The sequence below is a fragment of the Lycium barbarum genome, chromosome 8 (genome assembly GCF_019175385.1).
Source record: "Lycium barbarum isolate Lr01 chromosome 8, ASM1917538v2, whole genome shotgun sequence".
Taxonomy (NCBI): Eukaryota; Viridiplantae; Streptophyta; class Magnoliopsida; order Solanales; family Solanaceae; genus Lycium; species Lycium barbarum.
In genome coordinates, this window is record NC_083344.1 from 89,964,377 (window position 1) to 90,036,465 (window position 72,089).

General features: G+C 35.3%; 4 protein-coding genes and 1 pseudogene across 4 annotated transcripts; 4 read left to right on the forward strand and 1 right to left on the reverse strand.

Annotated features, from left to right (window-relative positions):
* Nucleotides 1-30,437: 30,437 nt before the first annotated feature.
* LOC132605131 (uncharacterized) lies at nt 30,438-31,559 on the reverse strand. The gene is made up of 2 exons (XM_060318382.1): nt 31,462-31,559; nt 30,438-30,938 (listed from the first exon to the last, which is right to left on the reverse strand). Exons 1-2 carry the CDS (start codon nt 31,534-31,536, stop codon nt 30,465-30,467), a joined length of 549 nt encoding a protein of 182 aa, XP_060174365.1. The 5' UTR covers nt 31,537-31,559; the 3' UTR covers nt 30,438-30,464.
* Nucleotides 31,560-35,770: 4,211 nt separating this feature from the next.
* On the forward strand, nt 35,771-36,842 carry LOC132607939 (receptor kinase-like protein Xa21; annotated as a pseudogene).
* A 213-nt stretch (nt 36,843-37,055) lies between these two features.
* Nucleotides 37,056-38,276, forward strand: LOC132607940 (probable leucine-rich repeat receptor-like protein kinase At1g35710). The gene is made up of 3 exons (XM_060322023.1): nt 37,056-37,060; nt 37,725-38,217; nt 38,265-38,276. Exons 1-3 carry the CDS (start codon nt 37,056-37,058, stop codon nt 38,274-38,276), a joined length of 510 nt encoding a protein of 169 aa, XP_060178006.1.
* A 70-nt stretch (nt 38,277-38,346) lies between these two features.
* Nucleotides 38,347-39,698, forward strand: LOC132607941 (receptor kinase-like protein Xa21). The gene is made up of 2 exons (XM_060322024.1): nt 38,347-39,286; nt 39,646-39,698. Exons 1-2 carry the CDS (start codon nt 38,347-38,349, stop codon nt 39,696-39,698), a joined length of 993 nt encoding a protein of 330 aa, XP_060178007.1.
* A 6,258-nt stretch (nt 39,699-45,956) lies between these two features.
* LOC132606284 (glycine cleavage system H protein 2, mitochondrial-like) lies at nt 45,957-54,616 on the forward strand. Its single transcript, XM_060319720.1, has 4 exons — nt 45,957-46,244; nt 46,981-47,016; nt 51,569-51,828; nt 54,350-54,616. The coding sequence occupies exons 1-4, from the start codon at nt 46,205-46,207 to the stop codon at nt 54,476-54,478; spliced, it is 465 nt and encodes a 154-aa protein (XP_060175703.1). The 5' UTR covers nt 45,957-46,204; the 3' UTR covers nt 54,479-54,616.
* The last annotated feature ends 17,473 nt before the right edge of the window (nt 54,617-72,089 follow it).

Sequence of the window (72,089 nt, forward strand, 5' to 3'; positions counted from 1 at the left end):
AGTCTTGTAAGTTTAGGTGTAGGTTCTCCTTTGAGGAAAAATGTGAAAACTCTTGGCTTGTTTGGTACTAATAGAGTTAGTCTCTTGCATGTGAAATTGAAATGTGAATACCTCTCCAAATTGTTGTGAAAGTTAAAAAGCAAGGTGCATAGGAAAGAATGATCTTTGTGACAACTTTTTGGCTCATTTTGTGACTCTCTACCTACTAGTGTATTGACTTTGGATTATGAGATATTGAACTAGTTGTTCTTGCTTGGGAAGTGAAATTGATCCATCTTGACTAGTTCATATGCCATGTGTGTGAGTGTTTGTTGAATAAATCTTGTGTTTACTTTTATCATCTAGAACTTGCCCGGTTAGTCGTTCAATGCTAATTTTGATTATGTTGGTTGGAGAGATGACCTTGGGCTATCTTTGTGAAAAAAACCTCTTTAGCCTTTCTAGCCTACCATTGCATAAATAATATCACTAGTAACCCCATTTGAGCTTATGACCTTTTCTTTGATTGCCACATTACAAGCCTTTACCATGTTTGATGAAAAGTCTCTCTTTTGAATGTTTCCCTCCTTGAACATGAAATTGTGAATTTGAGGCCAAAAGCCTAAGTTGAGGGTGTTAGTGTTGCTTGAGAGTGGTGAAGGTTGGTGCTGTGAAAAAGTCAAAAGAAAGGAAGAAAATTTAAAAAATACAAAAAGGTTGCAAACTTTTTGTGCAAAAAAATGTATCTTTGTAAAAAAAAAAAAAAAAAAAAAAATTGGCAGGTGACATCACCTGCGATTCGCATGTGGGGTCGCAGGTCGTGCCAGTAAAAAAAAAAAAAAATTGTTTCTCCTTTTGTTTTGATTATGTGCAGCGAGGACACTGCAACATTTATAGTTGGGGGTGGCATGTGCTAGCACATTATATTTTGGAACTTTATAAAGGAAGTTGGAATAATTGGGGAAACTAGTATGCAAAGGAAGGAGTGTTGTTTTGAAATGAAGAGGAAAGTGGACGAAAGGTTTTGTGTGGTGTTCAAGGAGGGCGTAGTCACTTGTATCCCAAATACTTATCCTACCCTTCCCTAAGCCTACATTACAAGCTTAAAAAGTCCCTATGTGATCTCCAACTGAAGGTTCTTGAGTTAGCGATGATTGAAAATAAGGGCAAGCTTATGGTGTGATATTTGTTAGCACGAGAATTTCTTTGTTGAGTGTGAGTGACTTTGTGTATTTGTCCCTTGTGTCGTTGTTGTGAATATAGTGATTTTGGGACTTTCTTTCTTGTGAGGGCATATGAATTATGATAGAGTGGTGATGTTCAAAAATTCCAAGTTGAGTCAATTGAGCATATCTAGTAAACTAGTGGTTTTGAGTCACTTATTGAGACTTGAGTGTTGTTACTTGATAGTTTTATATCTCTATTGCATTCTTGAAATTGTATTTTGAATGAGGGAGTGTTTTGGTTGAAGCTTCACATGCTTGTAACCTAATTGTTGGTACCAACCAAAGTCATGTTTTTGTGCTTAAAGTGGTTCCTCATTGAGATTTTTGTTTTGATTTGCTTGAGGACAAGCAAAGACTTTAAGTTGGGGGGTAGTTGATGAGTCGTGAAATTACGCGATATTCGATGCTAATTCCTTAAGTTTTTGTGACTCTTTAAGCACTTTTGTTGTTACTTTTTATGTTTTTATGTTGTTTTGTAGGAAAAGATACCCGGAGAGCATAAAAGAGCAAAATGGATCAAAATGGACCAAAATGGAACAAAATAGAGCAAAACAAGCCAAGTAGCTGAAATGAGTGATCGGAAGAAACCAAGTGAAAAGAAAGTCAAAAAAGAGGCCAAACTGGACATTTTTGCAAAACTGTCAAAACTGGACAGTTTTGCAAAAACGGGACAGATTTGCAAAACTGTCAAAAGTGGACAGTTTTGCAAAAACGGGCAGAATTGTAAAAACAGAAATATGGGGGCAGATTTTGACATTCTTTTAAACTTGGAAGAATTAGAGGAGCTACAAAAGAGAGGCTTAGGGAAAAACATAGACATCTTTGGTCATTTTGCAAGTTTTGGAGGCTAGGGTTTTTCTACAATATTGGAGGAGAAGATTGGAAGCACATCAATGAGATATTTCTTAATCCTTTCTTCAATTCCTTGTTTTGTATTGCATATCTAAGTGTGTAGTATTTATTCCATTACTTGAATCTTGATTGTGAAACTATTCTTGATTAAAGTTTGGATTGAAACTCTTGTTTTGCTTATGTATTGAATGATTTTTATTGCTATTGAAGTGGGTCTTTGTTGATTTAATTAATCTCATTCTTGAATGTTTCCAAAGGGAGTAGCTAACCCTAGGACTCACCCATTTACTTAGATTGAGCTTGGAAGAGGAAATCTAGGTTGGGAAAGATTAATTAACAAGAATTTGGGTCATTAAACTCATCTAATAACTTGAGCTCGGAAGAGGATAGTTACTTGAGGTTAAATTGATTGTACCTAATATCACACTCTAAGGCTTGGAAAAGCTTAGAGTGAAATTCATTGATTTGGTTGGAAGACTTTCAATGAGATTTTAGATATCATTATCTATCAACACAAATCCGCTCTTAGTTGTAAAATCGTAAAATACGTTGGATCGTTACTTGAGTGTAATCTCCTATTATCCATGCTTGTGGCCATTGATCATTTTACTCGCTTTCTAGGTTAGTTTACATTTCCGCATTAGTTATAATTTTCTCAAACAAAAACCAAAATATTATCTATCGTTTGGCTTTAGCTTAGTTGGTGAAAGTTCCTTACTTTCTTAATCGCCTAGCATATTGTTCCCTGTGGGATCGACCCCGACTCATAGTTGGGTAAATATATTGCATACGACCGTGTACACTTTCTCTTTGAGGAGTGTATTTGGACGTTATCAGGAAGTATACGCTTAGTTGATCATATGTCCTGACTCAGAATACCATCAAATTGGTTAGGAACATTTAGTAAACAATAAATATCATTGGTTTTCGTTGTTTACACCTAAATATGGGTAAATCAAGTAGTTCTCATCAAATTACACCAACGATCGCTCGATTTGGGAAGTATACGCTTAGTTGATCATATGTCCTGACTCAGGATACCATCAAATTGGTTAGGAACATTTAGTAAACAATAAATATCATTGGTTTTCGTTGTTTACACCTAAATATGGGTGAATCAAGTAATTCTCATCAAATTACACCAACGATCGCTCGATTTGGGAAGTATACGCTTAGTTGATCATATGTCGTGACTCAGAATACCATCAAATTGGTTAGGAACATTTAATAAACAATAAATATCATTGGTTTTCATTGTTTACACCTAAATATGGGTGAATCAAGTAGTTCTCATCAAATTACACCAACGATCGCTCGATTTGGGAAGTATACGCTTAGAATTTCCCATCAAATCAATGAAATTACTGTCTAATCCATTAAGGATGTTAGTAGATAAATATATTGATCACTAAATATCATTGAATCCATTTGTTTAACACTAAATATCATTGGTTCCCTCTGTTAATAACTAAACATATGTGACTTATATCCTAGTTGTTGCAGCAATTTCATGATCTGTTGCAGCAATTACATAATCTGCTGCAACAATTGCATAATCTGTTGCAGCAGTTGCATAACCTATTGCAACAAGTACATAATCTGTTGCAGCAATTGTTTAAACTGTTGCAACAAGTACATAATCTATTGCAGCAGGTAACATAGCTGTTGAACAAGTCATATCACTTGTTGGATGAAACGACTCATTCTATTTGTTGGATGAAACAAGTTAAGGACTTTCTGCAACAACTCATTCCATTTGTTCTAAAAACTCAAAACACTATAGGAACTTACTGTAACAAGTCATGTCACTTGTTGGAAAACCAAGTTAAGTTAGTTGCTGCAACAAGTACATAATCTGGTTGGCAAAATCCCAACAAGTTACACAGTTGTTGCAACAGAATTTTTACTTGGTGAAAACTGTTCAGAAATTGCAAAACCACAGAACACACATTGGTGATTTGAGCAAGACCAACATATCATTTAAACCAATTTTACTAACAGAAACAACATAAAAATGTCATAAAGTCCAATTTCACAAACACAAAAAATAGTAATTATTATTACAAGACATTGCAAATTTAACAACTAGGGAACAATTCGGTTTGGGCATGTAGTTTTTTTATGGCCAGCTGTTTTGTATATGGAGCATTTGTTTTTCCTCATTGCAAGTGATTCCCCGATTCCACGCCTCCTCTTTGTCCGTCTTCTTCCCGGTTTGCTCGGATCAACATGTGGAGGAGGCATTTCTCTCTCTAAAATCTCCATAGGAACTTCCCAAGATTCTTCAGAAGGCACAGGATTCATTTCCTCACAGTATGCAATTATGTAATTCTCCACCCTGTAATATGGAGATGAGTAGTCATAAATCCGTCTTCCAAAGTCTTCACCATATTGGACTCGAAGCGCTGTCATAGCATGTGGGCAAGGTATTTTGTCCAGGTCAAAAACTCTACAATTACAAGATCTTTTTTGCAGATCGACTGTTGCAACTGAACCGTGGCCGATGACCTGGACAAAAACTCTACACAGTACGCGAATTAATCACCTTCTTGATTCTAAAATCTTTCTTCAAGCAAGCAAGTTTCAACCAAGTGGCTAGTTCTTCTTTGTTCTTGAATGACATTCCTTTATAAAAACCTGTTTCATCATCTTGAACATGGCTAGATTGTATTGATTGTGTAGTGCCCAATGTATTGCTCGCAACTTCGAGTATAGGAATCGGGTCAGCCCCACTTCCATTATCTGGGATATGCATATCCACCCCATCTAAATTCATCATTTAACACATCTTGTTGGTCTTGAGATAAATTGTGGTTCTCTACCGGGCTTCCAACAACGTATACCCTTAAAATGGGTCTAGCTACATCATTCAAATAAGCACGCAAACGAACCTGATCAGTTATCTTAAATGGCAAGACCCTCTGATTTTCAAAAACGTTGTGTCTGTAAGTGATGGCAAGATCTTTTGGTTCACAAGTTAATTCGCAATAGGTGATGATTAGGTTCACAAAATCATCGAACATAACATCTCTTTGGACAGTCATCGCTATCGTCTCTAATGTGTCACTACCCTTTCATCGCCAAATATATCGATTGTTCTTCTCGATCCATTCACCATGGCAATCAACCCCTATTGTTATTGAGTCCCCCATTAGTGGTGTTCGAGGTACCTGAAGATATTTTTTTTAACAAAAAATTGGTCATGAGAGTACATACCAATCTATAACAAAATGAAACAGCTGCAGCAATTGTTCCAACAGATTATTGACTTGTTGGAACAAGTGGACCACTTGTTGCAACAAGTAATAAAATTGTTGCAACAAGTCACTAATCTGTTGGAGTCAGCTTTAGTTTTTTGGGTTCTGTTTCAGACAAAAATTGAAGCTGACTCCAACAGATAGTTGAGTTGTTGCAACAAGTGGAACACCTGTTGTAACAACTATACAAATTGTTGCAGCCAGTCAATAATCTGTTCGAAGCAGCTTCAGTTTTTTGGGTTCTGTTTCAGACAAAAACTGAAGCTGACTCCAACAGATAGTTGAGTTGTTGCAACAAGTGGAACACCTATTGCAACAACTATACAACTTGTTGCAACAAGTCAATAATCTGTTGGAAGTAGCTTCAGTTTTTTAGGTTACGTTTCATATAAAAATTGAAGCTGACTCCAACAGATAGTTGAGTTGTTGCAACAAGTGGAACACCTGTTGCAACAACTATACAACTTGTTGCAGCAAGTCAATAATCTGTTGGAAGCGGCTTCAGTTTTTTGGGTTCTGTTTCAGACAAAAACTGAAGCTGACTCCAATAGATCGTTGAGTTGTTGCAACAAGTGTAATACCTGTTGCAACAACTCACTCAGTTGTTGCAGGTTATTTATTTAACAATTACAACAACTTCATAATCTGTTGTAGAAGTTGCAACAACCACATTATATGTTGCAACAACTACAACAGCTACTGTAAGTTGTTGGAAAATCAGTAGATTTATACCCAGGTGAAAAATTGAAATAAAACAACGTTGTTGTACTTACCAAATGAGCGGAAAACACTTATGAAGTAATTGTCAGTGCTACACCAACAAAATTCAGTCAAAAAATTGCAAAATCGGGTGGTCACAGTTTTTTCTTTCTTGAGCAACAATGGCGGACGAAGAAGAAGAAGAAGAAGAAAGCAAAACAATGGAATGAGTTATGAAGTAAATCCCGGTGCTACACGAATGAAATCCAGTCAAAAAATTGCAAAATCAGGTGGTCTTATTTTTTTCTTTCTTGAGCAAAATCCAGTCAAGAAGAAGAAGAAGAAGAAGAAGAAGAAGAAGCAGCAGGAAGAAGAAGAAACGAAGCAAAAAAGAAGAGCCAAAAATGGTGGAAACGGCGCAGACAAACAGAAAATTTGGCGCGTTATTTTGGCTCTGTAGGGTTTATATGGGTTGGGTCAAAGTGTTAAAAATAAAACTTGGGGGCAAAGTGTAAAAAATAAAGCTTGGGGTTAAAGTGTTAAAAATATAACTTTGGGGTGAGTCAAAATTCTCTAATCACTAATCCAAAGTTTATCACCTTTACTCAATTAAAAAAATTAGAGTTACCCCAACTCAATTTTAAAACTCATTTGTCACCTATAATTAAAAGGCCCTAGTTACTTATCCATTCGAAAAAATGAGTTCAATCTCATCATTCAGGACACAAAAAAATCACAAAAGGTTAGAAAATCAGTTTCCTTATAATTTCTAACATTAGTTTGTATCAAAAGTTTCAAAAATGCAGATCCGAAAATCAGATGCCATTCATCAACAGATTTGCAAACACCGAAAATAACACGGCAGAGATTTGTATTCACTCTGCTATCAAATGTTAGACATTGTACCAACTTAAAGCATGTATAAACACAAATATATACATACTAAAATCGCAGTGAAAATAAGATCGATGTGCCTCCAGCCATTATTTTATTATGCTTCTAGCGTTACTTTTCTATTCCAAAGATCTTCTAGATAGGCAAACCTCACTCTTAGATGGTATGAAATATAGAAGATGAAGTATTGTGCATAGGGACCGTTTGAATCAAATATGTCGTATTTATGACTTTCAGCCATCAAGAACAATTTCTTGAGCCGTTACCAAAGTGGGCAACGTGACCTAGGATTTTATTGTTATGAGATGGGCAGTTACAAATTATGGAGAAGCTGGAAGTTCAACTCCAGCCTTTGTATATGGACCGTCTCAGAAAAGTTCAAAGACTAAACTTTAACTAACACCAAAATTTATACCGTGCATATAATTGAAATTTAAGTCCAATATTCTTCTTTTTTTGATAGAATTATCATGCATGTGCAAATCACAAACATATTGGTAAACCATTTTTTATGAAGTAAATTCTTTTATTTCAAACTAACTATCGCAATATGACTTTTTTTTTTTAAGAGATAGATTGGTATCGTTTAGTATTTTTAACAAAACATGTGCCAAATTGAATTTATTATTGAAAATTGTAATACAAGCAAGTTGCATTGAAAAAGTATAAGTAGGTCCCGTATTATGTCATATTTAATAGAGCTGTTCAACTATTCAACTTATAATATCTAGTATTTTAAAGACAGATAATAATGTTGTATACTAGTATTTTATTTAAATGCTAATGGGAATCCAAGTATTTTTCTTTTTTCCCCGAAGGTTGACTTCGCAATATGACTTCATATGGTTTGTTAAGAAAATAATTGGTATCGTTTACTTTTTTAGTGAACATGTGCTATGTTGAATTTCTTCTTGATTATTTTAACATTAGTAACTTATATTGAAATATCCAATAGAGTTGTTCAAATTTTTAAATCTAGTATTTAAAAAGCAGATACTAATGTAGATATTAGTTTTCTTTTAATACTAATGTAGACACAAGTATTTTTTCATTTTCCCCAACTAATATTAGTACCCGCGCGATGCGCGGAACATATCAAAAAGATCAATCATATAATTGTTAATTATTTGTTTGTTTGATCATGTTAAATTATATTAATTAACAAAAATCTAACTACCATATTGTTTCTCCATACAATATTTCCTTGACAAATACTTTATAAAATCAAAGAAAAACAAATCATCAAATAACATTTCAATGAAACTCGATATCATCATTACTTAATTTGATTCTTGGTAATTAATGAAAGTTGGTAGTTACCCCCCTAGAAAAAAGATAAAGAGTCCTTCAAAAACATTCTCCTTCAATTCAAATTCACTTTTTTAAATATCTTACATTTAAATTCAAAAACTAATTAATTACACTCTTCAAAGTTTTGTCTATCAACTTGAATTCAAACTTAATATTGTTATTACTTATCTATTTATATTGTACTAAAATAGTTAAGTGGTTTTTTCTTAAAGCGCCACCGGATTTATTTTCGTAGTTAACTATCCTTCTATAAAAGTCAAGTCTTATTTCTTTAAATTTGCACTAGTTTTTTCATCCACCCCCCTCTCGTACTGCCCCCCCCCCCCCCCCCCCAATATGCTTATCGTTGCATTTTTCATTACTTAGTATCTTACCTATCATCTGATTTTTTATCGACTTGTCTTTTCCTTAAATTGTGTCCTTCTTATTACTGCCCTTGCTCCTCCGACCCTCTCTCCCTCCTATTATATCAAAATATATCGATTTTATTTTATTTTGGTTTAAGTTTTATCTTTTACTACTTCAATTATGTGGTTTTATCAATATATAAAGTTTTTGTCATCATAATTTCTTCATAAAAAATTTCATCTCAAACTCCAATAGTCTATCTTTCTTTCTTTTTTTTCTTTTTTTCTTTTTTTTGTAAATTTTAATTTTTTACTTTCTCCTCTAATTGTTTTTGTTCTTACTACCATATATTAATAGAGACATTTTCATGTGGCTTTTTATGAACTTTCCACTTGATTTAGTGCAGATTATTCAATAAAAAAAACTCTATAAAAAATTTTCAAAAATGAATTTTACTCATCAAATAAATATAATATTTGTTGTTTCCTTAATGCAATGAACTCAATAAGAGAAAACACTATGAAATCCAGGAAAACAAATTACTGTAGTACTATTTAGTTCCTCTTTTAATTTTGAAAACAACCTCGCAATATCTCTATTCTTTTCTTTATATATTATTTTTCCTACTACGATGTTAATTAATTTTTCCTAGTTTTAATTATTGAAAATTTGTCTATATGAGAAATTAATTGCATTTTTTGTTTTATTTTATTTCTTGGAATTCTTTGCTTGATTGATACTATAAAAAAATTTAACAAAAATTTAGAAAGCCTTCTCACCTAAAATTTAAAATAAATCCTATCCTTATATTCTTTTATAAACATTCTTTTTAGTTTGTTTCTTTGCTCTTTTTGTTTCTTTTCTATCATTATTATATTACCTATTACTTAATATTAGTACTTACCAATCGACTTAACTGCATTAAAAATTACTCTCCTACTTATACATTCTTTTATTTTATTGCTTGAAATTATTTCATTGTTTAAATTTATCATTAATTATTTACTTACTTGAATTATTTAAATTGTAAACACCTTACTGTCCTAGTTACATATTCTTTTCCCTACTATGGTTTTAGTTAGTTTTCCCATTTATTGTTTATCGATAATCCAAAATGTTATTTATTTTGTTATTAGAAAGCAGATTCTACTATAAACTTTACTTCCTTACGATGGCAAATTACCACAAAAAATGATTGCAACTGAAAGGAAAACACAACAGCAAATTTTTGAGACTACAATGTACACAATATTAGGTATAATGTTTAAACATTTTAAGGAATGATTGCTAGATAACCACGCATAAAATATATTGACAATTTAAATTTCAATTAGGTGGTTGTTAAAATGGATTGACACCTGAACATAATTTCAAAAGTATGTATAAATAAAAATTCCAAACTTCATCATTATATTCATCGTCGCACGATGAGATATCCAACCAATTCTTTTAAAATCATAAATTATGAAAAGTAGTTATCATAAGTTTTTTCTTTATAAGAGAGTAGACTAACCACACTTATTTTGTTATAGCATAACATCTTTATTCCTCTCAGTAGAAGCAAGGCTGTCAAGGCACAACACATAGCAATACATAACATATATTAAAGTTCATATATTAAAGTTTAATTTTATATCTGGGCTCTCAATTATAGACAACAATTAAAAATTAACTTCTCCAAAATTTTGTATCATGAACAATTTGAAAACGCAAAATTAAGAAAAAAGGGTCAGGCAACATGTTAATAAGAGAGATCTTAAACATCATATATTTAACAATTAGTAGAATAAGACCTCTATTAACTGATGCTAGCTAGTGAGACAATCTTCTAGTCACCGAATTTAATATATTACTAAAGTTTAATGTTGTCATCAAATTTGGTAGCCTTCAATCTCTTTAAATTACAAACATACCTTTAACAATAATAGAGTTCATATATAAACCAAATAATTTACACTTTATTATAATCTACTATATAATATGCAAAAAGTGAATATAATAAACGTACAACACATGAAATTCTTAATATATTAAAATTATGGGTATCTTGAGAACAAAAAAAAAAGGTTTAAAAAGTTCAAAGAGAAACAAAATTACCAATAAACTCAACGTATTGGGTATCCAATATCCTGCAACCGAAAAAGTGATGAAAAACAACTATTATTAACAGTCTATTAGATTTAGAAATCAAACAAAAGAATATTAAATTTAGAAGAGCATCAAAAAGTTAAATATAATAAACTTAGGTCGTAAGTCCCATTCGTTGCTTTATTATATCCTTGTAAATCTGCTATAGATAAAGATATAGTAGTCAGTATTGATAGTCTCTTAGATTATAAGCAGAAAAATTAATAACTGAAAGACGATGAAATTTGATCAATGGGTAAAAAAATCAAAATCATAGCATATGGACGTGTTTAAGACTCATTCTAGAATTGCAAATCAAACAAATAACTAACTGCTACAATTTATCGAGCAAGTAAAATGCACAAATTACTGATAAACCTATAAAAATCTAACAATAAATGTTTTACATTTTAATAACTCAAAAGAACATTGAAATAGGGATGACTTTTGCATCCGTAACCCAAAATTCATATGGGAGAAACTAATTTCTCATTGTTAGAACTTTCTTCACAAAATTTTTAATTGAGAATTTTAAATCCTAACTTTGGTGGATATAATTTTTAAGGAAAGAAAGAACTAATTTCTTCATCAATAGCGCTTTTGTCATTCCATTGCCCCTCTTTATATAGCACTTGTTTGATTTTTTTTTCTTTTCTAATTCCAAAGTTTTAACCACACGGTTAAAGCTTGAATTTCTTTTCATATTCAAAAATCTGGATAAGGTTTGATTTGCTTTATTTTGTGAACTAGTATTCGTACCCGCGCGATGCGCGGACAAAATTAAAGAATATTAATCATATTAAAATGTGATTTATGAGATACTTTTCACTTTTCGAGAGTCAATTTGATTAAACTTTGAAGCTAAATTGGAATAGATTAACTCAATATTTGAAAATTAATATTTTATTTGAAAACTACATGAAAAATAAGTTATAACTTTTACCATATCAATTTGGTAAAAAAATATATCTCAAGATGATGATCAAAATTCATGCAGTTTGAATGTTGGGAAGCGAAAAGTATACATAAATTGGGATAGAGGAAGTATAAATTTTTGTATCCAAATCAAGCATTTACCAAACTTACCAACTATCAACACTATGAATAATTCAAATCATTCGCGACAAATAATTTTCTTGTTCCAAACATACGTTGTGAATTCAGCGTTCAACCTCCATTAGCTCTATTTTGAATTAGTGATGTCCTTGAGAAAACTTCTCATCAACATTCTTGATCTCCTACTCTACCAAAACCTAGTGTTGAAAGGATAAAAAATAAAAAGATCAAGAAAGTCAATCACCTTTATATCATAATTATGCAAAAAAACATAAAATCAAGAAACTACACATGTAATACCGATTATAAACACTGAAAATTTTAAGCAATGAAAAGCAAAAGCAAGGAGGATGTTTGGAGAGTTGGTTGATGGCATAAATAGAACGACTCCAGAAATTTATCACCCTTTTTTTGCTTAATAATTTGCACAAAAATAAATATACCATAATTATGTATCATTTTTGATTGATATTCTATTATTTCATACCTTATTTATGTGCCCGCTTCATCATTTTTGTAACTTCCACTCAAATCCTTCTTAATGAAGTTCTCCTTAAATCTCTCTTAATTTTATGTAACTGATTACTTAATTATCTCCACAAATTTCGGGAAGGTTTTCTGGACTCATAGAAGGCATCGGTTGTTTTTTCTAATTAGTGATTGTTTTTTTAAATTATTTATTTAAATAAGATATAGCAGATTAATAAGAGAGAATGCAAAATAAAAAAATATATAAATAGAGAGAAGCAGAAAAAGGAGATAATTTTTTAACAATTTTTCCACAGAAATATATGGCTAACTACTTCAAATTCAGAATTTGAATTAAACATTTTAGAATTTATAATCAATTACCTAAATTTTAGGGGGTATAATCAATTTTAAATTTTTATTGCATTACAAATTCATTACAAATATAACCCAATCTACGGGGGGGGGGGGGGGGGGGGGGGGAATTCTAATATTCCTTATCTGATGATATTTGAATTGCACATGTTTTAACTTTTAATTCAAATTCAAATTTTTTATTTCAGTTCAAATATTTGTATTAGAATATTTTCTCTACATAGAAAGAGAAATATAGAAAAGGAAATCGATATTTATTTATAAAATTTAGTTCATCAGAGCCATAAAACTTGTCGATTTGATTCTGTTACTACCCTAGCTTGAAAGAAAATATTCTTCTTAAAAGGATGTACCAAAAAACTTTGATGTGTTCCATTTTTTACTTTTTGGAATGATAGTCATTTGATTAGTTTAAAAAAGGTAATTGTCTTTCAATTTAATTCAAATCCTATTTTTTATTTATTTATTTTAAGTTTAAATTGTTTTACATCTATATATAGTATGAACTTGGTTTAAAATTCAAAGTAGCATTATATTTTTTTTCCTGCTAATTATGCTAATATTGATTCGTTCTATTATTAATAAGAACGGTGATAAAATATAATTGTTGATATCTCAATTTTGTTTAGACTTATCATTTTCTATATTCCTAATAGATTACTTACACGGTAACATTTTAAAGTGAAAATATTAAATAAAAGAATTTTAATCATGATTTTTTGATACGTTTTAATTTTGATATTGCATTCAATTTAATCGTACGGGTGCTCTTCATATGGGCTTGAATTTATCTTAATTGCAGAAAGTAATAAAGGACAATATTATATCTTACCATTTAAAGGAGCATTGTTGACTATAAATTAGAATCCAAGAATATCAATTAATAATTTTCTCCAATCAATACACCAAATTAGGTGAGTTCATTTAATAATGTCAATTAATTTCTTTTTAGAATTGATACAAATAGAATTTGTTGCCAAGTGGCTTGTTCATATTACGCCACTTGGCTTAATATTAAGCTAGACTGCCCTCCTTTTATTATAATATAGATATAGATATTATTATTATAATATTAACAACTCTACTACTATGTGTTGATAATATCATATGAGTATATTAGGTGAGTTAATTATTATTTTCATTATTATTATTAACAACTACTACTACTATGTGTTGATAATATCGTATGAGTATATTACGTGAGTTCATTATTATTATTATTATTATTATTATTATTATTATTAGTAGTAGTAGTAGTAGTAGTAGATGATTATTAAATTAGGTAATATTTTGAACTACAATTAATAACTTCTTTAATAATTAATGCAAATAGAATTTGTTGTCAAGTGGCTTGTTCATATTACGCCGCTTGGCTTAATATTAAGCTAGACTACTCTCCTTTTATATATATATATATATATAGATTATTATTATTAGTAGTAGTAGTAGTAGTAGTAGATTATTAAATTAGGTAATATTTTGAACTACAATTAATAACTTCTTTAATAATTAATGCAAATAGAATTTGTTGCCAAGTGGCTTGTTCATATTACGCCACTTGACTTAATATTAAGCTAGACTACTCTCCTTTTATATATATATAGATTATTATTATTATTATTATTATTAGTAGTAGTAGTAGTAGTAGTAGTAGATGATTATTAAATTAGGTAATATTTTGAACTACAATTAATAACTTCTTTAATAATTAATGCAAATAGAATTTATTGCCAAGTGGTTTGTTCATATTACGCCACTTGGCTTAATATTAAGCTAGACTACTCTCCTTATATATATATTAAGCTAGACTACTTTCCTTTTTTATATATATAGATTATTATTATTAGTAGATTCTTAAATAGGAAAGGAATAGGTGACAAAGCCTGAGCATATATTTGTTCAGGCTTTGGTTTCTTCTGTTTTCATGCTTTCTATTTTTTCTTCTGATCAAACATGATATTTTAAACTTGCAAATCACCTTCTTTACCATCACTCATGCTCAACTAATAGGTATTGCCTCGTGGGAACCTGCAAATATCAATGATTAATATTCGTTTTTTACATACGGATTATAATTCATTCAACACAAACAAAAGTCCATACAAAAAAAAAAAAAAAAAAAAAAGGAGAAAAAAAAACTCTTGAAATAAGCCATGGAAGCAACGTAACATTGAAAATAAAACTTAGTATATTAATTTGTGTGTTAGTAGAGTGATATATATAAGGGGTTAAAGAAGTTGAAACTTCATTCCAACTGAAACTCGAAAATCATATCAGTTGATAAGATTACGTTGAGGTTTCTATATATTGCTGGGTATAACGTACAAAAATATGGATATCTACTAAGAAAAATTCAAGTTTATCTTTGCAAAGATAATTTATCTTCAATTCAAATTCAAAAGAATACTTCTATCACTTCATTTAGTGTACCACCAAAAACTATGCAGATTATATTGGGGCATTTTGTTTAGTCACACTTTTTTTTAAAAACAATTACAACAGATTATGTTGGAAATATTATTTAGATCAATTTAAATTTAAAGTATTTTAATCACTTTATTCACTCTAACCGCACCATTCTTTTAACAAAATATTACGCGGATTATGTTGGAGATATTATTTGGATCAAATCAAGCTTAAAATACGTTCAATACAAAGTGCTACATTTATTTAAAAGGACTCCATCAAACTCGTAGGATATGTATTTTTATTGTTTAAACATTATTCGTCAATAATATTTTTAAGTATTATTTATATATTTGGCTCTATCTATATTTCAAAGAAAAGATATTTAATTTGATTGGCTTTATTAAGCTAAACTACTCTCCTTTTATATATATATATATATAGATTATTATTATTATTATTAGTAGTAGTAGTAGTAGATGATTATTAAATTAGGTAATAATTTGAACTACAATTAATAACTTCTTTAATAATTAATGCAAATAAAATTTGTTGCCAAGTGACTTGTACATATTACGCCACTTGGCTTAATATTAAGCTAGACTACTTTCCTTTTATATATATATATATATAGAGAGAGAGATATAGATATAGATTATTATTATTAGTAGATTCTTAAATAGGAAAGGAATAGGTGACAAAGCCTGAGCATATATTTGTTCAGGCTTTGGTTTCTTTTGTTTTCATGCTTTCGATTTTTTCTTCTGATCAAACATGATATTTTAAACTTGCAAATCACCTTCTTTACCATCACTCATGCTCAACTAATAGGTATTGCCTCGTGGGAACCTGCAAATATCAATGATTAAGATTCGTTTTTTACATACGGATTATAATTCATTCAACACAAACAAAAGTCCATACAAAAAAAAAAGAGAAGGAGAAAAAAAAAATTCTTGAAATAAGCCATGGAAGCAACGTAACATTGAAAAGAAAACTTAGTATATTAATTTGTGTGTTAGTAGAGTGATATATATAAGGGGTTAAAGAAGTTGGAACTTCATTCCCACTGAAACTCGAAAATCATATCAGTTGATAAGATTACGTTGAGGTTTCTATATATTGCTGGGTATAACGTACAAAAATATGAATATCTACTACGAAAAATTCAAGTTTATCTTTGCAAAGATAATTTATCTTCAATTCAAATTCAAAAGAATACTTCTATCACTTCATTTTGTGTACCACCAAAAACTATGTAGATTATATTGGGGCATTTTATCATTTTGTTTAGTCACACTTTTTTTTTTAAAACAATTACAACTGATTATGTTGGAAATATTATTTAGATCAATTCAAATTTAAAGTATTTTAATCACTTTATTCACTCTAACCGCACCATTCTTTTAACAAAATATTACGCGGATTATGTTGGAGATATTATTTGGATCAAATCAAGCTTAAAATACGTTCAATACAAAGTGCTACATTTATTTAAAAGGACTCCATCAAACTCGTAGGATATGTATTTTTATTGTTTAAACATTATTCGTCAATAATATTTTTAAGTATTATTTATATATTTGACTCTATCTATATTTCTAAGAAAAGACATTTAATTTGATTGGCTTTATTTATATCGGCTATTAGACTCTGTATGGCTTATCCACTTCATTTTTCTCGTTTTTGGTCCATTACATGTATAAAGAAATTTAAATAAACATAATTATATGACAAACAAATGCAATAAGAAAATTATAAATATTTTTTATTTAATGAAATTGACAAACAAAAAAATAAACAAAAAAAGTATTAGATAAAATTCAATAAATATTAACTGAAAACTACATCTGCTCACACTCTATAGATATCAGCTCTTAACTACTTCTGATAAATCCTAATATATTCAAATTTAAAGATTAGATTATTGTGTTTGCATCAATTAAACATTACTGAAATAATGTCTTGGAAGATACAGTAATTGAAATTCCATCCTTTCTTGAATGTTGTAAGCAAATATTTTTTCATGTTACAACCTTCTCCAATTTATTCAAAATCCCCATTAAAAAGGAAGCAGTCCTTCTGTAGCCATTTTCACCACATTTAAGGATATCGCATCTCTAAATAGATAACATTTTGTTCGTTTATCTGTGTTCAAATTGTATTTCAATTATAATATTTATGTCACATTTAGAAAGTCCAAAATCTCCCAACACCAAAGTAGTGTCCTCGAAAATTATTGCTAAATTGTAGTATCTTCTATCATTAGTGCTTCCTCACACCCACCCTCCCTCCCCCTGCAATAGTCCGATATTAAGATTGAAGTTCTTATCTTCTTGAAATATATCGTTGATCATTCTAATGTCTTAGCCAAAACATCCGCACAGAATTGGAGCAAAAACAAATAAAAATGTATTTCTTACTTGAATTGTATAAAGATCTGTTGAAGCACAAAACTTATGATTGTTAATACGCATTGCAGTATAACTTGCATTGAAATAAAAATTAACAAAGAAGAGAACTTACAATATTAATTTTGCAGAGATATTGATTAGAAGTTCAGAATAGGAAAGTAATCTCTGCAACAAAATGGTGGAGAAACAATGAAAGTTAGACCATAAAATATTGCATCATATGATATAGCCACATAAAATCTAACCATTCATTCAAAGTGTGAATTAAATGAAATTCCCATTCATCTCACACAAAAGAGTCATGTCTTTATCCCATGACATTTATCACACTATGAAACACAACGAAATGCAAAAATAACTTAAAAAGCAAATGGAGACTCTTTTTAGCAATCGACAAATATAATGACAAATTCTTCTATTAAAAAGAAAATAGGGGGAAAACAACTGATGTGGTAGGAGGAGTAACTTTAAGAAGAAAACCTAATTTATATTATGTGTTACTTGAAGGGTATATATAAGAGGTTAAGAAATTAAAATGCATTTCAATTCAAATTGATTAAATTGATAAATAATACCAATTGATAAGCTATTAGGAACATGTTACTTTTTTGAAAAATAATGATTTACCGACTATTTATTTGAAAAGATCTTAGATAGAATTTCAAGATATCATCCTTACCCTACATTAAGGATCAAAATATAGATTCCGTAAATTAAGTTTATGAAATTAGTTTTTAATATTCAACTTTGCTTTCATAAACTAAACATCTTTTTTCAGAAGCCAAAAGTTGTTTAGTTTCTTTTCTTTAATTCTTTTTTTTTTTTTTTTTTGTTCCTTTTCCTCATTTGCTTGAAATATGCTAGTGCTTAACTCACTACCACACGATCTTAATTGTGCAGGAGTTTTAAAAATTTGTTCATTGACATAAATTAAATCATATTATTTTAACTCATTATCCATGATAAAAATTAATTATATTGGAAAAATATTGGTGAAGCTAGGACGGATGGCTAGTAAATAAAAAATATGTTATCTTTTAATTCAAATTAAAGAAAAATAAAGAATGGAATGCCGTAAGTTTTTTCTTCAAAAAATGGATTCACATATATTTTATAATATCTATTAGGAAAAGTTTTGGCTATAGTAAGAGTTCAATTAGAACTGAACTCTTAAGCCGTGGGTGTCTAGTTTAAACCTAAGGAGATCTTATTTTACTCCAAACGTCTGATATTTCAAATTCAAATTCTACATATACTGTATTTCAATTCAAATTTAAGAATTCAAAAAGTTTATTACAAAGCATATTAAACTTTGTCTTAAAATTGCCAAGTGGCTTGTTATTAGCTTGCCACTTGGCTTAATCACATTGCTTGTACCTCTTCTTTTTTATATATATAGACTAGTATAAGTGTATACACTGTATAAAAGTGTTTTTGGGCTACATTTTTACAATGTAAGTTTTGAGCTATATTTTTGCAATGTAAGTCGGTGAATTGTACATTTCTGAAATTTCCCCTTAAATATATTCTTGTACATATAAATGAAAAATAAAATTTAAATAAATAAGTAGATTTTAAAAATACCGTTTAACATAAACGTTCAGAAATAGAAGCCACCTTGCAACTAATTTAGAAAGTAAATAGGTCAAATATTAAGTGGCATATTGAAACAAATTATTCCTGTAGAATTTTCAAAAGTCACGTCACCTCCCCCCCCCCCCCCCCCCTCCTCTTCTGAAATTCATGTAATTTTTGTTCTCTTTTGTAGTACAGTTAATATATTTTTCATTCAAGTGCTTAAATAATCAAAGAATATTAAATATGATACTTCATGCACGTTATGCTTGTAATTCAAATAATGTCACATTTTCATCTAAATTGTAATTTTATATTGTCTAAAATAGTTTCTTTGATTATATGTTATAAACACTACCAATATTTTTAATAACTGTAATGTTTGGATTACATGATCACATTTCTTTCTCTTTTATTTTCAATTGAAAATTTTTGAGTTTTAATTGCAACTATGAAAGTTACCTACATGATTCTTTTTAATATGTTTAGTTCTCTAATCTGCTATTTGACGATATAAAAGTTCATTTGAACTATAATGGATTGGATCAAAAATTGCTTCAGTCAGTTATTTTTCCTTATCCTTTATGCTAATTATAACTCATTAATATTTTATTTTTGGAAGGATATGTTTATTTTTCAATTCAAATTCAAAATTTAATCACACTCAACTTAAAATTTTTATTTTTCAGTTTAAGTTCAAACCGAACCATACTTTAAAAGTTAACTCCATTCAGAGTTATTACAAAAGATTGTAACATGTTTATTTTTTAATTCAAATTCAGAAATGTTCCAGATGGTGATATGATCCTCACCAATTTTCGCGTTGAATCTCTTTACTTCTCCATTGGAAGAATTTTGGACATGAATATCTACTTGTTGAACATCTTCAATTCGTGACATAATTGTGAATGGCCTGGTTTCGAATATTTTCAAATAGCTTGACTATATCATGTTAGGTAAAACAAAAGATATAAATTTTTCAAGTCCAAGAACTGAATTTTATAAGAAGCCATTAGGTTATCATTAAGGCAAATACAAAACAGAGTTGAGGACCTAGAAAAAGCATATGTATATTCTGGTAAAAGCATTTCATAAGTAAATTGTGTAACAGTGTAAGTAGTCTAGACTCTTGTGAATATGAGAAAATACTACATACAACGACCTTCGGTATTTTTGTAGGATTTTAATTTCATTTTCCAACTATCATGTGTTTATTTTAATTAATTTTCTCTGAGTTGGTTATTATAGATCTTTTTAATGCCTTTATGTGCTTTTCTCTGAACAGGAAGTATTTTTGGCATATTACTCTTCTTGGTGCCAATGTACTTCCTCTTCAAGTTTAATTAGGTGCACCACATCTAATTAATATTACAACGGTATTAGCTTTTTCTCCAAAAATTATTCGGCAATATAAAACTTCATTTAACTACAGTTGATTTGGATAAAAAATTACTTTCGCTAATCACTTTTTCTTTTTCTTTCCGTTAATTAAAAAGGGAGGAAAGGTTTTACATGTGAGTTATTTTTCCTTCTTCTCTCATTAGTTATTTTCAATTCTTACACACACACACACACAAATTCAATTTCAAGTTTTTCACCATCATTCGTAGTCTTAAAGTGAGCAGTAGAATTGATCTTACCAATTACGATCTTGAATAACCTCGCTTTAAATCAATCAATTGCATAGTAATCTGCATTAACGGTAATGAATTGACTGTTTAAAAATTCTTTTCAAATAAAGGTAATGACGTAGGCATGTATTACTACTATATATCAAAATAATTAAAACTTTGAGGATAACATACATTATACATGTACTCCAAATATGAAGAGCTGTCAAGAAATTGATACTGCTTACAACTTTGATTTGAAAGAGATCTCCAAAATGATATTAATAAGTAAAACTGAACCACAAAAGACAAGAAATAGTTTAGAATTCTTGAGACATCCTAAAACAAATAAATCAAGCGAAAGAGAGCAATATGAAAAATGATATGGAAAAGTTGAATTGCATCAGTAAAAAACATGACAATAATGAATTAACAGAAAGTAATGTAATTAATAACATGAATAATGAGGAAAGAGATAGTAACACATTAAATTAAAAACAAAAGTAAGAATATGAAGCATTGAAAGAACACCACAAAGGAAAGAAGGAGGAAAATGTTGGCTCCAGCTTTGGATTTGAAGGGATTAAATAGGGGAACAAAAGAGAGATGTAGATAATAAATATAGAAGATATAGTTTCAAATTCAAAAAAAATATAATTCAATTCAAATTCAAACATTTATTTGACAATTTAAATTAACCATATGTTTATCACTTCACCCACTCAAAGCTTTATCCATCAATTGATTTTTTAAAAATTGATTCTGAAGCGATCTTTGTTCAAATGATTTTGAATTTTAAATTAGCTTCCAAGATTGTAACAAAATTTTCTCATAAACATTGATCTCTATCCCTACCAAGCACCATACTGTGACCGAGGAAAACAAAATTAAATAATGAAAATCAAACTCTTAGTTTAAGCACGGACTTATCTATTGAGAAGAAAATAAAATTAATTCAAAAATTAAACTTTATCTTTAAAGTCGATATTTTATTTTTCAATTAAAAAACTTTATCCTTTTCAAAAAAAGTTACATGGTAAATCAAATTAAAAACCTTATATTTCAATTTAGATTAAATATTGTTACATATATATTAAACCTTGTCCGAAAATTGCTAAATGACCTTGCATTAGCTTGTCACTTGGCTTAATCACATTGCAAATTACTCTTTTTGTGTGTGTGTATGTGTGCGTATATATAATGATTTGACAAAAGATAATGTCAAAAATTAAACTTTATCTTTAAAGTCATTATTTTATCTTTCAATTAAAAAACTTTATCCTTTTCAAAAAAAGTTACATGGTAAATCAAATTTAAAACCTTATATTTCAATTTATATTAAATATTGTTACATAAAATATGAAACCTTGTCCGAAAATTGTTAAATGACCTTGCATTAGCTTATCACTTGGCTTATCATTAATAGTTCATTATTTTTTCCCAACAATATCATAACAATTATCCAAAAAAATAAAAATGCAATATATATATTATTTACATTTCGGATTATGATTATTATTCTTGAATGTCACGTGAGTTTTATGTAGATAATTACTATAATCCCTTTTATGATTATTATCTGGTGGATCTTATATATAATATTTGTTTTTAAATAATTAGCTTTAAGTTTAAATTTGAATTTTTTCAATTATAATGGAAAGATAAAACATGTCCTATTATTCTTGAATGTCACGTGAGTTTTATGTATATAATTACTATAATCACTTTTATGATTATTATCTAGTGGATCTTATATATAATATTTGTTTTTAAATAATTAACTTTAAGTTAAAAATTGAAAATTTTCAATTATCATTGAAAGATAAAACATGTACCCAGTGGCGGAGCCAAGAATTTAGTGAAGGGTGTGCAAATTTTCTTTTTACTTGTGTTAAGGGTGTGCAAAATTAAATATATACGCATTGTAGCTAACATTTAACCTATGTACACCGCGTAATTTTCCGACGAAGGGTGTGCACCTGACCACCCTTCGCCAAAGGTGGCTCCGCCCATGCATGTACCCAAAAGGTGTTTTTATTATATTTATAAAAAGAGAAAATTTAATTAATTCTGTTATACAGCTATTTTTTCTCAATTTAAATTTTGTTTATCCAAAAAGTACATGTTTTATCTTTTCATGATAAGCTTAATCTTATATAAAAAAATAATTAATGAAGCTAAGGTTGATAACTTACCGCAACTAAGAGATATCAATTTCAAATCTAATGGATATGGATTCTTTTATCGTTAACTTTAAATTTAATTTAAAAGATTTTATATTCCAATTTCAAATCTTCTACCTTTTAGTTTATATTATATGTTATTATAAGAAAGAAAAGCATTGTTTTAAAATTGTCAAGTAGCTTGTTATTAGCTTGCCACTTGACTTAACCATATTGCTTATACCTCTCCTATTATATATATATATATATATATATATAGATATATAGATAGATAGATGGTTGACTGTTTAATTTAATGAATAAAATCATAAAAAGGTACATGTAAAAAAGTAGCAAACCTTTGAAAGAAGACCAGCAAAAGTCCCTGCCATTAAAAAAAAAAAAAAAAAAGAAAGAAAGAAAGAAAGAAAGAAAGAGTTTGAACTTGGCATGAACCAGGAAGCTTTGACTTGCAAGTTGCAATATACTAAAACAGGAAAAAGACCAAAAAATAATGGAGTGATCTTAGGATCTCATTGCTTAAGGTCTCTATTCTGTTCATACATCTGGCAGTATTTATTCAAAACAAACGGCAAATGTGAAACCGTGTATTTATTCAAAACAAACGGCAAATGTGAAACCGTGTAAGTGAAGCCTGTACGTCTTGGGATGCGAGATAGATACGGATTCAGAATCTAAATTTTATAGGCCTGACATTCTAAAACAATGACCTCAACGGTTGATAAGTAAATTCGAAATTTAACACATATATATTCATATTTTGAGAATTTCCTAACACATACTCCCTTCATCTCAAATTATGTGGCACTTTCGTACTTTGAGAGTCATATGAGTTTTTTTAACTGTGATTTTTCATATGCGTTAAAGCATTTTAAATTATAAATTATTGTGACTTATTGTAGTATCTTTTATGTATTTTCAACTAAGTAAATTTTATTTCAAAAAACTTAAATATTCCATGTACGTAATTTTATTTCAAAAAACTTAAATATTCCATGACCGAATTCACATCAAAATTTAAAAGTTTTATTCTTAAAATTCGAACCGTGTCACATGAATTTGACTATCAAAAATTTGGTCAAAAGACTCAAAACTATTGGTTCAACCAAATTAATACTCCCTCCGTCCCAATTTATGTGACACCATTTGACTTGGCACCGAGTTTAAGAAAGAAAGGAAAACTTTTAAAATGTGTGGTTCAAAATAAGTCTTATATAAATGTGTGGTTGTAAATCATTCCATAAAGTTAAATTATTTTTAAATATAGAAAGGTGACATTCTTTTTTGAATAAATAAATAAAAAAAAATTGATGTCACATAAATTGGGACAGACGAAGTATATTACACTCTACATCCAACCCCGCTAATCCCCTCTTGTTTGGCTCACCGAAAGGACAATCAATCAAATCAATTATGGAAAAAACCAACAGTATTCTTATGTTAGCTTTTGCTGCTTTTTTTCTCCATCACGTTACTTGGGCCTTTTAATTATAGGTGACAAATGAGTTTTAAAATTGAGCTGGGGTAACTCTAGTTTTTTTAATTGAGTAAATGTGATAAACTTTGGATTAGTGATTAGAGAATTTTGACTCACCCCAAAGTTATATTTTTAACACTTTAACCCCAAGCTTTATTTTTTACACTTTGCCCCCAAGTTTTATTTTTAACACTTTGACCCAACCCATATAAACCCTACAGAGCCAAAATAACGCGCCAAATATTCTGTTTGTCTGTGCCGTTTCCACCATTTTTGGCTCAACTTTTTTTCTTCGTTTCTTCTTCTTCTTGCTGTTTCTTCTTGCTTCTTCTTCTTCTTCTTCTTCTTGACTGGATTTTGCTCAAGAAAGAAAAAAACAAGACCACCTGATTTTGCAATTTTTTTTACTGGATTTCATTCGTGTAGCACCGGGAATTACTTCATAACTCATTCCATTGTTTTGCTTTCTTCTTCTTCTTCTTCTTCTTCTTCTTCTTCTTCTTCTTCTTCTTCTTCTTCTTCTTCTTCGTCTGCCATTGTTGCTCAAGAAAGAAAAAACTGTGACCACCCGATTTTGTAATTTTTTGACTGGATTTTGTTGGTGTAGCACTGGCAATTACTTCATAAGTGTTTTCCGCTCATTTGGTAAGTACAACAACGTTGTTTTATTTCAATTTTTTATCTGGGTATAAATCTACTGATTTTCCAACAACTTACAGTAGCTGTTGTAGTTGTTGCAACATATAATGTGGTTGTTGCAACTTCTACAACAGATTATGAAGTTGTTGTAATTGTTAAATAAATAACTTGCAACAACTGAGTGAGTTGTTGCAACAGGTATTCCACTTGTTGCAACAACTCAACGATCTGTTGGAGTCAGCTTCAGTTTTTGTCTGAAACAGAACCCAAAAAACTGAAGCCGCTTTCAACAGATTATTGACTTGCTGCAACAAGTTGTATAGTTGTTGCAACAGGTGTTCCACTTGTTGCAACAACTCAACTATCTGTTGGAGTCAGCTTCAATTTTTGTCTGAAACGTAACCTAAAAAACTAAAGCTACTTCCAACAGATTATTGACTTGCTGCAACAAGTTGTATAGTTGTTGCAACAGGTGTTCCACTTGTTGCAACAACTCAACTATCTGTTGGAGTCAGCTTCAATTTTTGTCTGAAACAGAACCCAAAAAACTGAAGCTGCTTCCAACAGATTATTGACTTGCTGCAACAATTTGTATAGTTGTTGCAACAGGTGTTCCACTTGTTGCAACAACTCAACTATCTGTTGGAGTCAGCTTCAGTTTTTATCTGAAACAGAACCCAAAAAACTAAAGCTGCTTCCAACAGATTATTGACTTGCTGCAATAAGTTATATAGTTGTTGCAACAGGTGTTCCACTTGTTGCAACAACTCAACTATCTGTTGGAGTCAGCTTCAATTTTTGTCTGAAACAGAACCCAAAAAACTGAAGCTGACTCCAACAGATTAGTGACTTGTTGCAACAAGTAGTCCACTTGTTCCAACAAGTTAATAATCTGTTGGAACAACTGCTGCAACTGTTTCATTTTGTTATAGCTTGATATGTACTCTCATGATCAATATTTTGTTAAAACAAATATCTTCAGGTACCTCGAACACCACTAATGGGGGACTCAATAACAATAGGGGTTGATTGCCATGGTGAATGGATCGAGAAGAATAATCGATATATTTGGCGATGGAAGGGTAGTGACACATTAGAGACGATAGCGATGACTGTCCAAAGAAATGTTATGTTCGATGATTTTGTGAACCTAATCATCACCTATTGCGAATTAACTTGTGAACCAAAAGATCTTTCCATCACTTACATGCACAACATTTTTGAAAATCAGAGGGTCTTGCCATTTAAGATAACTGATCAGGTTCGTTTGCGTGCTTATTTGAATGATGTAGCTAGGCCCATTTTAAGGGTATACGTTGTTGGAAGCCCGGTAGAGAACCACAATTTATCTCAAGACCAACAAGATGTGTTAAATGATGAATTAGATGGGGTGGATGTGCATATCCCAGATAATGGAAGTGGGGCTGACCCGATTCCTATACCCGAAGTTGCGAGCAATACATTGGGTACTACACAATCAATACAATCTAGCCATGTTCAAGATGATGAAACAGGTTTTTATAAAGGAATGTCATTCAAGAACAAGGAAGAACTATCCACTTGGTTGAAACTTGCTTGCTTGAAGAAAGATTTTTCCAGTGGCATTTTGTGTGGTGGACAAGGAGTGTGATGCTTCGTACAAATATTTTTTTGAACAAATGAGAAGCTATATAGAGGATACCCCTGAGTTGTGCATAATTTCTGATAGACATCCAAGTATCAAAAAGGCGGTTTCAATTGTCTTCCCTACATGTCATTATGGTTTTTGCATGAGGCACCTAGGGGAAAATCTGAGAACCACCTTTCACAATGGGGCGGTCGTATCTCAATTTTATAAAGCAGCAAAAGCGTACAATATTGATGTCTTCAATGACCATTTCAATCAAATCAGAGATTTGGTTCCTGGGGCCGCCGAACATCTTGAACGTGCTGGATTCTACAGATGGAGCAGGGCATTCTGCCCCGGAAATAGGTATTTTCACATTTCTGTTTCCAACAAGTAACGTATCTGCTGCAACTAATAGGTAACTTGTTGCGGCAGATATTGTACTTGTTGTGATTTTTGACACAGCTGAGCCTCAGCCACATGTTCCAACACTAATATGTTTGTTTTGTCAGGTATGATTTTATGACGACAAACGCTGCTGAGTCGGTAAACTCAATGTTCAATGTTGAAAGAGAATTTCCCATTACTGCTCTATTTGATTCCATAAACAGGAGGTTTACTGAGAAATTTCATGAGAGGCGTATGGAGTTCATCGATTCACCAACCATCTTTGTTCCCTTAATGGAAAAAAAAAATATCAAAATTTGTCAACTTGGGTAATAAGTTATTGGCCCATCAAATTGCCAACTACAAGTTCAGCGTCATCGACCACGGTTCAGTTGCAACAGTCGATCTGCAAAGAAGATCTTGTACTTGTAGAGTTTTTGACCTGGACAAAATACCTTGCCCACATGCTATGGCAGCGCTTCGAGTCCAATATGGTGAAGATTTTGGAAGGCGGATTTATGACTACTCATCTCCATATTACAGGGTGGAGAATTACATAATTGCATACTGTGAGGAAATGTATCCTGTGCCTTCTGAAGAATCTTGGGAAGTTCCTATGGAGATTTTAGAGAGAGAAATACCTCCTCCACATGTTGATCCGAGCAAACCGGGAAGAAGACGGACAAAGAGGAGACGTGGAATTGGGGAATCACTTGCAACGAGGAAAAAAAATGCTCCATATGCAAAACAACTGGCCATAAAAAAACTACATGCCCAAACTGAATTGTTCCCTAGTTGTTAAATTTGCAATGTCTTGTAATAATAATTACTATTTTTTGTGTTTGTGAAATTGGACTTTATGACATTTTTATGTTGTTTCTGTTAGTAAAATTGGTTTAAATGATATGTTGATCTTGCTCAAATCACCAATGTATGTTCTGTGGTTTTGCAATTTCTGAACAGTTTTCACCAAGTAAAAATTCTGTTGCAACAGCTGTGTAACTTGTTGGGATTTTGCCAACCAGATTATGTACTTGTTGCAGCAACTAACTTAACTTGGTTTTCCAACAAGTGACATGACTTGTTACAGTAAGTTCCTATAGTGTTTTTAGTTTTTAGAACAAATGGAATGAGTTGTTGCAGAAAGTCCTTAACTTGTTTCATCCAACAAATAGAATGAGTTGTTTCATCCAACAAGTGATATGACTTGTTCAACAGCTATGTTACCTGCTGCAACAGATTATGTACTTGTTGCAACAGTTTAAACAATTGCTGCAACAGATTATGTACTTGTTGCAACAGGTTATGCAACTGCTGCAACAGATTATGCAAGTGATATGACTTGTTCAACAACTATGTTACCTGCTGCAACAGATTATGTACTTGTTGCAACAGGTTAAATAATTGCTGCAACAGATTATGTACTTGTTGCAACAGGTTATGCAACTGCTGCAACAGATTATGCAATTGTTGCAGCAGATTATGTAATTGCTGCAACAGATTATGCAATTGTTGCAGCAGATTATGTAATTGTTGCAACAGATTATGCAATTGTTTCAGCAGATTATGTAATTGCTGCAACAGATCATGAAATTGCTGCAACAACTAGGATATAAGTCACATATGTTTAGTTATTAACAGAGGGAACCAATGATATTTAGTGTTAAACAAAGGAATTCAATGATATTTAGTGATCAATATATATATATCTACTAACATCCTTAATGGATTAGACGGTAATTTCATTGATTTGATGGGAAATTCTAAGCGTATACTTCCCAAATCGAGCGATCGTTGGTGTAATTTGATGAGAACTACTTGATTCACCCATATTTAGGTGTAAACAACGAAAACCAATGATATTTATTGTTTACTAAATGTTCCTAACCAATTTGATGGTATCCTGAGTCAGGACATATGATCAACTAAGCGTATACTTCCCAAATCGAGCGATCGTTGGTGTAATTTGATGAGAACTACTTGATTTACTCATATTTAGGTGTAAACAACGAAAATCCAATGATATTTATTGTTTACTAAATGTTCCTAACCAATTTGATGGTATCCTGAGTCAGGACATATGATCACCTAAGTGTATACTTCCCAAATCGAGCGATCGTTGGTGTAATTTGATGAGAACTAATTGATTCACTCATATTTAGGTGTAAAAATCGAAAATCCAATGATATTTATTGTTTACTAAATGTTCCTAACCAATTTGATGGTATCCTGAGTCAGGACATATGATCAACTAAGCGTATACTTCCCAAATCGAGCGATCGTTGGTGTAATTTGATGAGAACTAATTGATTCACTCATATTTAGGTGTAAACATCGAAAATGCAATGATATTTATTGTTTATTAAATGTTTCTAACCAATTTGATGGTATTCTGAGTCAGGACATATGATCAACTAAGCGTATTCTTCCCAAGTCGAGCGATCGTTGGTGTAATTTGATGAGAACTACTTGATTCACCCATATTTAGGTGTAAACAACGAAAACCAATGATACTTATTGTTTACTAAATGTGAAGCTTTTAAACAGGTTACTCATCCGTTACAACAGATAATGCACTTGTTGCAACATATTAGTAACTTGTTGCAACAACTAACCAATCTGTTGCAACATATTAGTAACTTGTTGCAACAACTAACCAATCTGTTGCAACAGATTACAAACTTGTTGCAACAGATGGGTTAGTTGTTGCAATTTCTTCAACAATTGAAAGATTTGTTGCAACAACTGACTCATCTGTTGCAACAGATCACAAACTTGTTGCAACAGATTATCAACTTGTTGCAACTTCTTCAACATCAGTTAGATTTGTCGCAACAACTGACCCATATGTTGCAACAACTGAACCATCTGTTGCAACAATTTACAAACTTGTTGCAACAACTTACTCATCTGTTGCAACAGATCACAAACTTGTTGCAACAGATTATCAACTTGTTGCAACTTCTTCAACATCAGTTAGATTTGTCGCAACAACTGACCCATATGTTGCAACAACTGAACCATCTGTTGCAACAATTTACAAACTTGTTGCAACAACTTACTCATCCGTTGCAACATATTAAAAACTTGTTGCAACAGATGGGTCAGTCGTTACAGCTTCTTCAACAGCTGTTAGATTTTGTGACTTGTTTAAAACTACTGAAACCACTGAACATAATGTATTGAACACAACTTAAATAATGAACACCTAATATATACTTAACAAAATGTCTTAGAAAAGTACTGAACACCTAATATATACTTAAATTACATAATGTCATAAAAGAAACTCCTAATATATACTTAAATTGTTCAACAGGCCACATTTTGGCTCCAAAAAACGCAAAAACAATGAATTGTTTATCAACCCATCTTAAGGCTCCAACACCTTTTCAATGACACCTAATGCCCATCTCCATTGCATCCTCCCTACAGAGTTGTCGCTGATTAGACTTTCGGGTTTTGTCCTAGTTGTGCCGGTAAGCAAAGCCTCCATAAAAGCAATTGACCACGAACCACATGCCTTACCAGTGACATTGCGGGGGAGATTCTGTAGCCTATTGAATTCCCACGATTCATTGAGTAACTTTGCAAGGCAAGTGTGCGAACATTCCACTCTGTTGCAATAACTTGGGCCACAATTCCATTACCGGCTCCATGAAACAAAAGAAATCAGATTCTTCATAGACAGGAACGTTGCAGTCATACACATTTACCACTCCCTCTTCAATCATGAACTCGAGAGTGACAAAATGTGTGGCATTAATATTCATCACTGTTAAAACCCTCTTTGCACCAGCCCACGAGCAGCCTCCCGGGTAGGGTCTGACACCCCTACAATAATCGACCATATCATCATCCCACTTGAATTCAGCAAGTCTAACCTTCAAAGACACGACATTTGGAACTGTACTCTCTTTTGTCAATTCTGCGTACCTCTTGGACATGTTGTTGTAAAAGTTGAGGTCCAGGATTATGTCAGTAGAATCATAGTACTCGGGGAAATTGATTTGCCTCATACGCATTAGAAGCAGGACTTCATCTACATACTAAAGTAAAAGTAGTAAAACAGTTAGTTACTTGGTGCAACAGATTCAACAAAATAAAGGAACTGTTGCAACAGCTAGTTAACTTGTTGCAACAGATTATCTACTTGTTGCAACAACTAGTTAACTTGTTGCAACAGATTATCTACTTGTTGCAACAACTAGTTAACTTGGTGTAGCAGATTCAACAAAATAAAGGAACTGTTGCAACAACTAGTTAACTTGTTGCAACAGATTATCTACTTGTTGCAACAGCTAGTTAACTTGTTGCAACAAATTATCTACTTGTTGCAACAACTAGTTAACTTGGTGCAGCAGATTCAACAAAATAAAGGAACTGTTGCAACAACTAGTTAACTTGTTGCAACATATTATCTACTTGTTGCAACAACTAGTTAACTTGGTGCAGCAGATTCAACAAAATAAATGAACTGTTGCAACAGCTAGTTAACTTGTTGCAACAGATTATCTACTTTTTGCAACAACATACTGAATTAGATAGATATATACAAGTGTTGAAACTTACCCAATCCTCCCACCATATTTCTATGCTTGTCAGAGCCTTGAAGTCTGCTGCTCCAAATTCATGCATTGAGTACATGGTTCTCCCACTCTTTTTGGACTTGATTGCAGTCTCAACCTTTTTCTTTCTTTAGGCATGTACAGGCTTGAAAATATCCACCGTTTTTAGCACTTTTGACCCAACATCAAGAAGAGGAGTCTCAATTGACTTACTAGGAGTAGCAACAGATCTTCTTGATCTAACTGATGCAAGTGCCTTGGCAATTGCTTTGCCCCTCCTCCGAGCATGAACAAGAGTATAAGGTGAGGAAAGATTCTTTGATGGTTTGATACCCCTCTTGGATATCAACCTCTGCATAGAAGTGTTTGTGGCTTCTTGGGCCTGCACCAATTCCTCCACCTTTCTAATCAAATTATCCATTTTGTCCTTGCAAGTGGTGCACTCACAAGCACATGAGGGGACCTTAGAAGTACCGGCACCAACATCAACAAATCTTCTACCACTCAATCCACCACTACTAAAATTACCACCAAATCCTGAAAAATCACTCAATCCAGGAACTGGGGTAAATCCACCAATATTAGCATCATCATCTCTTAATTTTTCCCCAGCAATACTTGTTGGGACATCATCACCACCACCACCAACAACAACATCAACAGGATGAACACCACCACCAACAGCATCAGCACCACCAACAGCATCAACAACAACATCACCACCAACACCAACAACAACATGACCACCAGCAACATTACCACCACCACCAGCTACAACATCATCAACCCTAGTGATGGCCGTCACTCCAGCCAATTCCCCTTTGAACCCATTCATCAGTCTGTCAGACACAGATTCTATGGGCACAAAGGTGACAAGGCATGGCATCTCCAACTCTCTTATTGTTGGGACAAGCCATGGGTTCACAACCTACAACAAAAAAATAGATATATCATAATGGTGCTAAATCATAAAAAGCAAAACCTATTTAAAACAAGTTAACAGGTTGTTGCAAAAGGTTACACATCTGTTGGGCAATGTCCAACAGATAGGTAACTTGTTGCAGCAGGTCTCTCATCTGTTGGAAAATTTCCAACAGATGGGTAACTTGTTGCAGCAGGTTTCTCATCTGTTGGATATTGTACAACAGATTAGTAATTTGTTGCAACAGATTATTGTACTTGTTGTAAAAACTTACTGTAACAGATTCAGAAGTTATCAAATTAGTAAATAAAGTGATATGTTGCAACAACTGTGGTACTTGTTGGAAATTGTCCAACAGATTGTCAACTTGTTGCAGCAGGTTTATCATCTGTTGGACATTTTCCAACAGATGGGTAACTTGTTACAGCAGGTTACTCATCTGTTGTAAAAAACTAGTTGCATGTTATAACATATTCATCTGTTGGGTAACTTGTTGCAACAGGTTAATTATCTGTTGGACATTGTCCAATAGATGCATAACTTGTTGCAACAGATGAATGTATTGTTGCAGCAGATTATAAAAGTTGTTGCAACATCTAGTCATCTGTTGTGTTCTAATGCTTACAGCTTCCTTAGGGGGGTTGAAATGGTCAACACTCAATTTTGTGTTGTTCCTGGCAGTGAGCCATATAAGAATTCTTGGATAGGTAACTTCTTTGGAGTATTCCTTGACTTGATGCTTGAGGTGAGGAATGGCTTCAAATGCCCAAGCCTAGAAAAAAAAGATGCCATCAAAAATCAAAATAGTGATTGAAATAAAAAATAAAAAAAGGTAAAACATTAAAGAAAATTTACCATGAAAGCCCAAGGGAAGCCATATAGGTTTTGTGTCTTCCCCGTTGGCTTCAAATCCTTCATCAAATATTCAACAGTCAAGCTAAAGCTTTGAAAACCCCAGGCATAGTTGTTGAAGGCATCATAGTCCTCAACAAGTTTAATCAATCCAAGCGGTATGTTGTAGTTTACGTCTCTTGCCCAAAGAACACTATGCATAAACCAAACTAAGCACAGTGCCTCCTTGTGCTTTTTTGAGAAAGTTTTGGACTCCAAGTCTTGCAATAATTTCTTTTGAGTGTAGCTCCTTCCCACTAAGTTTACCAAAGAGACATTATTCTTAGCTTTGGAACCCTTCGCTTTCTTGTCTGCCTTGGGCGTCCGGACTGGCTTGGTTAATACAACAGTAGGAAGAGGCTCATAAGGATAACATCTCAATCCGGTAACTATGGCAAACTCCTTCATGCCAAAGCAAACCGGCATGCCACAGTAATTGATCCAAATCTCATCCTTTCTATCACAAATAATCTTACGCTTCAAAAGCTCAGAAACCATTGTCATTTGAAATCGGGCACTGGTATCTTCAGGCAAATCTAAATAGAGCCCAAAGCAGCTAGCCCTAAAGAAATTCTCCAACCCCTGCTGCCGGAGAATGCCCCTGAAGGTGTCAAAGCCCTTGCCCATGGTTGATCTAACCACAAAATCACCAGACAAATCCTTATTTTCATTCAGCGGCATCGTCACGCCGTACTTTTCAATGCTGAAACTCTTGACGACCTCCTCAATCGAAGGTTTATTGGGATCTATGACAATACTAGAAGACTCAACAAGATTGGCATCCACATTATGTTTCCTTTTTCTTCTTAACTCAGCCAAGATCTGATATGTTGATTCTTCTTCTTCTTCTTCATTACCATTTTCAGTTTCTACTTCTTCTTCACCTCCTTCATCCCCTTCAGCTCCTTCATCCCCTTCATCTCCTTCTTCTTCACTTACTTCTTTTTCATCTCCTTCTTCTTCATCTCCTTCAGCATTTTCTTCATCTCTTTCAGCAGATTTTTCATCATCTTTTTCACTTTCTTCTCTAGTTTCTTCACTTTGTTCATTTTTATCACTTTCTTTTTCATGCCCAACAGAGGTTTCGTGGGTTTCCTCTCTTTCTGAAGCCCTAGTTTCACTAACTCTTTCCTCATTTGTTGATTGACAAATAGCAGTCACAAGTTTATCTAATGGTGTTTGCACCTTAGCTCTTTTACTACTTTCTCCCTCAGTTGGTTTCTCTCCTTTTCTTTTAACTGGAGACATTTTATCTACACACAAGAGATAGAAAAATAGTTTTAATTGGTTAGTGCAACATTCAAAGTAAAAAGGGAAAAGGAATATGTTGCAACAAGTAATCAGTTGTTGCAACAGATTAATAATATATTGCAACAAAATACGAAGTTGTTGCAACAACTTATTACTTGTTGCAGCAGAATCTTAATCTGTTGGAAATAGAAAACAGTTGCAACAGCTTAGCAACTGTTTAGATTTTTTACAACAGCTTGTTAATATGCTACAACAACTGCTTCAGTTGCTGCAAAAACCTCAACAATTGTTTTGATTTTATCCAGCAGTTGTTGGATAAAATCAAACCTTTTCCTAAACCATAGCATGACAGCAACAACAACAGCAAAAACATCTAAATTTAACTACAAAACATCATCTATATTTCACTACAAACACACAACCATCACAAATCTCACTCACAACTTAAACAAAATACACCAAAACCATGCAACCTCAGCAGATGTTTGCAACTATCAAACAAGTGCTGAATTTGCTGCAACAAGTAACCTCAGTTGTTGGAAAACATCAACAAAATTGCAAGCCTTTTTTTTCGAAATAACAAGGAGAAAAAGAACAAAACAGCACCAAATACCATAATTTCACAACCACAACCACTATTTAAAAACTCACAAACCCCAACAAGTGCAACAAATACACGAAACTACAGCAAAACAAACAACATTCAAGAAAAACCCATGCTCTCCTTCATCTTCTCTAACCAAAATCATCATTTTCATACTCTGATTTCAAAACCCTAACTTTTGAACCAAGTGAAAAAAAAAGTTTACCTGAGAATGAATAGACAAGCAACAACAATGGAGAGAGAGAAAAATGAGCAGCAGCAGCAACAATGGAGAGAGAGGAACGAGCAACAACAATGGTGGTCACTGATCGCCGGTTTGAACAGCAGCAACGGAGAGAGAGAGAGAGAGATGAGATGAACTGAAGAATGAACTGCTATTTTTTTTTTTGAAATAAAACGAAGTGGGTCGTGGGGGAAGTGGGTTGGGGTTGGAAGGAGTTTTTGTATAATGTGTGTGGGTTGGAAGAAATTTTTGTATAGTGTGTATGGGCTTTTGTGTATTTTGTAAAAGATTATAAGTTTTAAAAATTGTAATTCGGTCCCAATTTAAGTTAATCACATTTTTAAGACAAGTTTGACCTTTGGTCAAACTTGCACCATTTCTAATTATCAGACTTTTTTGTCACCACAACTTAAATCTTCCACGTTACTGCGTGTTTGGCTATTATTCCTAACGTCGCCACTGATGAAGCTGCTCTTCTTGCTTTCAAATCTCACATTTTTCTGATCCAAACAACGTCTTAGCAAGTAACTGGTCTTCTTCCAGCCCAGTTTGCAGCTGGATAGGTATCACTTGCAGTGGGCGTCACAATAGAGTTACTGCTTTAGATATTTCTAGCATGCAACTTCAGGGTACTGTTCCTCCACATCTTGGAAACCTCTCGTTTCTCGTTTCCCTTGACATCAGTAACAACACTTTCCACGGAGATTTTCCAAAAGAGTTGACTCGTTTGCAGAGGTTGAAACTGATTGATGTTACAAGAAACAATTTTAGTGGTTCCATTCCATCATTCTTAACTTTGTTACCTAACCCTCGATTCATTTACCTTTCCAACAACCAATTCTCAGGGGAAATTCCGTCTTCCTTCTCCAATCTCACAAATCTTGAAGAGTTAAGAATACAGAGAAATTTTCTTCAAGGAAAAATCCCTCCTGAAATCGGCGACCTTCGTTACTTGACAATTTTAGACCTGCAGGGTAACAGGCTTACTGGCTCTATGCCCCCATCAATCTTCAACATGACTTCCCTGGTAACTCTTGCTATAATACGCAATCGTCTTGTTGGTAAACTTCCAGTAGATATTTGTAGCAATCTCCCAAATCTTGAAGTGCTTTTACTCTCATCCAACTACCTAGATGGCCTAATTCCACCAAATTTAGAGAAATGCTCAAAGCTAGAATGGTTGACATTGTCTGGAAATGAGTTCACTGGAACTATAACAAGAGAACTTGGGAACCTAACTATGCTCACACTGTTGCATCTTGGAGAAAACCATTTAGAAGGTCCATTTTATGAATTATCTTTTGTTTTTTGGGGCAGAATACCTAAAGACCCCCTAAAATTGGTGTTTTATTCAAATCCCCCTTAAACTATACCTGGTCCGAATTACCTCCTACAGTTGCCTTTTTTTTTTATAATTGTCACCCCCTCAAACAATTACTGGTCCTAATTACCCCTTATACTTGGCTTTTCAATAGTCGTTAGCCCCTCAAAAGAAAAATGGTAAAAGAAAGAAAACTTGGGTTGTATTCTAATAGAGGAATAGAGAAGATATATGGAAGGAGATAAGGAAATAGCCATTGGAATGACTATATAAAAGGAAATAGTATTTTAGATTTTTTACACATCAGATTAATGTGGTTGTTATTTTACACTCTCACGCGCCAAATGTCATTTTGAAATCACTTGGATTATAGAAAAACCAAGTACATGAGGTAATTAGGACCAATTATTGTTTGAGGTGGTAACAAATATTAAAAAACAATCAAGAAAAACCAAGTACATGGGTGTAGTTAGGACCAGACATAGTTTAAGGGAGATTTGAATAAAACTTGCCAAATTTAGGGAGGTCTTCAAGTATTCTGCCTTTGTTTTTTTTGCTTTTTGTTCTAAAGATTCCTCAAAAGCTAAGCATGTAATGTCAGTCTGAACTAATGTTTATACATTTCTTTTCTAATTCCCAGGAGAGATACCAATTGAGATAGGTAATCTACAAAAACTCCAAGTGCTTGGGTTAAGCAGAAATAAGTTAAGTGGTACTATTCCTGCAAAACTTTTCAACATTTCAGCATTGCAGATATTTACTATATATGGAAATCAGTTATCAGGTAGTTTACCTTCAGATTTAGGCCTTGGAACGCCTAATCTTGTGGAAGTTTACCTTGGATCAAATAATCTCAGTGGATGAATTGCTCCTACCATCTTGAATGCTTCAAGGCTAACTCTTCTAGACCTTGCAAGCAACAAGTTTACAGGTCCAATTCCTTATTCACTTGGTTCCTTAGAGTGTCTTGAAGTCCTATACTTGGGCAATAACAATTTCATTAATGAGCCATTTTCTTCTGAGTTAGGATTCGTTTCGTCCCTGACTAATTGCAGATATTTAAGAGAAGTGGTCATTGAAGATAATCCTGTGAATGGTTTTCTTCCAGCTTCTATTGGAAATTTTTCTGATTCTTTTCGGATGTTTGTTGCACGTAGAAACAAACTGAAGGGCACAATCCCGGAAGAAATTGGAAACCTAAGTGGTTTACGTGTGTTAGCTCTGTCTCATAATGAATTCACTGGTTCTATTCCTGAGAAGTTGAGAACTATGAACAATCTTCAAGAATTTTACTTGGAAAATAACAGTCTAAGTGGAACTATACCTGATGATATCTGTAGTTTACCGAATCTTGGAGCTTTAAAGTTGACTGGAAATCAAATATCGGGTTCAGTTCCAGCATGTTTAGGAAATGTTTCTACTTTAAGATATCTTCATTTGGCTTTCAACAGATTGAGTTCCATCTTACCTGAAAGCCTTTGGAGCCTTCAAGATCTCTTAGAACTCAATGTATCAGCAAATCTGTTTAGCGGGCGTATACCTCCTGAGGTTGGTAATCTAAAGACTGTGATACTAATCGATCTGTCAAAAAATAGTTTTTCCAGTAATATTCCTAGTACTATGGGGGGGGGGGGGGCTTGAAAGGTTAATTAGTCTTTCCCAAGCTCATTTGGGAAAATGGTGGGATTGGAATTCTTGGATTGTTCTTACAACAATCTTACTAGTGAAATCCCAAAGTCACTTGAAGCACTCTTACATCTCAAGTACTTTGACATCTCTTTTAACAAATTAACGGGAGAAATTCCTAGTGGTGGTTCTTTTGCAAACTTCACCGGTCAATCTTTCATGTCTAACGATGCACTCTGTGGTGCTCCTCGCTTTAATGTGTCGCCATGTTTCCTCAAATTCACTAAGAAGTCAAGAAGAAAGAAAACACTTGTAGGACTATATATCGTATTAGGTATTGGATCAACGTTTCTTGCATTGGTCCTCAGATATGTGTTGTTAAGATGGAGAAAGAAAAAGAAGAATCCAGGTCAAACCGAAGTAACTTTGGTGAAAAGACATGAAAGAATATCTTATCATGAACTTCAACAAGCAACAGGCGGATTCAGTGGGAGCAACTTGCTTGGTACTGGGAGTTTCAGCATGGTGTACAAAGGGATACTTAAATACGGGACTCTTTTGGCAGCAAAGGTATTCAATGTGCGATTGGAGGGAGCGTTCAAGAGCTTTGAAACAGAATGTGAGATACTACGCAACCTTCGCCATCGAAATCTCACAAGAGTGATCACTAGTTGTTCCAACCAAGACTTTAAATCCTTAGTATTGGAATACATGCCCAATGGAACACTTGATAAGTGGATACACTCTCATGACTTGTTCTTAAACATCTTGCAGAGGCTAGATATTATGATAGATGTGGCATCAGCATTAGATTATCTCCACAACGGGTATCCAACACCTGTGGTGCATTGTGACTTGAAGCCAAGCAATGTCTTGCTAGATCGAGGCATGATTGCCCATCTGAGTGATTTTGGCATTGCAAAATTGCTAGCTGATGGGGAGACTTTTGTCCAAACAAGGACTATTGCAACCATTGGATACATTGCTCCAGGTAATAAAACTTTCAAACTTGGCATGCTTTAGGTTTTCGGATTTCAAAATCACTGTCATGTCGTGAATAGTATTTTAGGGATTATTATACAGTGAATAATAATGCGTAATTATACTTCGGTGAACTATGATATACGGATTGTTATGCAGAGAGTGCCAATATTAAGCATATTTTTGTATTTGGATACTTTTATCCAACTATTGCTAATACACATTCATATTCATGTTCTATCACCCGCAATGATACATAGATTACAGTATAAGTCATATCAGTTTTAGTGATACAGAGTTTAGTACTAGCAAATGACGCTACATTAGTTTGCTTAATATCGAAAACTAAACATTGTATTAATTATGCAGATATTATGTTAGCAGTGCAAACTTTTATACTGCATACCAAACATTTGTATTAGTTACACGAAATTTTATTTCAGATTATCAGGAAACTTATCTAACAAGATTTCGCCCATGATTGCAGAATATGGACAGGATGGAATAGTATCCAAATGCTGTGATGTTTATAGCTTCGGTATCATGATGATGGAAACATTTACTGGGATGAGGCCAAGTGATGAATTGTTTACTGGATATTTTAGCCTAAGATATTGGATTAATGATTCTTTTCCAAGTGGAGTTGGTCAATTTGTGGATGCCAATTTGTTAAGGCCAGAGGAAGAACATATTAAAGCAAAGATGCAATGTGTATTGTCTATCATGGAATTGGCTTTGAGTTTCACTTTAGTGTCACCTGATGCAAGAGTTAACATTGAAGATGCTCTTTCAGCCCTAAATAAGATAAGACATCAGTACGTCACTAGTTGTGCAAAGACTTAAAAAGAGATTCTTTAACTCTTTTATTTCAGTTTTCAATGATTATTTAGGCCAGTTTCATCACTCCACATGATCTGTGTTGTGTGATTCAGAGGTTGTGAAGAAATAAGCTACCAGTGAAGAAGAAACGAAAGGAATAAATCGCGTTTCTGTAACATTAGCTGCTTTAATATTGCATCTTTTTCAGGAGACTATCACTGCATGCAGAAGAGATGAAAAGTTTTAACTGCAGAATGCAGATTCCAAGCTATATGATTGCTTTAGTATTGCCAATTATTACTAAGTTGTTGTACAGAAACCTTGTATTACATCTATGACCAATCATTCCTTTGATAGCTCAATGGAGTTGGTGCGAACTAAAAGACGTAGGGATAAACACATGTTTTCTCATCTACAAAATTGAATGTTTTTATCCCTATATCTTTTTGTATGTCTTTTGAATGTCTTTTGAATGTCTTTATCCCTATGTCTCAAACTACAAAAAAATTTGAATATCTTAATCATCCCTCCTCAAAAGACTAGATCTAATAATCTACAGAAACTAGTAAATTAAGAGCAGCCTTTCTCCATAGAGCAACTGCTATTCTCCAGACTAAGGATGTCATCACTACGAGCAGCCTTTCTCCATAGAGCATGTCATGGCTTTATCAGTTTTCGGGACTCGAATCTTCCATTAACACACTTTCATATCCAATGAAGTGAGAATGAATATGTTCTACAATGCCAAATGAAAGTGAGAATGAATATGTTCTACAATGCCATTTCTAATCTTTTTTTTTTCCTCATAAAGACAATTTGTGATCATTGTTACTGGAGTGAACTCAGAGATCTTATCACTTTCAACATAGCCATGGAGTCAGGCTCTTAGAGCATTTGGCCCTCATGTCAATTACAGTAGCCTCTTAGAAGCAACTAGAAATATTCACACTGCACTTGGAAGAATAAGCTTAAATTAATAACTTCTATAACATCAAGGTGACAATCCTAATGTTGCTGTCATCTTCTCGGACCAGCTACTAATCAATCCATTGGGTAAACCATTGCATCACCAACTAGCTAATAGACAAAAACCCCTCGACACCATCAATAAATTCCTCCTTTTGCTCATGTTTGCTTTAATTGAAGATTTGCAATATGTAGAATCAGAACCAGTAATTGTTGAGATTCTTGCAGGAATATACACCAATGGAATTCTATATGGAGAGATTCTCGCATGAATATCCATACACTTTAAATTCTAAGGAGAAGGTTTGAAATAATTTTTTGTAATTACATAGAACTGACAAAAAGGTAAAAAATGAACGACCTGGATCATGATAAAGTCTTTTATTACATGAAGAGCTTACGCCATCTTTCTTTAAGCGTTGTTGTTGACACCACCAACTAACCTAATCAACTATCTGGATTACCCCCAAAAAAGCAGTCATTAGTTTTTATCTCTAAGCAAGCACCTTCATAACCGCTACTAAATAACAACCCGAACCACCTCAAATGATAACCTGAATAGGGAGATGCAAGGTAGTTTAACAAGAAATGACTTGAGCAAAAGCTCCTACTACATTTCTAACAACTTTCAAATGCCCCAAAATCATATCTAGCTGCACTAGCACATGATCCCATTTGGAGGAATAAAATCAAAGAGGCAAACAAGCAAAGAATTTCAACCAGTATTGAAGGGAATTGGCTGAAGGGACTGGTTGATGATTTACAATCAAAGGAGGACGAAGGGCTCCGTGGTTAGCTTTTTTTTCCTTACGTGCATTGTACATCTCTTCTGTCTCGATGACAACCAACCTTTTCACCTAAGATCAGTACAAAAATGTAATATAGCTAATTACTACTTCATGTCGAAACTAGCATAGTTGCATAGAAACAAAAAAGGCATAAAATTCATAAATAATTTAAAACCTGCTGAAGCATTCCCCTAACAGTAGGTGTGTTCCATCGCATCACAGTCCGGTTGCATTTGCCGAGGTGCAGTGCCTCTAAGGTACATCTATGGAGCCTTCTAGTGCCTGGAATACCCCTCACAAGGGTTATGTACAGATTAGAGCTCCAGGAGATTGGAGCACAAGCTTTAAAAGCATTGTAAGCACTCATCTCTTCCTGTTTTTCTGTTTTTCGCTTTCCTGCAGCAGAAGTAACACGAAACTTGGCATCAAGGAAAACCTTTTAAACAAGAAGAGTATGACAGGAGGTACGGGATCTAACAGATCTGTTTCGGAATGGTATTTCACAAAACAAAATGTAGCTACCGACAGCATGTTGAGGAACTTAATAATAACAAACACAAGCTAGATGCTAATCAAAGTTACATGTTAGGTTTGAAAGAAAGAAAGAAGAGAAGGAGAGGCAACGAATCTACATCAGCAAGAAGTCAAGTTAAGTGAGGTCAAGGAATAAATGAGTTACTTCTATACCCTCTTTATCAGAGAGCTGTTATATACCTATTGAACATATGAATAATATTAAATAACTTAAAAAACATATGAATAACTTTTCCAACAGTAGTTGATCCATTTACTAACACATTATTACCAAATCAATATAGGGAACACGTTGAGAATATAGATTTTCTTACCCAGGTTTATGTTTCTTTTTTCTGTTTTCTTATTTTCTTTTTCTTTTTGGTTGATTATTTGGACACATCCTTTATGAACATGAAACTACATATCAAGAAAATCTGTTTTCATATTTTTATTATTTTCCAGGATACATGAATAAAATCCAAAAGCATCAAAATACATAGATTGATGGTGGAAGCTGCAGAATTTATGATGTGATTCTTCGAGTTAACAAAGAATCAATCGACCAGGATCTTGTTGTTGAAGCGCTTGATGGGCAGAATTCAAGAAACGGACCTAAATCGGGCTATACTTCTCGAAATTATGTGATTTCAAGACGAGGAGAAAGATGACGATTTGAACTATAAAAATGGCTCTTGAATCGTTTAAAACGAGTAAATATTGAGGGTACAATGATGGAAAGAAAATTAGGGTTCTGGGTGTGAAATAGAACGAAATTGTTTTCAAGAAACGTGTTCTTGAATGATCAAGAACCAACAAAGTTCCTAAGTCACCACTTGAAATCAACTTACGTGATAAAGAAACACCGCATGCTATTGAAAACAAGATAAAAACTATCACCACCTTGCTTGGAACAAAAAACAAGGATAAAGAACAAGAAATAGAGAAAATAACTCTATTGCAAAATTTAGGTTTATGCTAAAAACGTGAATAGTGATAATTGATCTTCAAACTTGAACTTCTTAGACTTTCTTTCTATTGAATTTCAATCTTGTGTTTTTTGATTTTTTTGGATTTCTTGATCGTCTTCATCTTGCATCAATTTAGAGACTTAACTTTCTCATTAAGGTTATATGTGACAACATGAAAAGTACTCGACTTATATTGACCATGATTCGGCCTTGATTCTTACATAACAATATCTTGTTTATATTTATCTAGTTATCTTGGAACTTTGGATCATTATCACCAATATCAGTAATGTGGCCTAAGTGGGTGAATGTTAAATTCTCCATAAAGTTTTTTTTTTTTTTAACTGGTAAGTAGTGATATTATAAAGGAAAACGGTCAAATATGCCACTAAACTTTGGAAAATGGCCACAGTAAGCTATCCGTTAATAGTTGGGATAAAATGTGCCCCTACCGCTACAAAATTGGTCCAAATATTCACTCACTGTGGAAGCTTCCAACATGTGACCTTTTTTCACAAGAGAAAAGGCTCAAATTTTTCCCTTGAACTTTGCACAATGGTCCAGATTTGCCTCTGAACTTATGTGTATGCAAAAATAGAACTCTCTCTGTCCTGTCCTAATTTATGTGACACATTTTTTTTTTAGTTTATCCCAAAAAGAATGTCACCTTTCTATATTTAGAAACAATTTAACTTTATAAGATGATTGATAATCACACAAAAAAATCTAAAGCTTGTTTTGGATCACAAATTTCAAATGTCTTCCTTTCTTTCTTAAACTCTGTGCCTAGTCAAATTGTGCCTCATAAATTGGGACAAAGGGAGTATTACTCAATTGTCCAGATTTTCTTCTGAATTTTGTGTATGCATTATGCTCATGAGTATATCTATTTGATTTTTGGATCAACTTGCACGCACTTCGACTATTCCACCGGATACCCGCCACCTCCCATTAACACAGGTACCCGGTAACTCTGCCACCAAAACTTAAGCATATAAAAGAAATCACCTAGTGTCTTTTTACGAGAAAAGGACATAAATGGTCTCTTAACTATGAGAGTAGGTTCAAAATTGTCCCTTAACTATGCACTTAACGGTTTTGGTCCTTTAAGTTTGTCACAAGTTAACAAAAATGGTCCCTCAACTATGAGGGTTGGTTAAAAATAGTCCCTTAAGTATGCACTTAACAGTTTTGGTCCTTTAAGTTCGCCAAATGTTAACACGTTTAGTCTTCGACAAAATATTCATCGAACTCTGTTTATTAGATTTGACGAGAACTATGAAAAAATTAGCGAGAACTCACATTTGGGTGTACGCATTACTAAAGAAAAGGCCAAATACCTCAGGATAAAACCGACAGACATCAGTCGGTTATAGGAAAAAACAGAGGAAAAACCTACAGACTTGATAATGTCAGAAAATAGTGTTTCGGAATACAAAGACCGACGGACTCTGTCGATTAAAACCGACGGACTCCATCGGCTAAGTAAAATACACTAGACTCACTTTTACTGAAAACCGGAAAAAAAAAAATCTTCCATCATAGTGATTCTTTAAAAAAAAAAAAATAGTTTCTGCACATTTTCCTTGAAAATAACCGACGGACGTTCGTTGGTTTTCGTAAAAAATAATAAAAGCTAAAAAAAATTAAAAAATAGGGTCCCTCTATTTTATCCATCGGTTTCCGTCCATCGTTTTTTTCGCTTGTTTTTAGTAGTGATAATTTTTGTAGTTTCTGCTATTTCTAATTTATTTCTAAGGTCTGGTGTATTTTACTTAGCTGATAGACTACCTCGGTTTTAATCGATAGAGTCCGTCGGTCTTTGTGTTTCGAGACACTATTTTCTGACATTATCAAGTCTGTAGGTTTTTCTTTTGTTTTTTCCTATAACCGACTGATGTCCGTCGGTTTTATCCTGAGGTATTTGACCTTTTCTTTAGTAATGTGTACACCCAAATGTGAGTTCTCGCTAATTTTTTCCTAGTTCTCGTCAAATCTAACAAACAGAGTTCGATGAATATTTTGTCGGAGACTAAAAGTGTTAACATTTGGCGAACTTAAAAGACCAAAACTGTTAAGTGCATACTTAAGGGACTATTTTTAACCAACCCTCATAGTTGAGGGACCATTTTTGTTAACTTATGACAAACTTAAAGGACCAAAACCGTTAAGTGCATAGTTAAGGGACTATTTTGAACTTACTCTCATAGTTAAGAGACCATTTATGTCTTTTTCTCTAATTGGGACTAGGCAAAATTCAGGTATGAGCAATAACCCCCACCAAATTTAGGAAGGCCCTAAAATATTTTACCTACGATTTTATTTAAAATATCTAAATTAGTTCGGTTAGGTTCAGTCATTTTTTACAATTATTCTGACAAGCCTATAACATGAGCTACAATCAACAACCACTCAATCTGCCAACATCATCTCTAATCGACATCCACAACTATCATTGCCCCATTATTATCGCCAGCCATATAAATTTAAAAAAAATATTTTATTGATACATTTATTAAATTTAATTAATATTTTATTTAAATTTTATATTTATTAATTTTAAAATAAAGATAAATTTTATATATTCAAATGCTTTATTAATTCTTAATTTTAATAAAAATAAACGAGCCAACGTAAAAAAGAATCAATCACGTTCCAAACAAACACTCCGTCACTCATCAACTTTTGCTTATTGGTTTTGTTGACACATCCACCGCACCAACTCCCTAGCTAAATTTTCTCTCATTATTTATGTATTTAATCAATGCTGTTGATGGCCTCCAGCTTTTTCCATAATCTTTTTTAAAGCTTTTTAGCCTAGCAAAAGAGTGTGCCGCAAACATATAGAGAGGAACACTGCATACTATTAAGATGGCAACCAAATTGTGGGCTTCAAAGGCTGCTTCATATCTTACCCTCTGTTTGGATGGTTGTTTCCCGTGGTTCATTAATGTACAGTATGATATGGTATAGTATGGTGTTGTACTGTATTGCACTATATTAATGAATACAATGTTTGGATAGACTGTATCGTTTGTTGTGGTTTAATAACATTTGTATTGTTTGGTTTGACCGTATGATATTGTATAATAACTTGTAAGTTTACTAAAATACTCTTAACTCTTAATTAGAAATTAATTTATATATATTAATAAAACAAAATAGGAACTTTAAAAAATAAGTAGGTAGTGGGTGTGGGTGGGGGTGGTGGAGGGGTGGGTGGTACTTGGTAGGGTGGGGTGAGTTGTTGTGGGTGAGGGTAGGTGGCAGAGGAGTAGGGTAGTTAGGGTGGGGGTGGGTGGTAGGGCAGGGGTAAGGGGGGGGTGAGTGGTAGGGTGGGGTGGGTGGGGCGGATGGTGGAGGGTGGGGAGGGGTGGGATGGGGGTGAGTGGTTGGGTGGGGGTGGGGTGGAGTGGATGGTGAAGGGTGGAGGGCGGGGTATAATGGGGAAATAAAATACGTAACCATGAAAAAATTATCAAATCCGTAGTTACAAAAATTAAGACTTTTCATGGTTATATAACCATGGGATGAATCACGAATTTACAACACCATACCACATAATTTTAAAAATAATGGAAACAAACATGGTTTCATAGAAAACCATACATTAATGAACCACGGGAAACCACCATCCAAACAGGGGGTTAAGGTCTCAACATTTCACAGAGCATTTGCTACTGGTAACATATTTATGGACATAGATGTGGTTTCATGTTTTTTTTCCTTTCTTGTTTTGTATTTGGTTATGTGAATGTGAATCATGAATTTGTTACGCTAGAAGTTGCTTGATCTGTCATTCTGTAGATTAAAGACCCCATTTTGGGAAGTGGGTTGTGTGTGTGTTTTTTCTGTTTATTTAGATCAATAGAAGATACTGCTTTCTTGATTTTACATTCTGCCACCTTTGTAATGGGAGTATATCAAGATTATGACGGGGCATTGTTTGTTTGTATATGTAGATGTTGATGGGCAAATCATGTTACTGCTATTTGTTGTTAAAAGCTGTGTTCCAGTCCCCTGGGTACAGAGTCACATCTGTTAGCCCCCCTACTGTGGGACGCCCCGCCACGAATTCGGATTTATGTTATACGTATGTGAGATCTATGTATATTGGATCAGTTATCTTGTCTTTTTTCTTTTTTTGGATAAGTCCGTACCAGCTTTGGTGCACATTGAGTATTCCAGTGGACACCTGGTATCTCCCACCAACATAGGTGCGGGGTCACTTTGCATAGCAAGACTTAAATGTGAAGATATAACCTAATGTTTTTGTTTCTGTTAGGATCTGAACCTTTGTCTTGAGGTTTACACCTATTCATTAACCATTAGGCCACATCCTTGTGTGTGGAGTTAGTTATCATCAAGACTAAAAATGAAATGAAATGGTATTTCCAATCGTTGTTAATTACTTTGACATAGATACTGAAATATGGATGTCAGCAGCACTTCTCAAAATTGAATGGTTGAGCTCTGAAATCCGGATTAGTTAGAAATGATTAAGTTACAGAGAATGATTGTAACTTGTTAAATCAGATTCATAACGATAATTTCGCTGATGAATTTATCCATGGCTATACTTCTTTAGTCCAACTTGGTGTGTTTTTAAGTCAAATCCTCCCATGAATTCTACCAAAAGAGAAGTTAAAAGCTGTGTCTATTATAATGCCTATTAAAAAATGGTCCATTTTAGTTGTCATTCTTTCTTGTTGCAATGACTTCTCAACCAAACTTGTGACAATTCTGCATATTTTGTAAGGGATTTGCAGAAACTGTGTGAATATCTTGTCCTGTGAGTAAAGAAACTACTCAGAATCAGATTTACTTGTTTTTTTTCTAATATCTTCTATCTACAACAACAACAACAACAACAACAACAACCCAGTGAAATCCCACAACGTGGGGTCTGGGGAGGGTAGAGTGTACGCAGGCCTTACTCCTACCAAGGTAGGACGGCTGTTTCCGAAAGACCCTCGGCTCAATAAAAAAAACATAAAAAGAGGTCAGATAAGGCTAAGAGATTCAAAGCGATATGGAAATGAAATAATGCAAGCGACACAGATAACATAGGATAATCAAAGCACAGAAAATAACAGATAATAGCAGAAATCAGAGCACAAGAAATTATACTGCGATAATGCGGCTACTAACAAGACAGGATAACGAGACTATCTACTAACCTTCTACCCTAATTTGGGTCCTCCAAACCCTCCTATCTAAGGTCATGTCCTCGGTAAGCTGTAATTGCGCCATGTCGTGTCTAATTACCTCTCCCCAATACTTCTTCGGCCTACCCCTACCTCGTCTGTAACCATCTATGGCCAACTTCTCACACCTCCGCACTGGGGCATCTGTGTCTCTCCTCTTCACATGCCCAAACCATCTCAATCTCGCTTCTCGCATCTTGTCTTCCACCGAGGCCACTCCCACTTTGTCCCGAATATCCTCATTCCTAATCCTGTCACTCCTGGTGTGGCCACACATCCATCTCAACATTCTCATCTCGGCAACTTTCATCTTTTGAACGTGAGATATATTAACCGGCCAACACTCCGCCTCATACAACATAGTCGGTCTAACCACCACTTTGTAGAACTTGCCCTTAAGTTGTGGTGGCACCTTCTTGTCACATAGCACTCCGGAAGCAAGCCTCCATTTCATCCACCCTGTCCCAATACGATGTGTGACATCATCGTCAATCTCCCCGCTGCCTTGCATAATAGATCCAAGATACTTGAAACTACTTTTCTTCTGGATGGCCTGGATACCAAGCCTCACTTCCAAGACAGCCTCCTGAGGTGCTTCACTAAACTTACACTCTAAGTACTCTGTCTTGGTCTTACTCAGCTTAAACCCTTTAGACTCCAGAGTATGTCTCCAACCCTCCAGCTTAGCGTTAACTCCGCTACGAGTCTTGTCGATCAGGACTATGTTATCCGCGAAAAGCATACACCATGGCACCTTACCTTGAATTTGCCGCGTCAATCCATCCATCACCAAGGCAAATAAAAACGGACTAAGAGCTGATCCTTGATGCAACCCCATCACAACTGGAAAGTGCTCTGAGTCTCCTCCTACTGTCCTTACCCTGGTTTTGGCTCCCTCATACATGTCCTTGATCACCCTAATGTATGCCACATGTACACCTTTAGCCTCCAAGCATCTCCATAGGATCTCTCTTGGAACTTTGTCGTAAGCTTTTTTTAGGTCGATGAATACCATGTGTAAGTCCCTCTTCCTCTCCCTATACTGCTCCACCAGTCTCCTCACAAGATGGATGACTTCTGTAGTTGAGCGTCCTGACATGAATCCGAACTGGTTCTCTGAAATAGACATGCCTCTCCTCACCCTCGTCTCCACCACCCTTTCCCGCACTTTCATAGTGTGGCTTAGCAGCTTGATACCTCTATAGTTATTGCAACTCTGGATATCTCCCTTGTTCTTGTATAGAGGGATCATTACACTCGACCTCTATTCTTCGGACATCATTGCCGTCTTAAAGATGACATTAAACAACCTAGTCAGCCACTCCAAACCTGCCGGGCCCGCGCTCTTCCAAAATTCCCCAGGAATCTCGTCAGGTCCGGTCGCTCTTCCCCTGCGCATCTTACGAACAACACCCTTAACCTCCTCAACCTTAATACTCCTGCAATACCCAAAATCGTGACGCCTTCCTGTATGTTCTAAATCTCCCAACACAATGTCTCTGTCCTCTTCTTCATTCAAGAGTTTGTAGAAGTATGACTGCCATCTCCGTCTAATGAGAGTCTCCTCTACCAATGCTTTGCCATGCTCGCCCTTGATGCACTTCACTTGATCCACATCACATGCCTTCCTCTCCCTCGCCTTGGCTAGCCTGAACAATTTCTGATCCCCTCCTTTCTCTTCTAGTTCAGCATAAAGGCGTTCAAAAGCTACCGTTTTTGCCATCGAAACCGCCAACTTCGCCTCCTTCCTCGCCATCTTATAAAGTTCCTTATTCGTCCACTTCTCCACCTCATCCTCGCTTTCTATCAACTTCGCATACGCCACCTTCTTTGCTTCCACCTTCCGTTGAACTTCTCCATTCCACCACCAGTCCCCTCGATGCTGACCACGACTACCTGTCGAGACCCCCAACACTTTCCTTGCTACCACCCTAATGCAACTAGCCGTCCTATCCCACATACTGGTCGCATCCCCACTACTATCCCAGGCCCCCATAACCTTCAATTTCTCTCCCATCTCCAGGGCACTAGTCGTGGTCAAACTCCCCCATCTGATCCTAGGTCTATCATCCTCGACCCTCTTCTTCCTCGTTATCTTGATACCTAAATCCATCACCAAGAGCTTATGTCCGGTTGTAAGATAGTCGCTCGGAATGACCTTACAGTCTTTGCACAGACCTTTATCGTCCTTCCTAAGGAGTAAAAAGTTAATATCTTCTATCTAAAAGCTCTAAAACCGAAGGCATTCTATCAGTGCAGTAGATTATGTTTTTAGATGCTTATAAATGCAAAGAATATGGTACTCCTTTAGCTGTGTTTGTTTGGGTCTATCATCTGGGTAGAGTTAACAGGTCTAAGTATGGTGCTGAGTTAATTGCTGCCAAAGTATTTATGGACTTTTACATCCCCTCTTCACATTTAATTAACATGTCGTTCTTGAGCCTGGTCGGTGCAAGTTGTATGGTAACAACAAAGGCTTCTTCGAAAGTGAATCTAATGGGAATCATTCCATAGTCTTTCAGTTAAAAATGAAGACAGATGTAAATAGATTGTAGTTGTTCAATCTAATTTGAATTTTGTTATTCCCTGAATGGTGTGATGTAATATAAAGTGATATATTGGATTTTCCCTCTTGCACTTTATGGCAACTTATCTGTCCATTTCCTCAATTTGTATACCAAACTTAGAGATGAAATTCCATGTGATGATTGGTTTTTATCATGATACGTGCGGTCTCTTTCACTTAGTGGTATACTTGAACAAGTGTTTATTTTTGGAGCATGCAAGTCTAGAAAAATATGTAGGATAAAACTCTGAAGGGTTGTATATTGGGTGCAAGCTGTAATGTCTCCTTCTGCAAAAAGGGCAGTGAACTGGAAGCAATATTTACTAACCCATAATGATAAAACCTCTCTCTGTCTCTCTCCTCGGATAAAAAGATAAAGAAAACCAAGGAGAACGAACATGTGAAGTATTGTTAGAATATGATCCACCAATGTATTGATGGTTTGTATTTAATTCTTTGCAGTTGTGAAGGATTTAAAGTATGCAGACTCTCATGAATGGGTCAAAGTTGATGGTAGCTCAGCGGCAATAGGCATCACTGATCATGCTCAGGATCATTTGGGTGATGTTGTGTATGTTGAATTACCTGAAGTGGGGGCTTCTGTTACTCAATCTGGCGGTTTTGGGGCTGTTGAAAGTGTCAAGGCCACCAGTGATATCAATTCTCCCGTTTCAGGAAAGGTGGTGGAAGTTAATGAGAAACTCAAGGACTCTCCTGAGCTGGTCAGTATCCTAGCTCTCTATTTTGTTTTCTTCTCAATGATGTATAGCCTTATAGCTTGAAGTAAAATGCTAAACTGTATTCTTGCAAATGTCGTGGTTGAGTGGGTCGTCGGTGTTTAATTTAGGGAATATGCTTCAAGTTACTCCCCCGTCCCAATTTATGGGATATTCTTTCCTTTTTGGTCAGCCCTAAAAAGAATGACGCATTTTTATATTTAGTAACAATTTAACTTTTAACTTTCCATTTTATCCTTAATGAAATGATTTACAGCCACACAAGTATCTATTGCTTGTTTTGGACCACAAGTTTCAAAAGTCTTTCTTTCATTCTTAAACTTCATGCCCAATCAAATACCTTCACATAAATTGGAACGGAGGGGGTAGTAGTTAAAACAGGAGGAACTACTAAAAAAAAAAAAGGATAAGTAAACTACTAAAAAGCAGGGTGAACTATTACACATAATCCACGGCTGAGTCACAGTATAATTATCTTGAGACTCCTAAACAATCATTAATCAAGAATGTACTACAATTTTTTGCGCATGGTGAATATGTCATTGCTATCAAAGCAACGTCGATGTAAGTAGTTCTTCATGCATTTCTCTAGTATATGGTACTGGGAAGCAAAAAAAGAACAATAAGAAAGATGTAATGAAGAAGAAAAAGAAAAAGAAAAGGACAGGTTCATATTCTGCTGGACTGCTGGCATGCAAAATCACAAGGCTTTTTAATATGCAAACATTAGCTCCCTTCGGAAGTCTAAAGATCTGTCTGAGGCATCAGTTAATGTAGATTCACTATTGATCTTTCAAGATTCTTTCTCAACACATTTGTCTGTCACTTCATGAACTTTTTATCTTTTTTTTTTTTTTTTAAACTGGTACTATTGAAAGCAGAGGCGGATCCAGGATTTGGAGGCTCCGGGTGCCACTTTTTTTTTTCCGATTCCAAATAGAGTAAAATTTTGGTCAATTACGTTGGGCTTCGGGTCAGGTTATTAGTTTTTTCCATTTATATTAGACAAAACGATAGAATGAAAACACGTAATAATTACAACAACTTGACACACGGATTAGAACTTTGGACTATAAAACTTATGATAATTTAACTTCTTATATTTAAACAAATAACTAATAAGAGAGGAAAAAAAGTCAAGAATTAATAAATAGTAATTATTAGAAGCAATTCAAGAGGAATTAAGGAAATGAAAAAAGAAAAAGAAAGAGACAACTAATATAAATGGGTTCATAAATTTGTGGAGTCAATTTGTAGAATTTAATGTGTAATTCTATTTACTGCAGCAAGCCAAAAGTTCAATTAAATGTTGTAAGTGAGGTTCGAACCCTGGTCACCAAGGAGGAAACTAACGCGCTTTGCCACTGGCACCATGAGGCCATTTGTTACTCCGGGTGGCAATCTAACTATTTATACTATTTCTTATGTATATATATACATATATACACAACGTTTTCACCGAAGCTTGCGGGTGGCGTGGCATCCCCACGGGCCTTAGTAGATCCGCCCCCGATTGAAAGTTCATGAACTTTTTATCTTGCCCACTATACAATACTATAACTTTATATGCCGGCTACTAAACAGCCGAATGACATGTGCATAATCAGCTAAAAGTTCAAAAAACTTCATAATGATGCTCGAAGAAGGCATTTCTTAAGTTAATGAACTTTGTTATCTATCCCCCCTAGACTCACAAGCTTCAGTAAAACTCTAGGATATTTTCTGTGTCTGAGATCCAGATGGACTCGAAACAATGTCATCATTTTTGTCAGGAAAGATATCATAAGCTAGTGGAATATCTGAGTTACCTTGAATAAGTTGTAAAGTTTTGGTGGGTAGATTCTTTAGAGAACAGAGTAACTTAAAGATTTCCTCTATTTGCAACTGTCTCCTGATGGTTTAGAAGCTAGTGTTGACTTGTTGAAATTTGTTGTGAACTTCTGTTTTCTTCTGGGGCACACAGGACCTGAGGTCTCTCGACCAACCGATCAAAGTTTATTCTAATTCTTTTTATATACTACAGTCTAGTGGAATAGGCATTTTAGGGTGAGATCTGAAAGCTCTTCAGCATGTTGCGGAGCCTTCTGTCATGATAGAAATAGGCGTGCTATTAACCATCTTTGGCTTTGATACCTACTAAAATACTAGGGAGTGCAGGAGGAAGGAAAGATATTTCAGGTCAAAAAATCCGTGTCCTACCGGAAGCTGGGAGTAATCCCTTAACAGTGGCAACTTTTATTTCTTGTGTTGTAATTTCTGAAACTCATTAGCATGCCCTTTTAGTTAAAAGTGATAGGTAATACTGTCTTGTAAGTTTCCTTATTGGGAGTTAGAATTAATTGGTGAGACTCAATGGATTACTTTCATTGCTCGAGACTATTCTGTTATACTCCTGGGGACTTTTAGCTGAATCTTATCCTTATTCAAATTTCAAGTTTCATCTTTACATTTTCTAGTTCATTGTCATATTTTATGTGACTTATTCATTTTCCCCCCTAATATTTAGGTTAACGGAAGCCCGTATCAAGATGGATGGATCATAAAGGTGGAGTTGACCAACCCCGACGAGATCACATCCTTGATGGACCCAGACCAGTATTCAAAGTTTTGTGAAGAAGAAGATGCAAAGCACTGAGGAAGTTGATAGGGAAAAACCACAGGCCAGGAAGTTGAAGAGTTCGAGTGGTGTTTTTTTTGTGTTTGGCTCAACATGTATTAACACTGCAATTCTTTTCATTCTTCCAAGTTCCAATGAAAGATTGAATGCTTTGAATGATGAATTTCATGTAGGTTTTCGCAGAATAATTTCCTCATTCTGACGTTGCATTTGTTTGTTTTTGTTTTTGTCTTTTTTTTTCTTTTTCTTTTTCTAGTTAAACTTTCATCAAGTAATTGACAGTAATATTGCTATTGAATGATCCCAGTATGCGAGTTCCTTTATACTACCTCGGTGGGTATAATATTAATCAACTTTGTAAGTCTTCAATCCGATCTCTACATTCATTATTTGGACAAAACAAAAGAGCGTCTCTATCGCATCTCTGGATGACTATTCTTATGCTTCCTTGGTTTAAGGCAGTTAAGAAAAATATGGTCATATCACCCAAAATATGGTCATATCACCTTCTCAATGACTATTCTTAATCTTGTTTGGTTTAGGACGAAGTCGATACATACGGAAATTGGTTAATATATCTTCAGTACGGAATACATAGCCTTGGCAATGGGAAATATGAGCAATTCAGCAAATGGTGAGATTAATATGAAAAACTCTCACATTAGATTTTTTAAAGCTCTTAAATACATGTAAATGAGTAATGCATTTTCCTTCCGAATTTACACATCTGAAATCTCCTTATATGCACCTCCTATCATGTTATACTAGTGAATCACTCCGCACTTCGTGCGGTTATAATCTCTTTATAAGTATAAAACAAAACAAATTTTATATATATGCACACACAAAAACTTTTTCTATTGTTGATAAGCAATACTTTGGTTCCTAAATTTGTCTAAATTTTCTTTTTCAACCAACAAAATAAGAATCGTAAATATAAGAGCAAGGAATGATAATTGCCTCCCATCTAACAAACTAAAAGGAAAAAACATAGTAATAGTTAATTAATTTACCCATATAAAGGGCAAAAGACCTGAAATAAGGACAAATAATTTGATGCCCATACTGTTACCATTTCAAGTTCTCAATGCGCAATATTGCTCACGTTATATAAATTGATTGGTTTCATAATTAATTTTGTAATAAATAGATAATACTAATGGGTAACTTTTAAAAAGTCTGTCAATAGGGAAGGGAAAAGGGTTTACTGGCTTTATTGCAAAGGTTCCTTGGTTACCAATTTTTTGCGCCGAGTGCCCTTCTTTTGGGCTGGTCTTTATATTTTGCCCCTCATTTATGTCTTCTTTAAATTTTGCCCTTGCCGCCTGTTTAATGAAAGTTTTTTGACAAAATTACCCTTACCCCATTAAAATCCTTTTTATTTCGTCATTTGCCCTTTTCTTTTCTTTTTTTGCTTCTTCTTTCCTCCTCTGTTTTGTGTTTGTCTCATCTGTTCTAAAACTTAGGTACGAATTTGGATCTTTTGCTCGTTTCAATAGTTGTTTTTATGTTAAATTGTTATTTGTTGAATTGATATCCTTGCCTTCATCGTTTTTTATATTTAATTGATCATTTTTTATTTAAAATTATAGTGTTTTGTTATAGTGTATGTATGATTTTTTGAACTTTAGTTTCATCCCCCATGTATATATTTTGGTTTTTTGAATGTCGTATTATGAATGTCGTAATATGTTTTAGTTGATTTTGATATGCGTTTTGATTTTCTCTTTGTTGAATCGTTGAAGTTTTGCCTGTGAACAGCTGTTTTATGGTGTTGCTGCTGTTTTTATTAAATAATCTGGTTTTTGTGAAGAATGTGTTTGTCTGAGGCAACATATGTCGGGTCCGGCAGAGTTCTTGATTTTTGAAACTGAAGTTATGCCGGTTCCGGCATAAAGTTATGCTTGTTCCGGCATAACTTCATGAATTAAGTTAATTTATGTGTGCTTGATTTTTTGGTGTTGTCTTGTTAATAATTTTGGTTTTTATGCAATCTTATGTGTTTTTGGTGTTTTGTTAATAATGTTTTGTTTTGGTTATGAAAAATGAAAGTTTGCCTCTCACGACATACTTTGTAATTTTGTAAACTGAAGTTATGCCAGTTCCGGCATAAAGTTATGCTTGTTCCGGCATAACTTCATGAATTAAGTTAATTTATGTGTGCTTGGTTTTTTGGTGTTGTCTTGTTAATAATTTTGGTTTTTATGCAATCTTATGTGTTTTTGGTGTTGTTTTGTTAATAATGTTTTTGTTTTGCTTATGAAAATGAAAGTTGCCTCTAACAGCATACTTTAGTCTTTTGTAAAGTGAACTTCTGCCTCCTCCGGCATACTTTTCTAGTTCTTAACACTTGCGTAAATTATTGTTTTGCTCATGAAAATAAAAGTTTGCCACTAACAGCATACTTTGTTCTTTTGTAACGTGAACTTCTGCCCCCTCCGGCAGACTTGTCTAATTCTTAACACTTGTGTACTTTTTTATTTTGCTTATGAAAATGAAAGTTGCCTCTAACAGCATACTTTGATCTTTTGTAAAGTAAACTTCTGCCTCATCCGGTATACTTTTCTAGTTCTTAACACTTGTATACTTGATGTTTTGCTTATGAAAATGAAAGTTTGCCTCTAACAGCATAATTTGTTCTTTTGTAAAGTATTTTGCTTATGAAAATGAAAGTTGCCTCTAACAGCATACTTTGATCTTTTGTAAAGTAAACTTCTGCCTCATCCGGTATACTTTTCTAGTTCTTAACACTTGTATACTTGATGTTTTGCTTATGAAAATGAAAGTTTGCCTCTAACAGCATAATTTGTTCTTTTGTAAAGTGAACTTCTGCTTCCTCCAGCAGACTTGTCTAATTCTTAACACTTGTGTACTTTTTTATTTTGCTTATGAAAATGAAAGTTGCCTCTAACAGCATACTTTGTTCTTTTGTAAAGTAAACTTCTGCCTCCTCCGGCATACTTTCTAGTTCTTAACACTTGCGTAAATTTTTGTTTTGCTCATGAAAATAAAAGTTGCCTCTAACAGCATACTTTGTTCTTTTGTAAAGTAAACTTCTGCCTCCTCCGGCATACTTTTCTAGTTCTTAACACTTGTATACTTGATGTTTTGCTTATAAAATGAAAGTTTGACTCTAGCGGCATACTTTGTTCTTTTGCAAGGTGAACTTCTGCCTCCTCCGGCATACTTGTTCAGAACTTTGCCTGATTATTTTTTGTCAACTGAAGTTACTATAATTTCAAGTCTAAGTCATTGAGCATTGTATACTAATCAAATGGAACATATAAACTAATCAAAATCAGAACAAAGCAATAAATTTGATCAATTCTATGTTGTTGAGTAAAATTATGATTCGCAATGTTGAATCTCAACTGAATATCAGTTGTTTAGTTCATAGAAGATGATTTGTTGTTATTCAAATATTAGCAAATCTAAACTTAATAAAGCATCAAATTGAGTTGAATTACGTTCAATTGAAACGCTATATATTATGTATTTATCTTTTCCGATGTTGTAGCAGCAAAATCAATGGAGATTTCTCCGGTGAAATGTTGGAACGATGGAACGATTGAAAGGTTTGTTGTTGGAATGATGGATAGGTTTAATTGGATGTTTGGGGTTCGTTACAGACTTTCAGGTTTTTATATGTGATGGGTAGGGGTAGTAACGTCTTTTCTTATTATTTTTTAGCTTAGAAGGACAAATATTAAAGACCACGCATTACGGGGGCAAAAATTAAAGACCAACGCATTTGAAGGGCATTCGCGCGAATTGCCCCTTGGTTACTGCTACCCTGCTGCGTGGGCTTGATTGATATATGTATTTTATGTGCCTTTTATTAATGGGAAAATGACACAAATGATCATCCGGGTGAAACTATTGATTCTCGATGGCCCAAAATTTTTAAAAGTTACTTTTTAGCTGGTTCAAAATAATTTCATTTTCTAGCCATTTTTCAATTAATTCTAGCATATGTATATAAACTATATCATTGTTATATATGTATCACTACTGTATATGTATAGAAAATGTATCATACGTATGGAAACTGTATCGCAACTGTATATGTATAGAAAAAATGTATCACATGTACATAAACTGTACCTTTATCGTATAGAATATGTATCTTTAAAGTATATGTATAGAAAATATACTCCCTCCATTCCATAATAAGTGACTTTTTAGGCTTTTCATTTTGTTTCAAAATAAGTGGTGCTTTATGATTTTAAGAAGAAATTGTTGTTCTTCTTCCAAAATGACCCTTATTTACATAATCAAGAATCATTAAGTTTTTTTTAGGCATTTAATTAGGGGTAAGTTAGTAAAAACACTCCCATTTTTCTAGGAGTGAGCACTTTCTTAAGCGGTGTGCATAAGCCTAAAAAGTCACTTATTATGGATGGAGGGAGTATCATTTTTGTATAATAAATGTATAATTTCTGTTTAATAAATGTATACTTAGAAAACATATCATTGGTGTATAATTTATGTTTAATAAATGTATAATTACTAATTAGACACATATTATACATGTTTTGGAATATTTTTTGAAGGCTCAATATGAATTTTTTCATTGATCTTTAGTGGTGACTTTTTCATCTTTTGTGGTTCTTTTGTAGCGTACCTCTTAGTGACGACTTTTCGCCCACAAAAAGTGTGTGTGTGTGTGTGTGTTTTTTTTTTTTTCTGTAGTGAATGGGCTGGGCGACTAGCGCTTGGAATTAATTTGGGCTGAATGGCCAACTCAGGTCATTTGCTCAAAATGGGGCCATTTTTTTTTTTTTTTCTGGTGGTCACACCATGTACTTTTCCCTTTATTAATCCATTGATTAGTAGATTACGTGCAGAAATGAACAAAAAAAAAGGGATTTTACGCTCAATGTTAATTAGGGAAAATTAATTACCCGGTTTGGCCAACATTTTTTCTTTTACTCGCTTTAGCCGCCGGAACCGCTGAGAGCACGACAATCACCGCTTTTTCTTCTAGTGTTGTTTTAGTGCGAATCTGGTGCTGCTGTTTTGGTGCTTTTTTTGATGCAATTTGGTGCTTTTCCGGTGCTGTTTTGGTGCATTTCTTCTGCTGTTTCGGTGCATTTCTTCTATTGTTTTGGTGTTTTTTGGTGTTGTTTTAGTGCTTTTCTAGTGCAAATCTAATGTAATTCTGATTTTTCGGTGTTTGGTGAATATGGAAATTTCTTTGGGGAAATTTCGGACAAAATATATTTGTAACGACCCGCCCGGTCGTTATTTAATACTTCGCGAACCCATACCAAATCGAGGCCTAAGTTCTTAAAAGATAAGCCTTATGGGGTGTTTAAATGATTAATAGTTGGAAAAATCAGTTTCGGAAAGAGTTAAAAATCATAGGCCCGGGCAAGATTCGGTCCGCCTCAGCGGATAGGGCACCGCCACAGCGGTCTCGCTGTAGCCAGCCTGATGTCTGCCGCAGTGGACATCACAGACCAGTGGACGTGTTTTCCCACACTTAGTTTTATATTTCACCCTCCCTTTTAATAAAAGACCCTTCAAGGCTACTATTAGGTTTTACATTAAAAAACCCTTGACACCAAGAAAAAGAGGCTCTGCCAACATTCTTCACATTTTCTCCATCAATGGTCATCTCTCACGGATTTCGGCTACAGGCTAGGGAGATGGATACTTCATAGAAGTTCGAATAGCTGCTCATCATCGAGGTAGGTTACAGTTTACTTGAGTTAGATTTTGATTTGTGATTCGTATGTGCGTATAGAATTGACGGGAGAAAACATGACTAAGTCTTCAGACATGGAGTTCGAGTGGATATACATATAGTTTAAGGGAAGTTGTGTATATATAGTAACTAGGGTAACAACGAGTGTATATATGGATACTAAGCTCTATAAATTGATGATGTCTATGTGTTTCTGATTAGCAGAAATCACTTGTCGCTATTAAGGAAGGTTACCCCGCAGGTTAACATAATTATTTCGAAGTATATTTAGTTCCGCAGTAAATTGTTGAGTTATTTGCAGTATTCGTACGGTTGTTCGTTCTTGTCAATAAGAGGGTCGTATTGAGTGAGTTGAAGCTAAGGCATAATAGTGTTGCGCTCGTTCAGGGCTTGTTCCATGATATTGAGTTTATTTATTAGCATCGTTGCATATAATTGCTCGCATTTATTGAATGCTGCATGGAGTGGAAAGCCCGAGTAAATATCAGTTGTACTACCCGATTTTATGGCCGAGTTGGGTGGAATATGAGGTACTACTTGATAATTGATCATTGAGAGTGATGTGACAATATATATATATATGGCACATTTGACCGGGGGTGAGAATGTGGCCCAGTTGTGAGCTCATGGTCCGAGGTTCGTTCCGGAAAGAGTGGTACATGGACACCATAGGTCCATTGTAGGTCATGACTATTGGGCAAAGACACCAATTAGCATGTATGTACAGTTTGTGTATTGGGCCCTTGCATTGCATTACATACATTCATATCCTCATGTTTAGATGTTGTCATTCTACTATAATTGTATTATGCATCTTGTATAATTGTGTTGGACTGTCCGAGGAGTTCTGACAGTGCGTGAAGGTGTTGGCGTAAGAACGAATTATTAAGTTCTAGAATTTCTGTGTTAAATCTGATGGATTTAGAGAGTCACAGTGTTGGGTGAAAATGTGGGGAGTACGTTCCATGGATGCATCATACCTAGCGAGCGAACTGGATAGAAAACTCTAAGGCTAATAAATCAGAGAGTAGACGTTAATGGAGTTAACGAGATGAGGACTAATTATTTGGCCCTAAAAGCACTATGGAGTAGGACTACTCTTTGACTAGTTGGGTAGCTGGTGTAATTGTGGTAATAAGGGAACCAGAATAATCAGGAATTAGAGAGGTGAGTTCACACCGGTGTAGTTATCTATATTGGGGGTCTTGAGGGCATACGTTGACTTATCTGTTTATCTTATTGATTTTATATTGTGTTGCGTGAACTAATCTTAGTCGACATATGATGCTTACCAGTACGTGTGGTGTACTGATACTACTCTTGCTACATCCTTAATGGGTGTAGATGTGTTGCAGGTTATTACTTGAAGTTTCTCTTAGTGGATTACCGAACATCTTAGCCTTGCTCATCTCATTCCAGGCAGAGGCTGGGCGTTTATTTTGGTTTTATTCTTGTTTAATAGGAGCTCTTGTACTTGTCTAGACTAGATCCCGGGAACTTCCAGTTTTCTTGTATTGATAACAGAGTCATTATGAATATTTACTTTTAAATTGCGATTACTAAGTATATTACTGGTAGTAAAAATGTGTTCAATATTGGGTTGGTTGATAAGGGTTCGCTTACTAGGTAATAATACGGTAGGTGCCCGCACGGCCGGTAGTTTGGGTCGTGACAGTTGGTATCAGAGCCTAGGTTACCGATCTCACAAGTATAAGAGAAAATGTCTAATAGAGTCTTGTGGAATGGTAAGATGACGTCCATACCAATCCGCAAGAGGCTATAGGACATCTAGAAGTTTCCCTTCATTCATGCTATCGTGCTACTCCAATACTCAATCCCCTAGTTGAATACAATTGGTATCTGGGCGATTCCAATTGGTATCTTGACGGGCTAATTGGTATCTGTCGATCCTAATTGGTATCTAATTATAACATCCCAATGACGACTCTTAGTGGGTGGGTGTACTGTGCTAAGTGTGGGAATAAATGGAAATCTTGTTGCCGGTATTAAGTGGTATAAGTTGTGTACGTATATTAGGAGGGTTAGTAATTCGAGAATGCTTTTATACCCGTTCGGTGAAATCCGTGTTTGTATGCGCTAAGCAAACAAACAAGTCCCTGAGTGCCTTGAGTTATGGGCATCAAAATTCGCCTACTGACACTGTAGCTTCGCTGTAGCGGTGTGGGAACCGCTACAATGGGCTCGCCATAGCGGTGTGGGAACCGCTACAACGGGCTCGCCATAGCGGATCACTGTCCGCTATAGCGGACGCAAAACTTTCCACAGTCCCGCTATAGTGAGACCATCCCAGCCATAGCGTGACCACTGTAGCGGACAAGTGACCGCCGCAGCGGCGCCATGGACAAGTGAGCTCCCATGTTCCATATTTTTCTCAACCTGTTTATCCATCAACAAAACTCAAAGGAAAGCCAATTTTTCAAAGCAAAGCCTACATAGAAATATCCCGCCTAACTAGGGCAATTGTCTTACGAGTGTCCTTAAACCAGGACACCTGCACCAAAAGCGAAAAGATATTATCCAAACATTCAAAACAAACCAAAGCGAGTAGATGGTCTTAAAAACAAGTCCTACAAGGGTAAATAGAAACCAAGCTGATATTATAAAAAGAGGGGTGGGGTGGTGGTGGTGGGGGGGGGGGGGGGGGTCTCTAAGCCGCTCCTCTGCTGGTCGCCTCATCAACTCCGATATCTGAGTCGCTGGAGTCTTCGCTGCCAAGCCCGAACGCACTCAGGAAGGAGAACTGCGGGGCATCTCTAGTGGTCACCTTGGGGAGTTTCTCTTTTGGGGCTAGGGTCTTCAGAAGGCTCTTAATGCCCTTCCACATCCTCATAAATAGCTTATCCCTAGCCCGGTTCTTCTTCTTCTCCAGGTCCAAGCTCTCCCGAAGATCCACATAGGCCTGGGCCAGAGATCTAAAAGCACCCTGCAAGGCATCCACAACGTCCCCCATTTTGGTCTAAGAGTCCAGGTAACCCTTCATCTTGTCCGTGGTGAAATAACCAACACCAGCAGCAGCACTAGATGACCCGACCTCCATGAAAGACTGTTAAAATCCCATCATATCATCCTTCAACGCTGCCATGTCCGCCTCTCCATGCGCTCTAAAGTACCTGAGGCCTGTGAAGGACCACTACCGTCGCCACCTCTCTCTTGGCCCTCGCTGGCCTCGTCATCATCCGAGTCTGTCCTTCTTCTCTTACCTCTGCTCTGTGACCCCTTCAACTTCAAAGGGTTGAAAGGAACATCACACTCAACATATCGATCACCAGGCTCCACAGTCACACCCGACCTTTGGTATAAGTGGGTAATCAGGGAGGGAAACATCAAGCTCGGGCCAGCCTTGGCCATGAAACTCCGCCACTCTTCAATCACCTGCATCCCCACATTCACTGGGACATCATCCAGAATGCAAGCAACTATAAAGGCCCGGAGGTAAGTGACATCAGTAGTGTTACTCGAAGGGCAAACCCTTCGGGCAACAAGGTTCAGCCACCTTCGAGCCTCTGGGGTAAAGTGACGGCTCTTGATAGCAGACCGGGTAACACCCCAAGTAGTTTTCCTTCTTTTGGACTCCTTCACCAACATTCTCACTAGCCAAGGCCAGTTTCCCTCGTTATCATTGGCCCTCAACCCAGCTTGCGAAGGGTTAGGCAAATCATGAACAACATTAATCGCCTCCGCACCAACCTTTATATTAACCCCTCTAATAGTAATCTCAGGTTCCGAAACAGTCCAATCAATAGTAGGGATCATGGCATAGAACTCCCTGACCCAGTTGCGATTAACATCTCCCGACTCCTGGACCAATGGACCCTGCCAATTCGATGTAAGCGTTGATAAAAATCTGGGGCCAGATCTTCCACCTGATCCATGACAAAGGCCCTTTCATTAAGTAGACCCTTGGTCTGCTGCTCCATGTTGCATCTCTTGCACGCATTCGAAGCAAACCTAACATAAAAGGGGGGCGGGGCTGCGGGTGTTTCTTGTTGTTGATTTGCCACAGCGGAGTGAGATAGTGAGCCTGTAAAGGGAAGATTAAGTTAAAACCTAGACTATGTTGGCTAATAAGGTTCTGCCCCTGGCAGCTTCGCTGTGGCGGTAAGATGTACGCTGTGGTGAAGCCGCCGTAGCGGCAAAGGAACCGTCCTAGCGGACAAAGTTACGCCATAGCGACGTATTGGCAGCTGTAGCGGGCTCGCCGTAGCGAGCAGGTGTCCGCTACAGCGGACATCTTCCAAATTTACCTAGTCCTTGCCCATGACACCCCGAGCACCGTAGCACCATAGCTATGGCGAAGGAGGGTCCGCCGCAGCGGATCCATCTTTTCCAGCCAGAAAACCCTCAGACCCAAAATTTAGAACCCTAAATATTTCACCATAGTTTCCACATTTTTGGCAAGGATCAAGTACTATTGTTACACTTTTGAAATTTTCCCCGTTAGCGTGCAGTGAATAAGTTAGCGAAGGGCATGACGTACACGATGATTCGATAAGTAGGAGATAGCATTTGATGATTTTAATCGAGACTCGAAGACGATAGGCGTAAAGAAAGAAGTTCGACGAAGGAAGTAAAGGATATGTTACGTATCGGATAGGAATTATGGACGACGAGTTAATGATGGCATAATGATGTCTTAGAGACATGTGATAACGTCCCTTAGATTGGTATCGAAGTGTTGAATAAGTGTTAAGAAGGTTCCATAAGGATCGGAGATCAAACGAGTCGACGAAAACAAGTTCCGGACAACTGGACATTATACTGCCAGACATACTGGCCGTATAAAATTCACGGACCGTATGTCCAGGCCGTAGATCCAGTCCAAAACAACATGGATCACTGGACCAAACATACGGTCCAACATACGGTCAGTGAAAATTATACAGACCGTATGTTGGTCCGTATAAAGTGGTTCGGCCATCTTTGGTGACTTAATATAAGGGACCCTTTTCATTTCATTCCCACTCTCCACAAGTCAAGAGACCTCTAGAACATTCTCTAACATTCATCCACAAGAAAATCAAAGGAAATCCATGATCAATAACACCAAATCTATGAGACAAAGTGTATGAAACCTAGCTAAAGTTCATCTCTCTCAAGAAAACCCAAAAGAAGTGAAGTAGGGTTTTGGTGCTAGAGGAGTAATTCCATTCAAGGCTTGTTCAACCATCATCTAAGGTTAGTTTCATGACTATAACATGTTGTTTAAGGTATTGGAAGGTTAAGATACTTGAATTGTAGAAAGACATAGGAAATGGGTCATTAATGAGTGAATAGTGTCATGGTTGGATGGTAGTCGGGTTGAATCATGAATGTTGGTGTGTTGTGATTATGAATACGTTGAAAATGACATTTATACCATGAAATAAGTATTATACATGAGGAAATGCGATAGTAAGCTATAATCATAAATGTGGAGAAATTGAAGAGAAATGGTGGATTGTGGTCGATGTATGTAAATGATGATTGTTGATTGCAATATTGTGAATGTTGTTGTGAACGTTTGGGAGTTGATATAGAAAATAGGAAAAGTAGTATAAACAAAGGAAGTGCTGCCCAATTTTCCCTAGAAATAGTAGCGCGTTTTTATAGTCGATTAACTAACGTTAGTGCGAATTCTCTCTTAAAGGTAGAAACGTGATATCGAAGGAGAACAAGCAAGCAGAAGCGTAGTTAAACTTCAAAGGTATGTGAGGCTAGTCCTTTCTTCCTAATGACATGAATCCTATGGCATGATTTTCTTTCCTCGTCACGAGCTCCTATTTCGAAAAGCTAAAAGCCTACGTCTATGAGTAACTATATAAGATAAGAGATATGATAATGATGTTATTTATTGCCTACACTCACCTTATATGCTAATTCCTTCAAGGTGAGGCAGAATGTCAATGATTGCTCCATAATGAAATCGGGGGATCACGACCTTACGTCACCCCGATAAAGCATAGTCGATATTGAGCCGTATGCATGTACTATGATAAGATAAGCATGTTATGATGATGATATTACACCACGCCTATATGGCCGGGCAGTCACCGCTAAGGCGGGCAGCTATACACCATGGCCAAATGGCATGGGCAGACACCACTAGTGGGGGGCGTGAGATGATACCCCGGACGCGGGAGGCCTGGACGCAGGCTAATGCTATTGATTATTACACCGATCCGATATGGACGGGCAGTTTATACATTACGCACATATGATATGATGATGAGTATGAGTAAGGCAGCATGACTTATTTGTTTTATACTTGACAGTCAGATTCAGATATTCCATATTGATATCTTCTTTATATCATTGTCTTATTTCATTGTTTATGCCTCTCATACTCAGTACAATGTTCGTACTGACGTCCGTTTTCTTTGGACGCTGTATTCATGCCCACAGGTAGACAGGGAGGAGAGCTCGACCCAGATCCGCAATAGCTGTCAGTTGATTGAAAGCACTCCTTTGTCCCGGAGGTGCTTGGTTATTCTTTTGTGTATATTCATGTATATGTATTTTTGGGCATGATGGGGTCTTGTCCTGTCCTTATGTTCAGCACTCCAGTAAAGGCTCGTAGATACGCAGTGTGAGTTAGATGGTCTCACAAGATGCTATCATGTATATATATTATTTTGATGGCCGATATATATATATATATATATCAGTACTTATGTTTCCATATAAAATATGATTTTTCCTACGATTTGAGTATAAATGTGATAAAAGAGCATTAGATGAGTAAGATGAGTAGTAGAATGAGCGGTGCTCGGTGGTTAGCCCCGGGTGCCCGTCGCGGCCCCTAGCTGGGTCGTGACAACTATGATAGCATGCATGACTTTTACAACCTATAACACAACATTTCAACCACAATGAATACCGAAATTTTGAGAAAATCATCAAAAATTTGCACTTCTACCAAACACCCCCACCCCAACATAAACTACCCCATTTTAATTATATATTTAGTAGTAAGTGATACTAGGTGTTACACCTCGTCGTTTCGTCCGTTGAGATTTGTTAGGTGTTAATTGTCCTAATCGTGGAAACCGGAGTTACCTTCTAGGATATATGAGATTATATGTTCCCATATTATGGTTATGGGGGTTTAAGCCCGTGAAATAAGCTATGGAAGGGTTTGGGAACAAGCAAATTAAGGAATGGAGTTTGTCGGAACTTTGGGAAAACTTGGCAAAATTTTTGGACAGGATTTTGGTCCAAATTGGGAGAGGTATATCTCCTAGAATGTGAGGAGTTTTGGTGTGTTTATTTTAGCCTAATTTAAGTTCATCGAGTCTAGTTTCCAACGCAAAAAACCGTTTGTAAATGTGTCATCAGAGTAAAAAGTTATGGGTGTTTTAAGACAGACTGTCCGAGCAGAAAATTTTGACGGACCAGTTTGACGGACGCAGAAATTTTTGCGGCCCGTCAAATTTCACCTTTCCAGCGTAAAACAGTCACAGTGAGCCATGTTTGACTGGGCAGTTCTACGGAGCATTTTGATGGCCCGTAGGAATTTTGACGGCCCGTCAAAGTGGGCGCAGGATTGCCCAACGGGATTTTAAGTTACGCTTTATATATTTCATTCCACTTCATTTGGGCATCTTATTTTCTCAAATCAGATCCAAGAGCTCTCCAAAAACCCTCTCTTCAACTCCATAAACTAATCCAAGCCAAAATCCAAGAGAGATTAAAGATGAAGAGGCAAGAATCAAGATATCCATGTGTTAGAAGTCTTGCTAGGGTTAGTAGACTTCAAGAATTTTTTGGGTATTGAAGCTAGGGTTTTCATATAAGTTGATAGCTTGCTCCAAAGCTCATTCTTATGAGATAAAAGGTTAGTTTTCATGCTTATTACATGTTATCAATAATGTTTAGTTGTTAAACAACTTGGGTAGAAGGAGAAAGTAGAAGATGAGTTCTAAATGTAGTTTTTATAATGTTTTTGAGTAGTAAGCTAACTTGAGTTATGATTCTTAGTATGATATAGGTATAATCTTGTTATAGGAGGTAATAATGATGATGAGAAAGCGTTCTATGAAAAATGTGCAAAGGGTTGGTGTGAAGTTATTAGTGTAAGTTGAATGTGAGAATGAATATGGAAGATTTAATGGAATGTAACTGCGTGATTATGATATTGTAGAGTTATTATGGTTATTTGGGAGTTGTTTTGTAATATGGTGGAAGTCGATGAAATAGGGGAAATGCTGCCCAATTTTTTGTTAACTCATGAATTGTTCTAGTTTAGATTTAAGAGTATCTTTAAGGCTTAACCAAGGTATGAATCTTTCTAAATGTAGATTTTCCAAGCTTCAACGGTGAACGTTAAGTAGTTAAGAATACAGCGAGGTATGTATGGGTAACCATTCTTTCATTAAGGCATGGTCCCATTGCTGAATACCTTCATATGCGTTCTATAACATCTTCCAAATGACTTCATTCCTAGAATCGCTAAGGCTCATGATCCTTGATAATTCTCATGATACCATTAGTCCCATCCCATGATAGTTGATTCTCTAAGAAAGGATATAATGAAAATGATGATGACGTTGATAATGTTGAGAGCGTGTATGTGCTCCTATGTATATATATTTATATATTAAAGTATGACTACTAAGAACACCACTGCAGTTGGGTACGGATAACACTGAGCCTTGGTAGGGCCAGGTACGTACAACACCGAACCTTATCATTGTTGGGTATGTAAGACACCGAACCTCTATGGTTGGGTATGATACTACTGCAACTATAAATGTATGAAATGGAAGGTTCCCACTAGAAAGGGGGTAAGTAAATACGATGAACAACGCTAGAGGTATAAATGGCTTCATTATCTTATGACTTTTCTATCTTATGTTATTTCTTACGTTTCTATTATGATGTTGATCATGATTTATATACTCAGTACATTATTCGTACTGAGGACCTTTTGTTTATGGACGCTGTGTCATGCACGCAGGTGGACAGGGAGATAGACTTGACCCATAGACTTCTTATTCAGAGACTGCATAGAGGAGCTCCATTTGATCCGGAGCTGCAGCTTTTGGGTATTATTCTTTTGTGTATATATATGGGCATGGCGGGGTCCTATCCCATCCTTATGATGAAGTTTCTTACTCCTCTTAGAGGCTCGTAGACCGTCATGTATAGTAGATGTCTTCTAGCCTTGTCGGCTCATATTTTGTATATGATTTTGTTGGCCTCGTCGGCTTGCGTATATGGATATGGGCATAGTTGTTGATGATGATATAAATGTGTCATTGCCCAATCAGATTAGTATTATTGATGTATAAAAATCATGAGTAGGCCATGTGGCTCATCTAGATATGAATGTGAAGGTACGATGAGAGGTGCCCGGTGGGTTAGCTCTGGGTGCCCGTCATGGCCCTCCGGTTGGGTCGTGATAAAAGTGGTATCAGAGCAGTTTCATCCTAGGGTATGTCTACGAGCCGTGTCCAGTAAAGTCTTGTTTATGGGTGTGTTGCGCGCCACACTTATAAATAGGAGGCTGCGGGCATTTTAGGAATGAATGACCTTCTTTCTTCATAAGATCGTGCGATAGAGCCATGATATAAGGATTTCTCTTTCCCTAACAGTGTATTATGTATTTCAGAAATGCCTGTAAAGAGAAAAACTACGACATCCCAAAAGGGAAAGACAGTGGCACAAAAGCAGGCTGAAAGGGTACCGCCAACGGATATAGAGGAAGGTGAGCCCCAGAATGCAGCTCAATCTCAGTCCTCCCACTCAGTGCCTATTTCTGAGGGGCATGAGGGAGCCTCAGCCCCCGCTCCAGCACCCCCAGCACCTCCACCTGACGCTTTAGGTTAAGATGTGAAAGTGGCCATTCATTTACTTACTCAGTTGGTTGCCGCTCAGACTCAGCGGCAAGGTACAAGGCAAGGTGATAGGGCTGTTAGTGCAAGGGCCCGTGATTTTATTAGCTTGAACCCTCCAGAATTCTTCAGGTCAAAGCCGGATGATGACCCTCAAAACTTTATTGATGGTATGTTGAGGACACTTTGGTTAATGCATGCTTCAGACATTGAATCGGTAGAGTTAGCATCCTATACACTCCGGGATGTCGCGGTACATTGGTATACGGTTTGGATGGCTTCACAGGGAGTCAATGCACCTCCCCCGATCTGGCAAGAATTTGTGGATGCCTTCCTCCGACATTACTTACCTCCAGAGGTTCGGCGGGCTAGAGCCGATAAGTTCTTGAATCTTAAGCAAGAAAGTATGAGTGCCTTAGAGTATAGTCTCCGCTTCAATTCTTTGGCTAAGTATGCTCCGGCCATGGTAGCGGATATGGGTGACCGAGTGCACCGATTTGTGAGAGGCCTAGGGCCACATTTGATGGATAGGTGCTTGACTGCATCCCTTCAGGACAACGTGGATATTTCACGCATTCAAGCCCATCCCCAGAATTTAGAGGAAAGCCAACAACAACAACGAGGTGAGTGTGAGTATGACAGAGGGTATAACAAGAGGGCTAGATTTTGGGATCCGACGAGTGAGTTTAGAGGCGGGAAAAGACAACAGTTTTCTAGGCATTCATGCCAGATTACTGCGCCTCCATGGTTTACAAGCCAGAGATTTGATAGATCTACTTATTCCGGGCAGAGTCAGAGTTTTAGGGCTTCAGGTTCTCAGTTCAGAGGCAATTCGGGTCAGGCAAGGCCACCCGTGCCATGATGTTCTTAGTGCGGGAAGTTACATTAGGGCCAGTGTCGATTAGGCTCAGATGTTTGCTATACATGTGGTCGGCTACGCCATATCATGCGTGACTGCCCCTCGATTGGTGGTAGGGGTAGGGTCCAGCCCTTAGGGTCAGCAGCTGGGTTTTCATCATCTATACGCCCTCCAAGGAAAGGTTCACAGATGCCAGTCAGCCGTGGTAGAGGTAGAGGAGGAGCTCCCAGTTCTAGTGGCCCCCAGCACCGTATTTATGCATTGGCTGGGCGACAGGATCTTGAGTCTTCCTCTGATGTCGTCACAGGTATATTATCGGTATTTTCTCATGATGTATATGCTTTGATAGACCCGAGCTTCACATTGTCATATGTTACTCCTTATATTGCTGGTCGATTTGGGTTGAAACCGGAGTTAATTAAACCTTTTGATGTATCTACACCCGTTGGTAAACAGGTAATAGCTAGCCGAGTATATAGAAATTGTATAGTCATGATTTGTAATCATCGTACTATGGCTGATTTACATGAGTTGAAAATGGTGGACTTTGATGATATTATGGGCATGGATTGGTTGGCTTCTTGCTATGCTAATGTCGATAGTAGAACGAAGATCTTCACTTTCAGTTTCCGGGAGAACCAGTTTTAGAATAGAAGGAAAATACGGCACCTCCGAGAGGTAGGTTTATTTCCTATCTCGAGGCAAGAAAAATGATTGCAAAAGGTTGTATTTTCTATTTAGTCCGGGTTCAAGACATAGAAGCCGAATCGCCGACTCTTCAGTCAGTTCGCCTGGTGAATGAGTTTCCGGATGAGCTTCTAGGCCTTCCTCCAGAGCGGGAGATTGATTTTACTATTGATGTGCTACCAGATACTAAACCCATATCTATTTCTCCTTATAGAATGGCTCCCGCAGAGTTGAGAGAATTGAAGGAGCAGTTGAAGGACTTTCTTGAGAAAGGCTTTATTCGGACTAGTTCTTCCCCGTGGGGAGCACCCGTGTTGTTTGTGAGGAGAAAAGATGGATCCTTGTGAATGTGCATTGACTACAGGCAACTGAATAAGGTGACGGTCAAGAACAAATATCCGCTTCCAAGGATTGATGACTTATTCGATCAATTACAGGACGCCAAATGGTTTTCAAATATTGATTTGAGATCCGAGTATCATCAGGTGAGAGTTAGGGAGGAAGATATTCCTAAGACAGCCTTCAGAACCAGATATAGCC

What these genes read in the sequence shown, in the direction of transcription:
- LOC132605131 (XM_060318382.1), bottom strand. Translation starts at nt 31,536, where the DNA reads ATGTACTCAATGCATGAATTTGGAGCAGCAGACTTCAAGGCTCTGACA. An exon ending in AAATATGGTGGGAGGATTGG is followed by an intron (nt 30,939 to 31,461) that starts GTAAGTTTCAAC and finishes CTTTTACTTTAG; the next exon opens with TATGTAGATGAAGTCCTGCT.
- LOC132607941 (XM_060322024.1), top strand. Translation starts at nt 38,347, where the DNA reads ATGGTGGGATTGGAATTCTTGGATTGTTCTTACAACAATCTTACTAGT. An exon ending in CATTGGATACATTGCTCCAG is followed by an intron (nt 39,287 to 39,645) that starts GTAATAAAACTT and finishes TTAATTATGCAG; the next exon opens with ATATTATGTTAGCAGTGCAA.
- LOC132606284 (XM_060319720.1), top strand. Translation starts at nt 46,205, where the DNA reads ATGGCAACCAAATTGTGGGCTTCAAAGGCTGCTTCATATC. An exon ending in TCACAGAGCATTTGCTACTG is followed by an intron (nt 47,017 to 51,568) that starts GTAACATATTTA and finishes AATTCTTTGCAG; the next exon opens with TTGTGAAGGATTTAAAGTAT. An exon ending in TCAAGGACTCTCCTGAGCTG is followed by an intron (nt 51,829 to 54,349) that starts GTCAGTATCCTA and finishes CCTAATATTTAG; the next exon opens with GTTAACGGAAGCCCGTATCA.